At 45.6% G+C, this 72,089-nt stretch overlaps 1 long non-coding RNA gene and 1 pseudogene across 1 annotated transcript; both read left to right on the top strand.

Moving 5' to 3' along the window:
* Positions 1-20,214: 20,214 nt before the first annotated feature.
* Positions 20,215-37,150, top strand: LOC146042470 (uncharacterized). Its single transcript, XR_014463882.1, has 3 exons — positions 20,215-20,325; positions 21,542-21,679; positions 37,036-37,150. It is a non-coding gene; the product is annotated as an uncharacterized LOC146042470 (long non-coding RNA).
* A 10,615-nt stretch (positions 37,151-47,765) lies between these two features.
* LOC146041449 (piRNA biogenesis protein EXD1 pseudogene) lies at positions 47,766-48,742 on the top strand (annotated as a pseudogene).
* The last annotated feature ends 23,347 nt before the right edge of the window (positions 48,743-72,089 follow it).

Below are 72,089 nucleotides of genomic sequence, written 5' to 3'. Positions count from 1 at the left end.
CATGTACTGCCTCCTGAGTATTGCTTGAGACCTGAAAAACATGACTGCTGCAGAAGCACCTACACAGGTCCCAGCAGTAGATATAGCACAGCAGTATGCTCAGGACCTAGGGCCTTATTCCAGTTCACTCTTTCTGACAAAATCCTTCTTAAATGGACAAAACCATGTGCACTGCAGGGGGCCAGATGTAACTTGTGCAGAGAGAATTACATTTGGGTGGGGTTTTCTTCAAAGTGAGATCTATATTGCAGTGTAGAAATAAATCAGCCAGTACTGTATTTACCCTGCACAGAAACAAAATAACTCACCCAAATCTAATTCTCTCTGCACATGTTACATCTGCCCCCTGCAGTGCACATGGTTTTGTCCATCTAAGAAGGATTCCCTACTGCCGACCACTATGGTTATTGGACGTTGCAGTTACACCTGCGCTCTCCTCCATCCTCCTGATGCTCAACCTGCTCGCTTACCAGTAACTCCCGTGGTACCGGGGGCATCTGGTGATGCCGTCGGGTCAGTTGGTCCATCTAGTCTGGTTCCGATGTCTGGTCCTCCCATTGTCGTTCTCTCCCCTGGTGTGTCGGGGGGTTGCTGGAGTGGCTGAAGCTGGGGCTTCCGTCAGGCCTGAGGATAAGGGTTCTACGTCAAGATCCGGTGAGCTTAATACTGCACGTCTCCACTTCAGGGTAGTCCTCTATGGAAGGCGCAGTTAGTAGTGATGAGTCAGGATCGGCTGGGTGCCGCGCAAGCTTAGGATCTTGGTTGCGTGCGAGGTTGCTAAGAACCTTTAGCCTTTGCAGGGAGAGATTATTATAATTATTATTATAATTTTATTTATAAGGCGCCACAAGTGTTTCACAGCGCCGTACAAAGGAACAATACAGGGAGACAAAGCTTGGCATAACATTGAATAAATAACAAGAATACAGTACAAATAAAGAGCGCACAGTTCAATACACATTACAGCTTGGATATAAGTAGTGAGGACTCAATCAACAAACAACTAGAGGCTAGATGCCAATGATGGAGATGAGTATGCGGACAAAGATGGTCACTGAGTGTTGGAGTATAGGAGAGCTGTGAGTGACATGTGAAGAGAAGAGGGCTTTGACAACAAGAGGGAAGAGGGCCCTACTTGGAGGAGCTTACAATCTAGTAGGAAGGGGAGACAGACATATTACAAGAGGTGCAAGCAAGTGGGTGGTGGTTAGATAGCAGGATGTAGACAGGCAAGGGGTCGGAGAACCATCTGGTTTATGCAGTGGAAGGGTACGCTTTGATGAATAGGTGAGTTTTCAGTGCCCATTTGAAGCTTTGCAAGGTCGGGGAGAGTCTAATGGAGCGAGGGAGAGAGATGTTGCATTGGTCAAACAATGCAGTGACCATGTGTCTGCGTAAAAAGGGTCAGGGTTAAGATTAGGGCCAATAAATTTGTAGATGTCTTCACCCTCACTGAGGAAATAAAGTCTGGGTTCAAAAAAGCTAAGAAGCCTGGTGGAATCGTCAAGCAACACATATCACAGTTTCCACAATTGGCACAAGGGGTTTATGTTTTTTCGTCCTGCTAGCTGATTAATGAGATGTTCTTGAAGTACAAGGTATACGTCTGGAGGGATTACGATGATAAGTTTTGTCATTATCAGGAGGGTAACACCACCTTGCCTCTCGGTTTCAAGGACGTGGAGATTAAGCTGGAGGTTACCAGCCAGACCTCCATGGGTGAGTCGCTAGTTATGAAGCCATTTCCTGGAAAGAAGGGGGCCGAGCCCCCTTTGGCAAAATGAAAGTGCTTTGCTTACAATGACACCAAATGCGCGCAAGGAGCTAGTTGCAAGTCTGCCACTTCCGGTACCCCCAGATTGCGGCGAACCCGCTGCCGGCTCTAAGTAAGGCCCATTCCTTATTAGGGTCCCTGCTGTGGCTGGCTCGGTACCAGAATAGGAAGGACGCAGAATTCCTCCTCTAAAGATTCAGTTTGGGGTTTCATTTGCCCGGAAGCTTGGAAGGGCCACGGCAGGGATTTCCAGCCTGCATCACACCATTCGCTTGTCTGGAGAGATGAATGGCGACCTCCGGGTGTGGTGTTCCTTTTTGGAGGACTTCAACCGGCAGCACATGTTTGCAGTTGGACATAGATGTAGCTGGCTCTGATGGTTTTGGTGCCTTCTTACAGGGTGAGTGGTGCGCGGGGTCCTGCCCCCCCACCCCTCCTGGGTCTCCCGGGGTTTTGCAAGGAACCTACTCCTACTGGAGCTGTTCCCCATTATTGTTGCCATGGAGTTGTGGGTACCTCAGTTGTCCGGCAGGACAATTGTTTTTCGGTGCGACAATCTGGGGGTTGTACAGGTGATAAATAATCGGTGCTCATGATCGCTGCAGGCCTGCGTCTGCATCGATGTTTAGTGCTGAAATGATTGTGGTTCCAGATAGATTTTTCTGTAGTACATGTTCTAGGTGTGGATAACTGCATATCCGGTGCATTTTCCCGCTTTGACTTTGGGCGGTTCCCGGGAGTTGGCGCCAGCAGCATCTTCTGTAGGTCTTTCGTGCTCGCATTGAGTCTGGCAGTTTAGTGAACGGGGATGGCGGGCTTAGCCCGGTGATCCTTGGCCCCTTCTACTCGCCGGGCCTACTCAGCTGCATGGCAGGCTTAGGAAGTGCAGCTCCTTAGGTTTGAGGTACAGGGTAAGTCGGAGGAAGATTGATTGCTGGTGTCTGTGTGGGATCACTACTGCTGAGGTAGGTAGCCATGGGTTCCTCCTTAGTCGGTAACTGCTTTCCGCACGCATTTGCGGGGGCTTCAGGATCCCACTAGATCTTTTGTGCTAAGTAAGGCTCTGCGTGGTTGGTCTAAAGAGCCCCCCCCCCCCCTCGGCCAATGTGTGCAGGCCCATCGATCTGCATTTGCGGGGGGGCTTTGTTAGGGGCACTGGCAGTAATTGCTGACTCCCCTTTCGAATCTAGACTTTTTGGTTTCGCCTTCTCTTTAGCGTTCTCTGGCGCCTTCAGGATTAGCAAGATGGTGGCAGCCAGCAAGGTTTCTGCAAGCACAGGCATGCTGTTCACCGGTGTAGTCTTGGCAGAGGGTGCCCTCATGTGCAAGATCCCTCGGTCCAAGACAGACCAACTAGGCCGAGGGAAGTGGGTCACTATGCGGGCTCATGAGGAGCCGGCATTGTGCCCTGTGGCTTTATCCACCAGTTACGCGGCTGCTAGGCCTCAGGGTGGACCCCAATTATTGTTGCATAGTGACGGGACTCCGCTTACTAAGTTTCAGTTTAATGCAGTGTTTAAGCGTTGCTTGCGGCATCTAGGTCTGAGAGAGGGGGAGTACGGTACGCACTCCTTCTGCATTGGGGCAGCCACCTGTGCAGCAGCCAACGGGCTTCCTGACTCTTCCATTCAGGCAATGGGACGATGAAAATCCGCTGTGTTAAAAGCGTGCTTGTTCCACATAGTGCTATTGCTAATACCACATGACAAGACATCTTCCCATTCCTCTCCCTTCATCTCTGCTCTCTCCTCGCTTGACACTCTACGACCACCACACGACAAATAACTTGGGTGCAGTTGTGGCTAGTTTTATAAATTATGACGATTCGGGCAGACACTCCTAATAATACGTCATAATCCGTCCTTCCTTAGGACATACAGGTCCATGTATGGTAATTCTAACTGCGTGTTCTATTTGGCTCAGATTATGTATATTTGTCAATATTGCGGCCGGTTTTATGACCTAGTTTCAATGTGTGTAAAAGGCTAATTTCCAGAGATTATTCTGGAAGGAACATTTCCTGTTGCAGGGGCAAACGCAGTATTTTCAGAAGGGGGTTTCCAGAGGGGCGGAGCAAAGCCGGGTCAGTTATATAGATATTAAAGATAGACAAATGTATATTAATAATAATAATAATAATAATAATAATAATAATAATAATAACAACAAAAAAAAAAAAAAAAAAATATATATATATATATATATATATATATATATATATATATATATATATATATATATATATATATATATATATATGAAACAAAATCTCCAAAAGGTCAACATGGTTTTTTTCACAGTTTTTTGAGCCGACAGGCGGTATTTCATGCCCTACCATCCACTACTGCGTGGAGTTAGATTATAATAGTGTGCCGAGCGCAGCGAGGCACCGTTCCCGAAGAATTGCGAGCGAAGCGAGGGGCTGCGGTTCACTTCAAACTGTGTCCATGTTGACTGTGTCGACATTTGGGTAAAAAAAACAGTGAAAAAACCATGTCAACCTTTTGACTGTCGACCTAGACACTGTCGACCTAATGGCAGTTTCGACCTAATGGCATGTCGACCTAATGACATGTCGACCTAATGGTATGTCGACCTAATGGTATGTCGACCTAAAAGCATGTCGACCTATTGAGTTGTCGAACTAACGGTGTCGACCTAATGGCTGTCTATCTTCATGTTGTAGACAAATGGTCCCGCATCCTTGTCATATTGTATCCACCAGAGCATGCATACATACAGTGTATTAAATGGATGCGGGACCATTTGTCTACAACAAGAAGATAGACAGACATTAGGTCTGTATGTATGCATGCTCTGGTGGATACAATATAACAATGCATCATATAATTGTATTGTAACAATGTAAATTCATTTATTACAATTTTTTATATATTTTTTTAAAGTTCCAACCCAGAGCTCACAACCAAATAACGTGGTATGTAGCACATGTACATCGAACACAACCTATTGCTCCACCGGACAAACTATTGCCTGTACCGGAGCAGAGACTCAGTGCGGCATTGTGACACAAGTGGTAACAGCAGGTAAGATTGCTAGTACTATATTGGTATTTTTGCTGCATATTAAGTTGAGAACCTGGAAACCACTATCATCAGCAGTATCTTGGCTCCAGAGGTCCTCATTCCTACTGCACTATTGGTTAATTCCACACACAACAGCCATCCAATCAGCTTTATCGAGACACTTAACTGAGTGGTCTTTAGTCACTTTTCCAGTGTCAGTCATGGGACTGTGACAGGTTCTGGTAGAACTGATATCTCTGGGACTATGGGGTTTTTATGCTGACACCTTGGTCAGCAGTAAAAATGAAAGAACTTGCGGGATGTCAGCAAAACTCAAAAGTTTTTAAACTCATTTGCAAGGTTTTGCCTGGTAAGTAATTGGCCATTTAAAAAACCCGTCCTGTATGACTGCTGAACGAGGGCTAAATACAGGTTTGGGGTCCTCCTCCATATTCCATAGCACTATATTTTTTATGCATTTATAAATTGTGTATCAGGCTGTAGGACTTGGGGAAATAGTGTAATACCTGTGTCACATTTACTGTAACCTGCCCACATACAGGGCATAAAACCAGTTTGTCTGTACATACATTATTTACATATTCACCCAATGCTCCACTTTGTATGTATCAGACGGCCAGGATATCTATATGGAGACCCTTGGGCCCTCCTGGTCCCTAGTCAGGTCCCTAGGTTGCCATGTGGAAAATCTGCATCTGATCGGACATAATTACATCCGGCCCCTGGTCTCATTCATTTAGCAATGGTAAAAAGTGTAAAAAAGGAAAAGTCTTCATTTTTTTTTTTTATTTTGTGTGATATAATGGAAGATACAATGCAGGGGTGAGGGGGGGTAATAGGATGAGAGATTCAGAAAGTGAGAGATTTGGTTAGAAATCTGCAAATTTTTTAAAGCGGCAATCATTTACACTCCAAAACCATTTTGATATTGCAGTGTAAATGATTGCTGCTTTAATAAAACTGGAGATTTCTCTCACTTTCTGAATATCTCATCCTATTAAACTTCCCCCATTGTATTAAATAAAATGTATGGTAACGGCCTCATTCAGCGTTGTTTCTTCACTGGAGCAATGACAGGAGCTGTGGAAATAACAGCGCTCTCTCTTCCTCACAGGAAATGTAACACAAACTACTGCCATCCGTGGCTGCACCACCCCAAGCTTCTGCAACTCTATTGGTAACATAAGTCTTTCTGTACGTGGACTGAATACTGTTATGTCCACATACTGCAACGGATCGGTCGACCTAAATCCAGGTATGTCCTCCTACACCAGTCATCATCATCAACATCATCGTCATCATTTTGAGTTGAAAAAAATGATGTTTAAATGTTTATTTATTATTATAATGGTAGCACTTGGTCTACGCTGGGAAGGAGCACTTGGTCTCCCCATAGAAGAAGCACTTGGTCTCCCCCAGAGGCGTATGGTGGGCGGCTCCGATGGAGCTCAAGCTCAAGGGGGTAAAGAGCAGAGAGGGTGCACTGCCGGACCACTATCCTCCCTCCTCTGCTGCACTTGCTGCCAATGTCAAGGAAACCTGCACTGCAGGGGAGCAGAATCCCTGTCCACAGGCAGATGGGGACCCTGCGCCCCTCCAAAATCACCGCCACCTTAAAAGAGAAAGATTCTAGAGGTCTAGCGTCTGCCAGGGGAGCTCAAAGGAGCCATTGCTACCTGTCAGTGAGAAATCCTGGTGCAGGGTGTCCTTTTAACTCCTGGACATGAGCATGTAACCCCCTAGTAATGAGCTTGTAACCCTCCCTGGCAATGAGCATGTAACGTTCCCTAGCAAAAAACATGTAATCTTAGAAGCAACAATCATGTAACCCCTCCTGTTCTCATATCCTCCTGGTAACGAGCACGAAACCACCCCTGGCTATGAGCATGTAAACCCCTCTGGCAATAAGCCCGCAATCACCCCCGGCAACAGAGGCGGAACTAGTGAGTTATGGGCCCAGGTGCAAAAATATGCTTTGGGCCCCCCACCCCATACTCAAAATAGAAACCGTGTGCGCCAAAGGCGGGCGACAAAAAGGGCATGACTTCTTGGGGAAGTGTCATGGCCACATAATAAGCTGTGGTGTGTGTATGGTTAGGGTTATAGGCTGCGGGGTGTGTGTATGGTTAGGGTTATATGCTTCAGGGTGGGTGTATGGTTAGGGTTATAGGCTGCATGGTGTGTGTGTGTGTATGGTTAGGGTTATAGGCTGCGTGGTATGTGTATGGTTAGGGTTATAGGCTGCGTGGTGGGTGTATGGTTAGGGTTATAGGCTGCGTGGTGTGTGTATGGTTAGAGTTATAGGCTGCAGGGTGTGTGTATGGTTATGGTTATAGGCTGTTGGGTATAGGGTGTGTGTATGGTTAGGGTTATAGGATGCAGGGTGTATGAATGTATGGTTAGAGTTATAGGCTGCAGGGTGTGTGTGTGTGTGTGTGTATGGTTAGGGTTATAGGCTGCGGGTGTGTGTGTATGGTTAGGGTTATAGACTGTAGGGTATAGGGTGTGTGTATGGATAGGGCAACAGGCTGCACGGGGGGTGTATGGTTAGGGTTATATTTTGCGGGTGTGTGTGTGTGGTTTGGGATATAGGCTTGCTAAGTGTGTGTGTATATGTGTATGATTAGGGTTATAGGTTGTGGGTGTGTGTGTATGATTAGGGTTATAGGCTGCGGGGTGTGTGTGTATGATTAGGGTTATAGGTTGTGGGTGTGCGTGTATGATTAGGGTTATAGGTTGTGGGTGTGTGTGTATGATTAGGGTTATAGGCTGCGGGTGTGTGTTTATGGTTACAGTTATAGGCTGCAGGGTGTGTATACAGTTAGGGCTATAGGCTGCAGGGTGTGTGTGTAGTTGGGGATATAGGCTGCAGAGTGTGTGTGTAGTTAGGGTTATAGGCTGCGGTGGGGGGTATATGTTAAGGCTATAGGCTGTGGGTGTGTGCCTGTATGGTTAGGGTTATAGGTTGTGGGTGTGTATACAGTTAGGGCTATAGGCTGCAGGGTGTGTGTGTAGTTGGGGATATAGGCTGCAGAGTGTGTGTATGGTTAGGGTTATAGGCTGCGGTGGGGGGTATATGTTAAGGCTATAGGCTGTGGGTGTGTGCCTGTATGGTTAGTGTTATAGGCTGCGGTGTGTGCCTGTTATGTTTGTGTTATAGGTTTCAGGGGGGTGTATAGTTAGGCTGCGGAGGGGAGTGTATGGTTTGGGCTGTGGGGAGGGGGATGGGTGGGGTTAGGCTGCAGGAGGGTGGTGAATGGTTGGGCTGTGTGGGAGGGGGTGGGCATTTGACTAACCCAGTCTATGGGGGGATGTATAGTTAGGCTACATGGGAGTGTTTAATTAAGGTACAGTAAGGCTATGTATGCATGTACAGTTAGGATTAAGCAATGGGGGGTGTATACTGTAGTTAGTTTTAGGCTGCAGGTGAGGGGATGTATAGTTAAGGTTAGCCTGTGGGGGAGGGGGTGTATTATTAAGGTTAGGCTGCGGGGGAGGAGGGTCAGGTGTATGGTTAGAGTTAGGCTGAGGGGGAGGGTGGTGCATAGTTAGGCTGTGGGAAAGGGGGGTGTATGGTTAGAGTTAGGCTCAGGGAGGGGATATTGTTAGGCTTCAGGGGGTGTGCTGTAGGTACTAACCTGACCCCCTGTGCTTCAAACGAGGCTGCTTTTGGGGGGCACTCCAGACCAGTTGCCTTCACTGCAGCTCTTCAGTCATGGCGACCTCCGGTTCCAGGATCCCGGCAGCCTTCTTCTCCTTCCTCCACTCCACACTGCACCCTCCTGAGCTCCCTAAAGCTGGGACCCGCTTTTTCTCTGGTCCTGCGGCTGGCCTGGCACCGCGTCCGCGCTGCTCTCCTCTTCTGGCTCCCTCCCCTCCAGCAGCCCCGACGGCGTGACTCCTGACACGCACGGAGCAGACACGCGCGCTGTGCAGACTCCAGAGTGAGGGAGAGACACTCAGAGTCCCGCGGCAGGCCTGCAGTGTCTGGGTCACGTGATCCCAGGACATCCTGTCATTATTATTATTATAATTTTATTTATAAGGCGCCACAAGTGTTTTGCAGCGCCGTACAAAGGAACAATACAGGGAGACAAAACTTGGCATAACATTGAATAAATAACAAAAATACAGTACAAATAAAGAGCACCACAGTTCAATACACATGTCATGCCTGCTACCTCTCGCCCATGTGCCCGCACATCCACGCTGCCGCTGTGTCCCTTAAAGGAAAAAAGAAGGAAACCAGCGGCAGCAGCATACGGTGCAGACTGCCGCGGGCCCCATGATCTCCTTGGGCCCCGGTGCACTGCACCGGCTGCACCGGCGGTAGTTCCGCCTCTGCCCGGCAATGAGCATGTAACCCCACTGTGACTGAGCACATAACCCTTCCTGGCAACATCCACCAGGAACCATTAATGCACTGAAGCAGGGCCGGCGCCACCACTAGGCAAACCTAGGCATTTGCCTAGGGCGCCGGCCACTGGAGGGCGGAAAATGCCGCCCGGGTACCTGTCCTACCGGCGCTGTCTATTTCAATCTGGCGGCGGAGGCAGCGGGGGTCCCTGCAGTCTATTAAAAATCACGAGCGCTATCCGCCGGGCTATGCGGAAGCGCTTCTAGTGTGAAAACTCTGGCAGCACGGCGCACGCTGATCTCAGCCAATCAGCGTGCTGCCAGAGTTTTCACACTAGAAGCGCTTCCGCATAGCCCGGCGGATAGCGCTCGTGATTTTTAATAGACTGCAGGGACCCCCGCTGCCTCCGCCGCCAGATTGAAATAGACAGCGCCGGTAGGACAGGTACCACCCCACACCTCACACACCCCCCCCCCCCACCCCCCGGCACCGGGGCGCCCCCAGCCCGACTCGCCTGGGGCGCTCCGGTGCCTTGCACCGGCCCTGCACTGAAGGCTGCTATACGCCAATAAATGACCATATCATATTCAGCTGGAAATATGCTGTATTGTACTTATACCTTTTGTACTAATATTTTGGTTAGCATTTACCAGGCCTTACTTGTTAACCTGTAAAATCTGGATTTTTTTCTTTTCACCTCACTATGGGGGTTATTTTGGTTCACTCAATCTGGCAAATTCCTTCTTAGGTGGACAAAACAATGTGCACTGCAGGGGGGGCAGATGTAAAATTTGCAGAGAGAATTAGATTTGGGTGAGTTATTTTGTTTCTGTGCAGGGAAAATACTGACTGCTTTATTTTTACACTGCAATATAGATCTCACTTTGAAGTAAAATCCCACCCAAATCTAATTCTCTCTGCACATGTTACATCTGCCCCACCTGCAGTGCACATGATTTTGTCCATCTAAGAAGGAATTTGCCAGAAGGAGTGAACCAAAATAACCCCCTATTTACTCATTAATACTTATAATGTATTTTCTATTGTAGGATCTTCTCTCTCATGTTACAATTGCTATAATTTTGGTGGTACATACTGCACCGAAGATCCAATGGCCTGCCCCTCTGGTAATGTCTGTCTGGCTGCATACTCTAACATATCATACACAGGTATGTCAGTAACCGGACTGTATTCCTCCTAACTGTCCTGATTGCAGCGCAATATCACGTGGGCATGGGGGTGGGCATTTGGGAGAGGCGGTGATCACTGAATATCAGCGAGGGTTTTCTGTTTCAGGCAATCATAGGCCATGCCCACACCTCCCGTAGCTCAAACCATACTTGCGAACCTGACCCTCTCCTTCGGGCAGAAAATGCTCTGTTCCTGGACTTCCCTGGTAATGTAGGATTGCCATCACCTGTGGGGAGCTAGGTAATTGATATGAAAGGTGTCACCACAGGTGATGGCAATCCTACATTACCAGGGAAGCCCAGGAACAGAGCATTGTGTCCTCCTGGAGAGGGGCATGCTGGGAGGTATGGATAATGTAGGATTGCCATCACCTGTGGGGAGCTAGGTAACTGATAGGAAAGGTGTCAGGAAGTCCAGGAACAGAGCATTGTCTCCCTCATTGAGAGGGTCAAGTAGGAAAGTAGGGCTCAAACCCCTGTTTGGACCAGAATTGTGCCGAGATATGGGAGACACGAGGGTGATGATGATGGGTGCTGATTGTGGTGGATGAACGTTACATAAAATTAATTGTCTAGCACTATTATAACTAGGGGTGTGCCCCTGTCAATTTTCGTATTTTGGGTCTGTGTCTCTGGTCGTGTTCTGGATCAATTCCAAAACACCACCCTTGCCATGTTTCTTATCTTTTTTTTTTTTTTTTAAACATAAAAACCGCTAAAATCTCAGAATATGGTTTATTTTTTGCTCCTACACTATTATTAACCACAATAACATTAATTTCCAGTCTATGCTGAACACCTCACAATGTTGTTTTTAGGCCGAAAGGTTCCACCTAGGAAGCTGGATGACTATGCTAAGCCTCACAAGTGGGTGGCAAAAACACGTGGCCCATCTAGGAGTGGCACTGCAGCGGCAGACAGGATGGCAGTTTGAAAAATGACAAAAATGCTCCAAAAAGCACATAATGCAAAGAAAATAGGTGCATGGACATTAAATTGTCCGTGGGTCCATCCACCCACCCTTATGTTGTAATAGTAACAAGGAGCATGATTCACACCTGATCACCCCGGCTGCTAATTCTGAGAGCCCTGCGATTAGGGATGGCCATCGGTGCAGACACCATCGATGGTTGCCGTTGATGGCAATTCTGCACCCAGCCATCGATAGTGGCAAACTATTTGAAGGATAACCATCGATAGTTTTAGCAATCGATGGTCATCCATTATATTTGACTGAATGGCCCGTGGGCCCATCAGAACACAGGGGCAGGACTTCCGGGTGTCGGGGGCGGAGCTATGCTCCGTGTCCCGGAACCTTGAAAAAAAAGAAGAAAAAAAAGGAAATATCGCTTCTCCTTTGCCATCGATGTAGGGAAACCATCTGGTACTCCCACATCGATGGAAAAAGTATTCGACATCGGCCACAAACCGATGGCCATCCCTACCTGCGATCAGGTTGATGGCCATGCCTACCTGCGATCAGGTATGCAACCTTTGCAACTCCTCCATGCCCTTACACAACAAAACTTCTGACTTCGGGTGGGTGGGAATCCAAACTTGGCAAGAGTAAGCAGTTACTGTACCTCAGTCAAGACCTATATATGCTGCTAGAGCCCTCCCCCATACACTAATCCTACTGGCTACACAAGCTTGATTGACACCTCAATAATCCACTACACTAACTAACCAATAACAAAGCAGCTAACTCTTTCTTCTTACAAAAAAACAGGGTGCTTATTTCATCTCAAGCTTAGGTAAGCTTTTGATTCTATTAATTCACCCATATGTTTTTATTAATCAGAAACTCGACGCAAATAAAAAAAGACTCAGACAACTGTTTAGATTGGAAAAATTGAGGTCACAGTCAGAATTTATTATTATCGAAGAGCCGGAATGTAAGAATTGATCCAAAAAGTGGCCAAGAAGCATGGCCCATAAGCAATAGCCTATGTATAACTAAATAAATGGGCGTGGACATTACCATGCCCTTTATAACATTACAGAGTAGCTCCATTTCCCCTTAATTGGCAAAGTTCTGATCCCTCAATAAGATGGCGACCTGGTCCTCCCCTAACGTAGTGACCGACTCGCCACTCTCAAAGGGGAAATGCTAGTCAATCTCTGTCACGCTAATTTTTTTTGCCACCGAGGAGCCGTGCTCTCCGCCAACACAAAGGCCACCAAAGAAAAGGCCAAAGTAAACCACCTAACTAATCAACCGTCCCTATCCAGCACCCCAACAGGGCTGTGAAAAACAACTTCATACTCTCCCTGTTTAAATGGACTCTATCTTCCCTATACAGCTCCACTGCCTCGTACTTAATCCCTGGATGCTTAATCACAAAGCCTCCAATGCTCACCACAAACTTAGACACTGCTGCATTGAGCTTCCTCCTAACTCTATCTAAAGCAGCCCCTCCTTGTGATCCACTCCATACCCTCCTCGGAATCACCTCTGAACAAAATAACTTCAACTTCGACCCTAAGGCATTGCCTCCAGCACGAATTATAAGAATATCTGAAGTATACTAACACAGCCCCCTAACTCCAATCCATTTCACCTTACGTGCTCCCCTAGCTCTAGCTTCGTGCCTTCCTGCCCAATAAAGTGAGAGTGTCCTACAATCCACACAATACCCACCACATCATCCGGACAGAAATTATAATAGATAACATTAGAAACTTATCTTAATTAACTTGTAACAGCGAATCTAGCCAGTTATTTTAGCGACCCAGATGGATGTGAACAACACAAAACCTCAGATTGGAAGAGGAAAAAAGTGAAACACCATCCAAACCCCCTTGACGAAGACGGGTAGCTTATTGCCCTTGGTTACCCAAAGAACAAACTCGCAAGGAGTGCTTGCTTTATAATTTGTCCCCCCTTATGTATGCCTTATAAGATGAAGACTTCCAGCGCCCTAAGCGCTTTATTGATTCTGGCGAACTGCCTGCCGCCGCTGTGCAAGTTGTCGCCCCAATCCTAAATGAGTGCGTACAATACTCCTCAATCGGCAACCCCAAAGCCACTAAACATTTACTAAACATGCTGGAGAATATGGATTTAGTTAAAGGAGTTCATCCTTAGGAATTAACCACTGAGCTCCCCCTGTTGGCCGAACCCTAGCATATCTATTTTCTAACTCAATCGGGCAAATTTGTTTCCTATCCTCCGCTTTAATTGAAATCCATCACCCACTACCCAATTGGTCCGTCTGGGATCTCTGAATCTATATTAAAATAAGATCTCTCTATCAAAAAATTGTCCTTAAGAACTCCAGTAACCAGGCAAGACTTATTCTTTGTGACTAACTCACAAACCCTGAATGCTCCAAAAAATGCCAGAATAAATGCTAAACCAAAAAGCGCGGATTCATATACATTCACCCGATACTGCTGTAACTAAATCCTGTAGCAAATTTAAATCAATAGGCCTTCTCAAATTGCCTTCTAACCTCTGCTCATTGGCCCAGCCTTTTAACGTTTTGGATAATAAAAATGACTTCGTTGGGTACCTAAGACCCTTCAGTTTTGAAAAATATGCAATTCCTGCTAACACACCCGATATTGCAGCTTTAGATCTCCCCTCCTCATGGCAAGCCCAAATGAACTCTAAAATGGCATCATCTTGACACTTATCCTCACCCCACCTTGCAGAAAAAGCTGACCTTTCGTTCCAAGCAGCTGAATAGGATTTCAGTGTGCTTGGGGCTAACGCCTTTAGGGCTAAGCCTTCAATGCCGGCTCGATGATCTGCCATAAATGAACAGGACACGACAAACCATAAATATCAGCTGCTGGAGCGAGCCTTCTAAATTATCCCACTGAAATCTAGACAACGAGTATCATCTCATTATCCACCCCCGGGACATGCTTTGCAGAGAATGAGATATTCTCTTGCAAACAATGCAGAATGAGGTGCCTAAGCAAACGCATAGCCATGTGGCAATCTGACCTTTGATTGTTTATTGAATGAACAACACCCAGGTCACACGAAAAAGTTATATTATTGCTGGATATCTGTACTGCCCGCAACTCCACCGCTACAATTATTGGGAACAGCTCCAGAAGCAACATATTACCTGTGTAACCCCTCTGCCTCCAAGATTCCGGCCATGCCTCAGCGCACCATTGCCCTTTGAAAAATGCACCGAACCCAACTGACCCTGAGGCGTCAGTAAACAATTAAGTTCTGCTTTCTCCATCACCTTCTGCCAAATCCTAACCCCATTAAACTCCTGAACAAAACTAAGCCAGCATTTTAATTCCTCTTTTAACTCCCCAGAAATTCTAACCAAATGATTTCTTCACCCTCGCTGTAGCCCTTTCCAACCTACGGCAAAACACTCTTACCATCTGGAGTATCCTACATGCAAAATATAACAATCCCAACAAAGATTATAACTGTCTTAATAAAACTTCCTTCAATGACATAAATGCCTCCAACTGCTCTTTTAAACGGTTAACCTTTTCTTCCGGTAGCCTGCACACACCCAATTCTGTATCTATTTCAATACCTAAGTATGACAATCTACTGGCAGGGCCCTCCGTCTTTTCCTCAGCAATAGGGACCCCCAACACTGTAAACAATGCCTGAACTGAAAAAAGCAATTCTTCACACACCTCTCTACCAGCTGGACCTATGAGCAAAAAATCATCCAGATAGTGCATTACCCCTTGCTGCTTGCAACCAGCACCATTGTAAAAAACTATTGAAACATTTGAACAACGAACATGATGCAGAGCAACCCATCGGTAAACATTTGTCGACATAGAATTCACCTTCTACTTTAAAACCCATGTATTTAAACGACTCTGGGTGTAAAGGTAGGATTCGGAATGCTGACTCCACATCAACCTTAGCCATAAGTGCCCCTTTACCATAAAGCTCAATGCATGCTCAAACGACTTATAACTAACACTACAAACCCCTTGGTCAAGAGCATCATTTACTGACCCTCCTTCCGGATATGACAAATGCTGTATCAACCTATATTTCCCTGGTTCCTTTTTAGGCACAACCCCCAGCAGAGAAACACACAGATTCTCAACTGGAGGCTCCTTGAAGGCCCGATCAGCCTACCCAATCTTACCTCTCTATCCACCTTCTTTCTCACTACTTCTGGGAAATCCCTGGCTGACTTCAAATTCCTATTGGCCGATACAACCACCCTATCCACTATTGGCAAAGGAAAACCTACTGAAAACCCCTCTAACAAAAAGGATTCCTCCTTCCTAATAGGATAGAGCCTCAACCAGCGCTTTAACTCCTCTAGCTTAATTGGAGACCCTGCCTTGCATTAGGCCTTGGTTCCCCCATCCCAGCTGCCTGCTCCCCTGCTCTTGTACAATCCTTTGCTGCATGGTTCCCTCTGCACAGCATGCAGACATGTCTATATTTGCAGCTCGCCCCCTTGGGAATTGTTATATGCATAGCACTTTCCTTTCCCAGGCACATTGTACCAGGGCCTGCCAAGAAAAGCCTGCCTATGACCTAGCACTACTTCTGTAGGAGCCCGTGTCTGCTGGGTCACATCCAGCCAGATCTCCACATCCTTAAATCCTAAACTAAAAACCTTCTGCCCATCCTGCTTCTTTCTGAACAATTCATCATACTGCCTCCATGCATTTAATCTACTTGATACATACATATCAGTAGCCCACGCAGGGGGGGTTTCTGAGTACCCAGAAACCCCCCTAGGCTGAAAGCTGAGGGTCCTCTCTTTCCATGGGTACAAGAATTTTAAAAATCGTCCCCTGGGAACCGGAGATATCTGACTTCAAAGCAGTGGTCCCCATCCAAGCCTGGTAATTGCTTTTCCCAGTCAGATATTTCAGGTTCTGTCTGACATAGAGTTTTTATGAGGGTATATTCCAAAAGCTGGGACTCTCCCCCTTTGATGGACACTAATAACTTGTCTCTACTGTGCCCAGAACCAGAGATATCAGCCTTCCAGCAGCTGGTTACTGCTCCAGCTCCACACACCTGGTATGTAGTTTTATATACTCGTTGGCAGATTGCTCTGCCTCCAGTACCATTTGGTAGGTGGGATTACTAGTTTTGAATTCCATTAAATTCTAAGAAATCTATTTCCGGGAACTGGAGATATCTGCAGTCAAGCAAGCTGTCCTCCCAACAGAAAATTATGAATTATAAGCCCACTCCACTATATATATACAGTATATATATATTTACTAGGTGATTCATCGCGCCCTACGGGCGCTCTTCACACCGTCGTAAGGGGCTGCGCCCCCTTAATTTGTGAACGTTTGTATATGAGAAATATGGTTAGAATTGTATGAAAGATGCCCTGTATTGCAACTTAGGTGTCCGCGAATCGCGGGAGGGGGGGTCGCGGAGGGTGCCGCGAATTGCAGGAGTGGGGGTCGCGGGGGGTGCCGCGAATTGCAGGAGGGGGGGTTGTGGGGGGGTGGATGCTGCGAATCGCGGGAGGGGAGGGATTGCAGAGAATTGCGGGAGGGGGGTTACGGGGGCGGGGGTTGCGGCGAATCATGGTAGGGGGGGTCGCGGGGGGTGTGCCGTGAATCACGGGAGGGGGGGTCACGGGGTGGGGTGCCGAGAATCGCGGGGGGGTGTGTGTGTGCCGTGAATCGCGGGAGTGGGGGTTCCGGGGGTGTGTGACGCGAATCGCCACAAGAAAAAATCAACACAGAAAGGTCAACACATGTAAATGTTGACAAAGTGTGGCACTTCATTGGTATCCATGTCGACACATGAGAATGAATATGAAAATATTCAAAAAATGAAAAAAAAACTTCAAAAACTCATGTCAACCTTTTTCATTGTTGACCATAGCCATGTCAGTGTTTTCCATGTGCAATTTAATTCTGGAGCTGCCGCGAATCACGGGGGGGTGCCGCGAATTGCGGGAGGGGGGGGGTCGTGGGGGTGGGTGCCGCGAATCGCGGGAGGGCTGGGTTCACAGGGGTTCCGGTGGGGGGTTGCCGCGAATTGCGGGAGGTGTGTGGTCATGGGGGTTGCCGCGAATCGCGGGAGGGGGGGTTGCGGGGGGGTGTGACGCGAATCGCCACAAGAAAAAATCAACACAGAAAGGTCAACACATGTAAATGTTGACATAAGTGTGCCACTTCATTGGTGTCCATGTCGACACATGACAATGAATATGAAAAAATTTAAAAAATTAATAATAAATCTTCAAAAACTCATGTCAACCTTTTTCATTGTCGACCATAGCCATGTCAGTGTTTTGCATGTGCCATTTAATCCTGGGGCTGCTGCGAATTGCGGGGGGGGGGGGGGGGGTGCCGCGAATCGCGGGAGGGGGGTCGCAGGGGGGGTGCCGCCCCGAATTGCGGGAGGGGTCGTGGGGGATTCTTTTTGCAGGGAATCGTGGGAGGGGGGGTCGCTGGGGGTGTTTTGTGTGTTTTTGCCGCGAATCGCGGGAGGGGGGGGGGGCGCGCGGGGGGGGAGGTTTTGCCGCAAATCGCAGGAGGGGGGCGCTCACCTGGTGGCTGTGGAGTAGCAGTGCTGGGCAACATGGGAAGGCAGTGGGTGTCTGGCACTGTCTGTGGGCTCACTGGGCTGGTTCTCTGTCACATACCTCCCAACATGACCCTCTCCAGGAGGGACACAATGCTCTGTTTCTAGACTTCCCCTTAATGTATGATTGCCATCACCTGTTTTAAACAGGTTAATTTCTCAGAAAGGTGTTCAGCACAGATGAAGGCAATCACACATTAAGAGGAAAGTCCAGGAACAGAGCGTTATAGACACAGACACCCACTTTGAGTGACAGATGTAGCCAAATATATAGGAGATTTATTATTATTTATATACATTTGGTCTATATATAATACTTTAACTGACCCGGCTTTGCTCCGCCCCTCTGGAAACCCCCTTCTGAAAATACTGCGTTTGCCCCTGCATATTATGCACCAAATGGAAATATTTAAACATGTTTAAAGACTCAGATGGCCTAGTCTCAGTTCAACATGCTGCAAATACGTACGCCCCTGTCAGCCAAATTGAATAACTTCTCCTAGCCTCCTCTTCTACTGGGCTTCTTGCCTTCGCTGCATCTAACTTTTTCATTTCGTGCGTAATCGCAAACATGTCCACAAAATGACCCTTCTTTATTTTGTCCCTAATTTTAGACCTAACCCCCCTTAAGATAGCCATATTTCAACAGTGCACTGCATCCCCTGATGCATCAGGACCCACCCTGGCCGCACTGCTAACTACGCTCCTAGATCCTCCTGTCCCCTTTCTTCTCCCTAAAATTTGCTGTGCAAAATACTTCATAAGCTTTCCGGCCTACCATTTGAGCTAGATGAATCGGTACTTATATGTTAGTTGGGCGCCCACTAAGCTATTTGCTTAGTTATCGGGCTTGGTGGCTCGCTGCGCTCGCCACACTATATAGAATCAACTCCATGCTGACATGGATAGTGGGGGTATGAGCGTACTAACTTATAGTGAGCGCCCAACTAACATATAAGTACTGATGAATCAGTTGAACTATCCGAATGCACCCCCCCTTCCACTTGCTGCGCTAATAGGTTATTCTCACCTGCTCCAGACGTCAATGGCCACGCTGTCACTTCTGCTCCAACCGAAAGTCCCTCACCGTGCAGTGCACCCACTGCGACTTGACTTGATGACTCCAAAACTTCTGAGACACTACCAGGCCCTGGAACTGCCAAAACATCCTGTAACTGAATCCTGACAGAACTCTGCTTCACAACATTTTCCACAATATTACTCTCTGAAATCACATTCTGGACCATGGCCAAGCCCTCATCCTGCTCCCTGCCCTGCGCATTTTCCTGAGCAGCAGGCATGACACCAGGAGGTGGAGGGGGTGGGGGCATCTCCGTTATATTCTGCTGCCTGCCTGTTGTGATCTACCTGAGAATTGTGTGCCCAATATATGTTAAGGAGCACTTGCCCATAAGCCGTGTTTACAGCCCAAAACTGCTGTTCATGATTCCCTACACCCACCTGCTGCCAAGATTGACCTGGCATCTGATAAAACTGTTGCTGGGTATTAACCCATTGCGGCAAGCTTGATAACTGGCCAGGAATACCCTGCTGGCCATAAACCACATTAAAATATGGCGACCAGCCAACAGCCTCTCCAGCCGGAACTGCAGACGCACAATTTAAATGGCTGATTAAACTTTGTATCCCTGGGGACTGCACAACTGGTACATGCCTTTGTAAAAACACTGGAGGTGAAGGTGATGGAGCAAGCACTGGCAATGGGGATGACCAACAAGCAATACCCCCACCCCCAGCAATGAGAAAATTCACTCCCCTTTTACAATGAGCATTTAACTCCCCCTTGACTACGATCACTTCACTCCCTCTTGGCAACAAGCATGTATTCCCCCTTAGCAACGAGCAATCCCCACTCCCCCTTTGCAATGAGCATTTAACAACTCCCTCTTGGCAAAAAGCATGCATTGCCCCTTGGCAACGAGCATGAAGCCCCACTGGCATCAAGCAAGTACCCGCTAGCAATGAGCACGTAGGTAAGCAGCATTTATATGTCAAATATGTAATGGGCATTACAGTTTGTTATATAGTATGTAATGGGCATCATGATGTGTGGCACAATGTGTAATGGGCATTACGGTGGGTGGCTTTATTTGTAATGGATAGTATGGAGTTTGCTAAAATGTGTAATGGGCATTACGGTGTGTGGTCTAATGTGGAATTTCACGCCCCTTTTTTTGATGACATGCCTCCTTTCCTTGAGGCCATGCCCCCTTTTGCTTCTATATGTCATGTATTACATTATGTCTTCTCTCATATTCTGTTTACAGGATCTATACCCCAGACACAGTACTTTGTAACCTGCGCACCAGCAAATCTGTGTAATGTAACTGGAAGTTGGACCTTTAACGGTGGCACAATCCGAACGGGGACATCATGTTGTAACACCAATTACTGCACCCCAACTTTTCCTACATGTAAGTGTCTACAGGGTATTCTGGGGTACATGTAGTAGCCTGCAACCTGAGGGCAGCGACGGGTTACCAGGACATCTGTCCGATATTTAAAGTAGCCAGTGTCGCACTGTGGCATGAAGACTTGTCACTTAATGCATTGGATTATATGGGCAGCATGGCATACTTATGGACGACTGGCAGGCAGGATGCCAGCGGTCAGAATACCGATACTAGCATCTCAAAGGAGGGTCAGGTAAGACTACCTACCCTCCATCCACCCCCCAAGCCCACCCTCCCAGCACTCTAACATTACCCCCGCAGCCTGTCTCTGACTAACACCGTATGCCACGCCTAAATCTACCCTGCACCCTCACATTAGTGATCCGTGCTGAATTAGCCCAGATCTGCGAATGGATCACTAATGGATATACACTGGCAGATCCATTAACAATCGAAGAGTTTTTGTCACAGAACAATCGAAGAGTTTTTGCCATTTGTGCAAATGTTAGGACTGAGGCTTCCACCTATCTGCAACTTGGGCTGGAAGTGGTCATCGCAGACATCAAAGAACCATCCGAAAAACACCTGGGCTCACCTGAGTTACCCCCAAACCCACCCAAAAATGCCGGCTTCCTGTTAGTTAAACTGTGACTCGATTGTAAAGAATCAGTATTTCAGCCCGCACATGTGTGATGCATACGGTACTCATGTGTAGCTATTTGATAACCTCTCGATTGGAAAATTCTCTAATTAGCGATCCATACTGAATTAGGCCCATTATGCATTATTGGAATTCATAAAATTCAGGCGTGCATTGAGTTCTGCAGACACAATGGATGAGATTTAATAGGATGAGAGATTCAGAAAGTGAGAGATTTGGTGAGAAATCTCCATTTTCTTAAAGTGACAATCATTTGCACTTCAAAATCAAACTGATCTTGCAGTGTATATGATTGCCGCTTTAAAAAAACGGGAGATTTCTTACCAAATCTCTAACTTTCTGAATCTCTCATCCTATTAAATTCCCCCATTATACTGACTATGGAAATTGCACTCTAGTTCCTTACAGCAGTCACATACAGTAGACATACATGGCTATCGTAGCTATAAACAAGGCGAGACCATGTATATAATATAATGTATGTATACGCTGGTGGATACAATATAACAATGCATCAAATAATTGAATTGTAACAATGAACATTCATTTATCACAACTTATAATATTTTTTTGAAGTGCCAACCCAGAGCTCACAGCCGAATAACGTGACATGCAGCACTTGTATATCGCCCACGGCCTCTTGCTCCACCGGACAAACTATTGCATGTACCGGAGCAGAGACTCGGTGCGGTATTTTGACACAAGTGGTAACAGGTAAGATTGCCAGTACTATCTCAAGTATTTTTGCTGCATATTAAGTTGAGAACCTGGAGACCATTATCATCAGCAGTATCTTGGCTCCACAGGCCCCATTCCTACTCTACTATTGGTCAATTCCACACACAACAGCCATCCAATCACCTTTTATGAAGACACTTAAACGAGTGGTCTTTAGTCACTTTTCCAGGGTCAACCATTCTGGTAGAACTGATATCTCTGGGACTATGGTCTTTATTTTGCTGACACCTTGTTTAGCAGTTAAAATGTAAGAACTGAGGTGGGATGTAATGACTCCCAAGTTTACCGGCCGTGCGGGATGTCGGCAAAACGTAATCGTTTTTAAAGGGGTACTCATTTGCAAGGTTCTGTAAGTAATTGCCCATTAAAAAAAAAACGTCTGAGTTCGCCCAGCATCCTACATGACTGCTGAACAAGGGCAAGATACAGGTTTGGGGCCCTCCTCCAAAATCCACTGCACTATATTTTTGCTGCTCATTGCAGCCCGCATCAATAGAGAACCTTGGTGCGTCCGCAGTCTACCAATAAATGCTCAGCTGCGTGACCATCGGCATTGCGTACAAATCTGTATCAGACCCTAGGACTTGTGGAAGTAGTGTAATACCTGTGTCACATTTACAGTAATCTGCCCACATACAGGGGATGAAACCGTTTTGGCTGTACATATAAATTATTTACTTATTCACCCAATGCTCCACGCAATGCCCTCCTGGTCCCTAGTCAGTTTCCTAGGTTGCCATGTGGAAAATCTGCATCTGCCCGGGCATAATTACATTCGGCCCCTGGTCTCATTTAATTTAGCAATGGTAAAAAGTGTAAAAACGGAAAATTCTTCATTTGTTTAAATATTATGTGTTATTTAATTGGAAGAGACAATGTATTAAATAAAATATATGGTAATGGCCTCATTCTTCACTTAGATCAAATGACAGGAGCTGTGGAAATAACAGCGCTCTCTCTTCCTCACAGGAACAGGAACATATACTACTACCACCCGTGGCTGCACCACCCCAAGCTTCTGCAACTCAATTGGGAACATAACTACTTCTTTAAATGGATTGAATACTGTTATGTCCACATACTGCAGCGGCCTAAATACAGGTAAGTCCTCCTACACCACTAATCATCATCAACAACATTATCATTTTGGGTTTAATAAAATGGTGATAAAATGTAGTTTATTTATTATTATAATGATAGCACTTGGTCTCACCTGAAAAGAAGCACTGGGTCTCAGTCCAGAGGTGTAGAGTGAGTGGCTCTGATGGAGCTCAAGTTTTGGAGCCAAAGAGGAGGGAGGGTGGACCGCCGGCCTCCTCTCCTCCCTCCTCCACTGCACCGGTTGCCACTGGTGAGGAAAGCTGCTCTGCAGGGTGCAGAGTCCCTTCCACAGGCAGATAAAGACTCTGTGACCCTCCAAAATGGCCACCAACTTAAAAGAGAAAGATGCGAAATGTACTGCTGCACCTCTAGAATCTCAAGGAATTTTTGTTTTGGTCGACAGAGGTGGCGCAATGAGCAATACAACTGATAATTAAAAATCTGGACCCGTGAAGGGATGAAATTAACCAGAAAGTATTTTATTGTACATAAACACAAATTTTAAAAAGTGCAAGTGCAATAAAGTGCATTTGCATATAAATCATATAAAAGGTATGACAATGAATTTCATAAAATACATATAAAACAGCAAAATGCCATACAAGGCGACGGGGGTGGGTAACCCAGATTTGATCTCACCGTTGTTGGTGGGTGCGGTGGGCTTGGTGCTTTTTCGATGGTAAGTCCCGGGGAAGCAACGGGTTTGCACCACCGCACAGGCTTAATCAGAATAAGGGTCCCAAGCGTGTATTCTCCCGTCAGTATATTGGCATCCAACGTGACATGTTTCGGAGGTGACTCCTTCTTCAGACGTGGATGCCAATATTCTGAAGTGTCAGGCTTTTAAACCCTTACAATTAGGTTCAATTACATTCACATGTATCGCATCCAGCGTGTAAGCGGAAATGATGCGGTGGGTTGTGTTACTGCAGAACACTTCCCCATTCAATCAGATCACTACACGGCCGGGATACACCAAACCGGATGTGACGTTTGCGCTCCAGTGCATACGTTTTGCGTTCCAGGGCTTTCGTTTTTGCTTTCTGCGCTGGGGCACCGGTTGGGCTTTATATATAGTATCCTCTGCAAGGCGCTTTGTTTGTCCATAAATAGGATCTTCAAACCAAATGTTTCTTTTCATATCTTATGCCGATTGAATATTTACTGGCATGTGAAGTGTTTTCCGCCATCTTTGAAAAGGGCATGGATCTGAGATATCCGTTTTTCTAACATTTTCATGTATAAACCTGATAGGAAGGATGTCACATCTAAAAAGCTAAGCCCTACTTCATTCAGGCTGAGTCCATACCTATATGTGACATCCTTTTTGTTGTGTCCATCAATCCTTATAAGAAAGTATAAAAAAATATAAAAAGAGAAATATATTAATAACAAGAATAACATACTGATAAAAAGTACAATAAAATGTATTTCAAAAGACATAGCTGATTATTCTAAAAACCATTTAAGTTCAAATTCAATATTTAAACCATTTGGAACCAAAGTGTCGAGTGCAAAAATCCACCTCATCTCACTTTGGGCCAAACGTTTTTCCATATTCTTATCTCTCCAATTGCCTTTGATGGTTTGGATCCCTAAAAATCTTTTTATACATTTCTCGTTACTGTTATGTTTAATTTTAAAGTGCTCTGATACTGAATGACTGCTGAGACCTTTTCTTATATTGTAAACGTGCTCAGCTAGTCTTACTTTAAGACTTCTTGATGTTTTTCCGATATAAATGTGCCCACAGCTACATTCTAAAAAATAAATAACATTTCGTGAACCACATGTTATGAAGTCCTTTATTTTATAGTTTTTACCTTTAATTTCAAATTCCGTACTCTTTCTTTCTATTCCCACTTTCGTGGTGGTTTTACACATGAGGCAATCTCCACATCTGTAGAAGCCCCAATTCCGAGTACTTGGAATTTTTTCTTGTAGAGCACTTTTAACAAGTTTGTTTTTCAGGGAGTTGGCCCTTCTATAAATAAAAGAAGGTTTTGGGGGTATCAAGTTCCCAATAACAGGGTCATCTTTTAGAATATTCCAATTTTTTTGGATGGCATACTCTAATTTCTTATGATGGCTTCCGTATTGAGTTATAAAAGACCATTCATGCCTTTTATTTCCCTCTACATTTTTTTCTTTTTCTATGAGTAGATGTTCTCTTTTTACCTTCTCCAATTCCATGATGGCATTATTTAAATCTAGTTCTTTGTATCCCTTTTGTAGGAAACAGTCTTTCATATTATCCAATTCTTCTTTCAAAATGGTTGGATCAGCACAGTTCCTTTTTAGTCTCTTGAACTGGCCCAAGGGGATATTAGTCAGCCATCTTGTATGGTGTTCACTGAGGACATCGATGTATGAGTTCGAGTCTGTAGGTTTTTTGTATGTTCTTGTGTTTATCTTGTTTTCTTTAACATATATAACAAGATCTAAAAAGTTAACTTCTAACTGACTAATATTAAAAGTTAAAACAATGTTAAAATCATTTTTATTTATAGTTTCACAGAACATATCCAGGCTCGTTTTGTTTCCTGCCCAAATAAAAAAGATGTCATCTATGAACCGCCACCAGCAAACCAGGTTCGCCCCGCATGTCCTTCTCCTCTAGAATCTGTCAGGGGAGCTCAGAGTACCCAGTGTTAACTGTCAGTGCGGAATCCAGGAGTGCTGGTGCGGGGTGTCCCTTCAACTCCTGGCCACGAGCATGTAACCTCCTAGTAATGAGCTTGTAACCCTCCCTGGCAATGAGCATGTAACGTTCCCTAGCAAAAAAACATGTAATCTTAGTAGCAACAATCATGTAACCCCTCCTGTTCTCATATCCTCCTGGTAACGAGCATGTAACCACCCCTGGCTATGAGCATGTAAACACCCCTGGCAACGAGCGTATTACCTCGATGGGACTTAGCACATAACCCTTCCTGGCAACATCCACCAGGAACCATTAATGCACTGAAGGCTACTATACGCCAATAAATGACCATATCATATTCAGCTGGAAATATGCTGTATTGTACTAATAACTTGTGTACTAATATTTTGGTTAGCATTTACCAGGCCTTACTTGTTAACCTGTAAAATCTGGATTTTTTTTCTTTTCACCTCACTATGGGGGTTATTTTGGTTCACTCAATCTGGCAAATTCCTTCTTAGGTGGACAAAACAATGTGCACTGCTGGGGGGCAGATGTAAAATGTGCAGAAAATTAGATTTGGGTGAGTTATTTTGTTTCTGTGCAGGGGAAATACTGACTGCTTTATTTTTACACTGCAATATAGATCTCACTTTGAAGTAAAATCCCACCCAAATCTAACTCTCTCTGCACATGTTATATCTGCCCCTCCTGCAGTGCACATGATTTTGTCCATCTAAGAAGGAATTTGCCAGAAGGAGTGAACCAAAATAACCCCCTATTTACTCATTAATACTTATAATGTATTTTCTATTGTAGGATCTTCTCTCTCATGTTACAATTGCTATAATTTTGGTGGTACTTACTGTACCGAAGATCCAATGGCCTGCCCCTCTGGTAATGTCTGTCTGGCTGCATACTCTAACATATTATACACAGGTATGTCAGTAACTGGACTGTATTCCTCCTAACTGTCCTGATTGCAGCGCAATGTCACGTGGGCATGGGGGTGGGCATTTGGGAGAGGCGGTGATCACTGAATATCAGCGAGAGTTTTCTGTTTCAGGCAATCATAGGCCATGCCCACACCTCCCGTAGCTCAAACCATACTTGCCAACCTTACCCTCTCCTTCGGGGAGAAAATGCTCTGTTCCTGGACTTCCCTGGTAATGTAGGATTGCCATCACCTGTGGGGAGCTGGGTAATTGATAAGAACGGTGTCACCACAGGTGCTGGCAATCATACATTACCAGGGAAGTCCAGGAGTAGAGCATTGTGTCCTCCTGGAGGGGGGCATGCTGGGAGGTATGAATAATGTATGATTGCCAGCACCTGTGGGGAGCTAGGTAACTGATAAGAAAGGTGTCACCACAGGTGCTGGCAATCATACATTACCAGGGAAGCCCAGGAACAGAGTATTGTGTCCTCCTGGAGAGGAGCATGCTGGGAGGTATGGATAATGTAGGATTGCCAGCACCTGTGGGGAGCTAGGTAATTGATAAGAAAGGTGTTACCACAGGTAATGGCAATCATACATTACCAGGGAAGCCCAGGAACAGAGCATTGTGTCCTCCTGGAGAGGGGCATGCTGGGAGGTATGGATAATTTATGATTGCCAGCACCTGTGGGGAGCTGGGTAACTGATAAGGTGTCACCACAGGTGCTGGCAATCCTACATTACCAGGCAAGCCCAGGAACAGAGCATTGTGTCCTCCTGGAGAGGGGCATGCTGGGAGGTGTGGATAATGTAGGATTGCCATCACCTGTGGGGAGCTAGTTAACTAATAAGAAAGGTGTCACCACAGGTGATGGCAATCCTACATTACCAGGGAAGTCCAGGAGAGCATTGTGTCCTCCTGGAGAGGGGCATGCTGGGAGGTATGGATAATGTAGGATTGCCAGCACCTGTGGGGAGCTGGGTAACTGATAAGAAAGGTGTCACCACAGGTGCTGGCAATCCTACATTACCAGGCAAGCCCAGGAACAGAGCATTGTGTCCTCCTGGAGAGGGGCATGCTGGGAGGTGTGGATAATGTAGGATTGCCATCACCTGTGGGGAGCTAGTTAACTAATAAGAAAGGTGTCACCACAGGTGATGGCAATCCTACATTACCAGGGAAGTCCAGGAGAGCATTGTGTCCTCCTGGAGAGGGGCATGCTGGGAGGTATGTATAATGTAGGATTGCCAGCACCTGTGGGGAGCTAGGTAATTGATAAGAAAGGTGTCACCACAGGTGATGGCAATCCTACATTACCAGGGAAGTCCAGGAACATAGCATTGTCTCCCTCATTGAGAGGGTCAAGTAGGAAAGTAGGGCTCAAACCCCTGTTTGGACCAGAATTGTGCCGAGATATGGGAGACACCAGGGTGATGATGATGGTTGCTGCTTGTGGTGGATGAACGTTACCTAAAATTAATTGTCTAGCACTATTATAACTAGGGGTGTGCACTGGTCAATTTCCGTATTTTGGGTCTGTGTCTCTGGTCGTGTTCTGGATAAATTCCAAAACACCACCCTTTCCATGTTTCTTATCTGGATTTTTTTTTTAAACATAAAAACCGCTAAAATCTCAGAATATGGTTTATTTTATGCTCCTACACTATTATTAACCACAATAACATTAATTTCCAGTCTATGCTGAACACCTCACAATGTTGTTTTTAGGCGGAAAGGTTCCACCTAGGAAGCTGGATGACTATGCTAAGCCACACAAGTGGGTGGCACAAACACGTGGCCCATCTAGGAGTTGCACTGCAGCGGCAGACAGGATGGCAGTTTGAAAAATGACAAAAATGCTCCAAAGAGCACATAATGCAAAGAAAATAGGTGCATGGACATTAAATTGGAGCATAATTCACACCTGATCGCCACGGCTGCTAATTCTGAGAGCCATGCGATTAGGGATGGCCATCGGTGCAGACACCATCGATGGTTGCCATTGATGGCAATTCTGCACCCAGCCATCGATAGTGGCAAACTATTTGAAGGATAACCATCGATAGTTTTAGCAATCGATGGTCATCCATTATATTTGACTGAATGGCCCGTGGGCCAATCAGAACACAGGGGCAGGACTTCCGGGTGTCGGGGGCGGAGCTATGCTCCGTGTCCCGGCACCTTGAAAAAAAAAAAAGAAAAAAAAAACCATCTGGTACTCCCACATCGATGGAAAAATTATTCGACATCGGCCACAAACCGATGGCCATCCCTACCTGCGATCAGGTTGATGGCCATCCCTACCTGCGATCAGGTATGCAACCTTTGCAACTCCTCCATGCCCTTACACAACAAAACTTCTGACTTCTGTTGGGTGGGAATCCAAACTTGGCAAGAGTAAGCAGTTACTGTACCTCAGTCAAGACCTATATATGCTGCTAGAGCCCTCCCCCATACACTAATCCTACTGGCTACACAAGCTTGATTGACACCTCAATAATCCACTACACTAACTAACCAATAACAAAGCAGCTAACTCTTTCTTCTTACAAAAAACGGGGTGCTTATTTCATCTCAAACTTAGGTAAGCTTTTGATTCTATTAATTCACCCATATGTTTTTATTAATCAGAAACTCGACGCAAATAAAAAAAGACTTGGACAACTGTTTAGATTGGAAAAATTGAGGTCACAGCCAGAATTTATTATTATCGAAGAGCCGGAATGTAAGAATTGATCCAAAAAGTGGCCAAGAAGCATGGCCCATAAGCAATAGCCTATGTATAACTAAATAAATGGGCGTGGACATTACCATGCCCTTTATAACATTACAGAGTAGCTCCATTTCCCCTTAATTGGCAAAGTACTGATCCCTCAATAAGATGGTGACCTGGTCCTCCCCTAACGTAGTGACCGACTCGCCACTCTCAAAGGGGAAATGCTAGTCAATCTCTGTCACGCTAATTTTTTTTGCCACCGAGGAGCCGTGCTCTCCGCCAACACAAAGGCCACCAAAGAAAAGGCCAAAGTAAACCACCTAACTAATCAACCGTCCCTATCCAGCACCCCAACAGGGCTGTGAAAAACAACTTCATACTCTCCCTGTTTAAATGGACTCCATCTTCCCTATACAGCTTCACTGCCCCGTACTTAATCCCTGGGTGCTTAATCACAAAGCCTCCAATGCTCACCACAAACTTAGACACTGCTGCATTGAGCTTCCTCCTAACTCTATCTAAAGCAGCCCCTCCTTGTGATCCACTCCATACCCTCCTCGGAATCACCTCTGAACAAAATAACTTCAACTTCGACCATCTTTCCCTTATCTTCTGCAAATCTTCTTTTATCGCCCTAAACAATTCAACGCCTTTGCATGACCCTAAGTCATTGCCTCCAGCATGAATAATAAGAATATCTGAAGTATACTAACACAGCCCCCTAACTCCAATCCATTTCACCTTACGTGCACCCCTAGCTCTAGCTTCGTGCCTTCCTGCCCAATAAAGTGAGAGTGTCCTACAATCCACACCCTACCCACCACATCAGCCGGACAGAAGTTATAATAGATAACATTAGAAACTTATCTTAATTAACTTGTAACAGCGAACCTAGCCAGTTATTTTAGCGACCCAGATGGATGTGAACAACACAAAACCTCAGATTTGAAGAGGAAAAAAGTGAAACGCCATCCAAACCCCCTTGACGAAGACGGGTAGCTTATTGCCCTTGGTTACCCAAAGAACAAACTCACAAGGAGCGCTTGATTTATAATTTGTCCCCCCTTATGTACGCCTTATAAGATGAAGACTTCCAGCGCCCTAAGCACTTTATTGATTCTGTCGAACTGCCTGCCGCCGCTGCGCAAGTTGCTGCCCCAATCCTAAATGAGTGCGTACAATACTCCTCATGCGGCAACCCCAAAGCCACTAAACATTTACTAAACATGCTGGAGAATATGAATTTAGTTAAAGGAGTTTCATCCTTAGGAATTAACCACTGAGCTCCCCCTGTTGGCCAAACCCTAGCATATCTATTTTCTAACTCAATCGGGCAAATTTCTTTCCTATCCTCTGCTTTAATTGAAATCCATCGCCCACTACCCTATTGGTCCGTCTGGGATCTCTGAATCTTTATTAAAATAAGATCTCTCTATCAATAAATTGTCCTTAAGAACTCCAGTAACCAGGCAAGACTTATTCTTTGTGACTAACTCACAAACCCTGAATGCTCCAATAAATGCCAGAACAAATGCTAAACCAAAAAGCGCGGATTCATATACATTCACCCGATACTGCTGTAACTAAATCCTGTAGCAAATTTAAATCAATAGGCCTTCTCAAATCGCCTTCTAACCTCTGCTCATTGGCCCAGCCTTTTAACGCCTTGCATAATAAAAATGACTTTGTTGGGTCCCTAAGACCCTTCAGTTTTGAAAAATATGCAATTCCTGCTAACACGCCCGATATTGCAGCTTTAGATCTTCCCTCCTCATGGCAAGCCCAAACGAACTCTAAAATAGCATCATCTTGACCCTTATCCTCACCCCACCTTGCAGTAAAAGCTGAACTTTCATTACAAGCAGCTGAATAGGATTTCAGCGTGCTTGGGGCTAACGCCTTTAGGGCTAAGCCTTCAATGCCGGCTCGATGATCTGCCATAAATGAACAGGACACGACAAACGATAAATATCAGCTGCTGGAGCGAGCCTTCTAAATTATCCCACTGAAATCTAGACAACGAGTATCATCTCATTATCCACCCCCGGGACATGATTTGCAGAGAATGAGATATTCTCTTGCAAACAATGCAGATTGAGGTGCCTAAGCAAACGCATAGCCATGTGGCAATCTGACCTTTGATTGTTTATTGAATGAACAACGCCCAGGTTGTCACTTCAAAAAGTTATATTATTGCTGGATATCTGTACTGCCCGCAACTCCACCGCTACAATTATTGGGAACAGCTCCAGAAGCAACATATTACCTGTGTAACCCCTCTGCCTCCAAGATTCCGGCCATGCCTCAGCGCACCATTGCCCTTTGAAAAATGCACCGAACCCAAATGACCCATGTATTTAAATGACTCTGGGTGTAAAGGTAGGATTCGGAATGCTGACTCCACATCAACCTTAGCCATAAGTGCCCCTTTACCATAACCCTGTAATAAGCTCAATGCATGCTCAAACGACTTATAACTAACACTACAAACCCCTTGGTCAAGTGCATAAGTTACTGACCGTCCTTTCGAATATGACAAATGCTGTATCAACCTATATTTCCCAGGTTCCTTCTTAGGCACAACCCCCAGCAGAGAAACACACAGATTTTCAACTGGAGGCTCCTTGCATTAGGCCTTGGTTCCCCCATCCCAGCTGCCTGCTCCCCTGCTCTTGTACAATCCTTTGCTGCATGGTTCCCTCTGCACAGCATGCAGACATGTCTATATTTGCAGCTCGCCCCCCTTGTGCATTGTTATATGCGTAGCACTTTCCTTTCCCGGGCACATTGTACCAGGGCCTGCCAAGAAAAGGCTGCCTATGACCTAGCACTACTTCTGTAGGAGTCCGCGTCTGCTGGGTCACCTCCAGCCAGATCTCCACATCCTTAAATCCTAAACTAAAAACCTTCTGCCCATCCTGCTTCTTTCTGAACAATTCATCATACGGCCTCCATGCATTTAATCTACCTGATACATACATATCAGTAGCGCACACGCAGGGGAGGTTTCTGAGTACCCAGAAACCCCGCTAGGCTGAAAGCTGAGGGTCCCCTCTTTCCATGGGTACAAGAATTTTAAAAATCGGCCCCTGGGAACCGGAGATATCTGACTTCAAAGCAGTGGTCCCCATCCAAGCCTGTTAATTGCTTTTCCCAGTCAGATATTTCAGGTTCTGTCTGACATAGAGTTTTTATGAGGGTATATTCCAAAAGCTCTCCCCCTTTGATGGACACTAGTAGCTTGTCTCTACTATTTCCAGAACCAGAGATATCAGCCTTCCAGCAGCTGGTTACTGCTCCAGCTCCACACACCTGGTATGTAGTTTTATAAACTCGTTGGCAGATTGCTCTGCCTCCTGAATTCTGATCCCCTAGTCCCCAGTACCATTTGGTAGGTGGGATTACTAGTTTTGAATTCCATTAAATTCTAAGAAATCTATTTCCGGGAACTGGAGATAGCTGCAGTCAAGCAAGCTGTCCTCCCACCAGAAAATTATGAATAATAAGCCCACTCCACTATATATATATATATTTATTATTATTTATATACATTTGGTCTATCTATTATACTTTAACTGACCCGGCTTTGCTCCGCCCCTCTGGAAACCCCCTTCTGAAAATACTGCGTTTGCCCCTGCATATTATGCACCAAATGGAAATATTTAAACATGTTTAAAGACTCAGATGGCCTAGTCTCAGTTTAACATGCTGCAAATACGTACGCCCCTGTCAGCCAAATTAAATAACTTCTCCTAGCCTCCTCTTCTACTGGGCTTCTTGCCTTCGCTTCATCTAACGCCTTTTTCATTTCGTGCGTAATCGCAAACATGTCCACAAAATGACCCTTCTTTATTTTGTCCCTATTTTTAGACCTAACCCCCCTTAAGATAGCCGTATTTCAACAGTGCACTGCATCCCCTGATGCATCAGGACCCACCCTGGCCGCACAGCTAACTACACTCCTAGATCCTCCTGTCCCCTTTCTTCTCCCTCTAATTTGCTGTGCAAAATACTTCATAAGCTGGCCGGCCTACCATTTGAGCTAGATGAATCGGTACTTATATGTTAGTTGGGCGCCCACTAAGCTATTTGCTTAGTTTTCAGGCTCGGTGGCTCGCTGCGCTCGCCACACTATATAAAATCAACTCCATGCTGACATGGATAGTGGGGGTATGAGCGCCCAACTAACATATAAGTACTGATGAATCAGTTGAACTATCCGAATGCACCCCCCCCCCTTCCACTTGCTGCGCTAATAGGTTATTCTCACCTGCTCCAGACGTCAATGGCCGCGCTGTCACTTCTGCTCCAACCGAAAGTCCCTCACCGTGCAGTGCACCCACTGCGACTTGACTTGATGACTCCAAAACTTCTGAGACACTACCAGGCCCTGGAACTGCCAAAACATCCTGTAACTGAATACTGACAGAACTCTGCTTCACAACATTTTTCCACAATATTACTCTCTGAAATCACATTCTGGCCCACGGCCAAGCCCTCATCCTGCTCCCTGCCCTGCGCATTTTCCTGAGCAGCAGGCATAACACCAGGAGGTGGGGGCATCTGCGATATATTCTGCTGCCCCGCCTGTTGTGATCTACCTGAGAATTGTGTGCCCAATATATGTTAAGGGACACTTGCCCATAACCCGTGTTTACAGCCCAAAACTGCTGTTCATGATTCCCTACACCCACCTGCTGCCAAGATGGACCTGGCATCTGATAAAACCGTTGCTGGGTATGAACCCATTGCGGCAAGCTTGATAACTGGCCAGGAATACCCTGCTGGTCATAAACCATATTCTTTATGTTAATTCATATGTGACACTGCTTCATTATTATGTCTGTATATATGGATATTTTAATTATTCTCAAAATGTAAGTTTTTATTAAGTATTTATTGTTGGGGAATGCATAGGATTCAGTGATTCCGGAGGAGTCCGTACCATTTTTTATATGCATCCCTTTATTACCTGACTGCTGAAGGGGTATAAATACCCACAAGGCAGTCAGTGTCTCTACACCTTGAAAAAGGACCACTTAAGGTCCGAAACGCATCAGTGTTGTTTGTGGATTCAGGAAAACCAGCCTTGCAGAACCTTTGATGTCCCTCTTTTTTTACCATCTGAAAGGGGATATCTTACCCTTCGCTCAAAACATTAATATACCTTCTATATGTCATGTATTATATTATGTCTTCTCCCGTATGCTGTATACAGGATCTGTACCCCAGACACAGTACTTTATAACCTGCGCACCAGCAAATCTGTGTAATGTAACTGGAAGTTGGACCTTTAACGGTGGCACAATCCGAACGGGGACATCATGTTGTAACACCAATTACTGCACCCCAACTTTTCCTACATGTAAGTGTCTACAGGGTATTCTGGGGTACATGTAGCAGCCTGTAACCTGAGGGCAGCGACGGGTTACCAGGACATCTGTCCAATATTTAAAGTAGCCAGTGTCGCACTGTGGCATGAAGACTTGTCAGTACTTATGTATTATCTGGGCTCCCATGTTAAATGCACCCCATTTTTTCATACCCCTACTATCCAACTACGGATGAAGTTGATTTTATATAGTGTGGCGAGCGCAGCGAGCCACCGTGCCCGAAGCGTGGCGAGCGCAGCGAGCCCCGCAAGGGGACGCGATCTCATAAGAAAAACGGGAGCCCAGATATTACATAAGTACCGACTTGTCACTTAATGCATTGGATTATATGGGCAGCATGGCATACTTATGGACGACTGGCAGCCAGGATGCCAGCGGTCAGAATACCGATGCTAGCATCTCAAAGGAGTGTCAGGTAAGACTACCTACCTTCCATCCACCCCCCCCAGCCCACCCTCCCAGCACTCTAACCCTACCCCCGCAGCCTGTCTCTGACTAACACCGTATGCCACGCCTAAACCTACCCTGCACCCTCACATTAGTTATCCATGCTGAATTAGCCCACAATTTCGAATGGATCACTAATCGCTATACACTCGCACATCCATTAACAATAGAAGAGTTTTTGTCACAGAAAATTCGGAGAGTTTTTGCCATTTGTGCAAATGTTAGGACTGAGGCTTCCACCTATCTGCAACTTGGGCTGGAAGTGGTCATCGCAGACCTCAAAGAACCATCCGAAAAACACCTGGGCTCACCTGAGTTACTCCCAAACCCACCCAGAAAGCACCTTGTTTCCATCCCCAAATGACGGCTTCCTGTTAGTTAAACTGTGACTCGATTGTAAAGAATTTGCATTTTCAGTCAGTATTTCAGCACGCACATGTGTGATACATACGGTACGCCTGTTTATCCATTTGATAATATCTCGCTAGGAAAATTCTCTAATTAGCGATCCAAACTGAATTAGGCCCATTATGCATTATTGGAATTCATAAAATTCAGGCGTGCATTGTTTTCTGCAGACACAATGGATGAGATTTAATAGGATGAGAGATTCAGAAAGTGAGAGATTTGGTGAGAAATCTCCATTTTTTTTAAGTGCCAATCATTTGCACTTCAAAATCAAACTGATCTTGCAGTGTATATGATTGCCGCTTTAAAAAAACTGGAGATTTCTTACCAAATCTCTCACTTTCTGAATCTCTCATCCTATTACATTTCCCCCATTATACTGACTATGGAAATTGCACTCTAGTTCCTTACAGCAGTCACATACAGTAGACATACATGGCTATCGTAGCTATAAACAAGGCGAGACCATGTATATAATATAATGTATGTATACGCTGGTGGATACAATATAACAATGCATCAAATAATTAAATTGTAACAATGTTTATTCATTCATCACAACTTATAATATTTTTTTAAAGTGCCAACCCAGAGCTCACAGCCGAATAACGTGACATGCAGCACTTGTATATCGCCCACGGCCTCTTGCTCCACCGGACAAACTATTGCATGTACTGGAGCAGAGACTCAGTGCGGCAGTTTGACACAAGTGGTAACAGGTAAGATTGCAAGTACTATTTTGAGTATTTTGCTGCATATTAAGTTGAGAACCTGGAAGACCACTATCATCAGCAGTATCTTGGCTCCAGAGGCCCTCCTTCCTACTCTACTATTGGTCAATTCCACACACAACAACCACTTTTCCAGGGTCAACCATGGGGTGGTGACAGCTTCTGGTAGAACTGATATCTCTGGGACTATGGTCTTTATTTTGCTGACACCTTGTTTAGCAGTTAAAATGGAAGAACTGTGGAGGGATGTAATGACTCCCAAGTTTACCAGCTGTGCGGGATGTCGGCAAAACGTAAACGTTTTTAAAGGGGTACTCATTTGCGAAGTTCTGCCTTTTAAGTAATTGCCCATTTAAAAAAACGTCCGAGTTCTCCTAGCATCCTTCATGACTGCTGAACTAGGGCAAGATACAGGTTTGGGGCCCTCCTCCAAAGTCCACTGCACTATATTTTTGCTGCTCATTGCAGCCCGCATCAATAGAGAACCTTGGTGCGTCCGCAGTCTACCAATAAATGCTCAGCTGCGTGACCATCGGCATTGCGTACAAATCTGTATCAGACCCTAGGACTTGTGGAAGTAGTGTAATACCTGTGTCACATTTACAGTAATCTGCCCACATACAGGGGATGAAACCGTTTTGGCTGTACATATAAATTATTTACTTATTCACCCAATGCTCCACGCAATGCCCTCCTGGTCCCTAGTCAGTTTCCTAGGTTGCCATGTGGAAAATCTGCATCTGCCCGGGCATAATTACATCCGGCCCCTGGTCTCATTTAATTTAGCAATGGTAAAAAGTGTAAAAACGGAAAATTCTTCATTTGTTTAAAAAGTTTGTGTTATTTAATTGGAAGAGACAATGTATTAAATAAAATATATGGTAATGGCCTCATTCTTCACTTAGATCAAATGACAGGAGCTGTGGAAATAACAGCGCTCTCTCTTCCTCACAGGAACAGTAACATATACTACTGCCACCCGTGGCTGCACCACCCCAAGCTTCTGCAACTCAATTGGGAACATAACTACTTCTATAAATGGATTGAATACTGTTATGTCCACATACTGCAGCGGCCTAAATACAGGTAAGTCCTCCTACACCACTAATCATCATTAACAACATTATCATTTTGGGTTTAATAAAAGGGTGTTAAAATGTAGTTTATTTATTATTATAATGATAGCACTTGGTCTCACCTGAAAAGAAGCACTGGGTCTTCTGGGCCCAGAGGTGTAGGGTGAGTGGCTCTGATGGAGCTCAAGTTTTGGGGCCAAAGAGGAGAGAGGGTGGACCGCCGGCCTCCTCTCCTCCCTCCTTCACTGCACCGGTTGCCACTGGTGAGGAAAGCTGCTCTGCAGGGTGCAGAGTCCCTTCCACAGGCAGATAAAGACTCTGTGACCCTCCAAAATGGCCACCAACTTAAAAGAGAAAGATGCTAAATGTACTGCTGCACCTCTAGCATCTGTCAGGGGAGCTCAGAGCACCCAGTGTTAACTGTCAGTGAGGAATCCAGGAGTGCTGGTGCCGGGTGTCCCTTCAACTCCTGTCCACGAGCATGTAACCTCCCAGAAATGAGCTTGTAACCCTCCCTGGAAATGAGCATGTAACTCTCCCTAGCAACAAACATGTAATCCCAGTAGCAACAAGCCATTTATCTATCCTGTTCTCATATCCCACGGCAAGCAACCAACCCTGGTTACGAGTATGAAAACCCCTCAGGCAATCAGCTCACAAACACCCCGGCAACGAGCATGTAACCCCACTGGGACTATGCACATAACCCTTCCTGGCAACATCCATTAATGCACTGAGTGTTTTCTTTTCACCTCACTGTGGGTCAGATGTACTAAGCTTGAAGAGTGATAAAATGGAGAGTGATAAATGGCCAATCAACATGTAACTTCCATGTCACAGGCTAAGTTTGAAATATGACAGTTAGGTGCTGATTGGATGGTGGTTTATCACTCTCCATTTTATCACTTTTAGAGACCCACCTGTCAACCCATGACATTTATGATCCATTCCAGTCAGGATTCAGGAGAAGACATAGCACAGAAACAGCTCTGGTATGTGTGCTCAATGATCTTCTAAATGCAAGGGATAGAGGAGACTGTTCAATCCTAATCCTTCTGGACCTCTCTGCAGCATTTGACACCATTGACCATGGGATTCTAATTGAGCGCCTGAAGAATTTCTGTGGCCTGGGTGGCACAGTCCTTAGCTGGTTCAAATCATTTCTCGCTGGCAGGTCACAGAGAGTTGCATCAGGAGTATACTCTTCACCACCAGTGCCGTTGTCTTGTGGTGTCCCACAGGGCTCTATACTATCTCCCATGCTTTTTGCAGTATACATGCTTCCACTTGGTGACATAATCAGACGTCACGGCCTGGTCTACCACTGCTATGCAGATGATACCCAACTGTACCTGTCCTTTGCTCCAGGCACCGATAACACAATAACAACCTTAAATGGCTGCCTAGCTGAGCTCCAGGAGTGGATGAGTGCCAGTTGGCTGAGACTGAACCCAGATAAAACAGAAGTCCTGATGATAAATCACAGGACAAGATGGCAGCATAGCCAACTGACAGGTCTTAAGCTGGGGGGCACAGCACTAAAAAACTCTGATCATGTGCGGAATCTTGGTGTTGTCCTGGATAATGGCCTGACACTTAAACATCAGGTGTCAGCCACAATCAAATCCTCATTCTTTCATCTGAGATACATAGCCAGAATCAAGCATTTAATTCCCTCAGAAGACCTGCCTAAAGTCATACATGCATTTTGTCACAAACCGTGGGTCTCAGCCCCGTCTGAGACCGCGTCCATTACCTTCCCGGTGGTCAGCGTTGAGAGTAAGGCCTCTGGTTGCTGTTAGTGTCTGGCGAGATGTCCCATGTTTGGCTGGTGCTGACCCGTGTCATCGACATGCCGGCACGCTGGACTCCGCGCGTCATGGGCGCCGCCATGACACATGCGCTCAGCTGACCAGAAGGTCCAATCCCGCTGCTCAGCCAGGGTAACCTTTGACCCACACACCTGCATACCTCTCAGGTATGCTCACTCTTTCCCTGTACTGATTGGTGTTGCTGCAGCTAGCCAATCAGCACGCAGCAGGGGGGATATATTCCGGCCTCTAATCCTCAGTCATTGCCTTGAACTTGTGTTCATCTGATCCCAGTACCTCCTGAGTTCAGCTGTTTCCAAGGCTCCTGGTTATCCTGTCTCCCCGTGTACCTCTCGCAGTACCTGCAGCTACTACCTGGTTTGTCATCCCCAGAAGACTCCTGCTATTCCACTCTGCAGTCGAGTAACTGATTCCTGCTAATCATACTTACCTGGTATACCATCTCCAGAAGCCTCCTGCAGTTCCCATCTTGTAGTTGAGTGATCCCCGACGACCTCGCTGTCGACACCTGTGTTGACACTTTCACACTGTGCCATCTAGAGACTGTTCCACCTGCCAGTGTCTCCAGTGTCATTGCTTACAGTCATCTCCGATTCTCACAGCTCCAGTCCCAGCCTACGTCCAGAGGGCCAGGGCAGGGGGCCGCGACCTGCCTGTCAGACGCAGCCAAGTCCATATCCCCTTGCGGGGGTCCCTGGTGAATACCGCTGGCAGGTTAGACTTCGCGCCTCTGCTTTTGGTCTCCGTCAACACTCTGGTACGCAAGGTCTTTCCCCTGTGCATGTCATACATCAGGCCTCCAGCCTTCCGGTACTCAGCGCCCTCCACTGGTCCACCACGGTCCGAGTCGGGAACACAACAGACCCCAGACCTGACAGTAAGTTCAAGGCAGATGGACTCGGCTCAAGACCCAAGTGTGGGACCAGCGGTTCTCCAAAATGTTGCTGCCAGAATGGAGACCCAAGAAGCCACTCAGCAGCAGGTGATCAAATTCTTGCAGGATGTCTCCAGCTTTTTGGACACCCTGCAGCAGTCCCTGTCGACTTCTATGTCAACTTCCCACGGAGGATCAGCATCACCAGCTCCACCTTCTCGTCTCCAACTGCCAGCACCCACCAAATACGATGGCGACCCCAAGACCTGCAGAGGGTTTATCAATCAGTGCCAAATCTAGTTCGAATTGGTTCCTCATAATTTTCCCACGGCCAGAATTAAAATTGCATATATTGTGTCATTATTAACTGGTTCTGCCCTAAAATGGGTGTCACCTTTATGTGAGAGAGCAGATCCACTGCTGGCGGACTATGACCAATTCATCCAGACCTTTCGCCGCAAATTCGATTTGCCAGGTCGACCCGTGTCAGCAGCTACCGACATCCTCCAGATCAAGCAAGGGCCCCGCCCCATGGGGCAGTATGTAATCCACTTTCAAACTCTCGCGTCTGAATTACAGTGGAACAATGAAGCCCTGACAGCTGCCTTCTGGTTAGGAGTCTCTGACCGGATTAAAGATGAGTTGGCATCTCGCGATCTTCCTGACCAATTGGAAGATCTTATATCTCTATGTGTCAAGATTGATCTACGTCTTTGTGAGAGAGGACTAGAAAAACACAAGAAGTTAATTCCCAAAGTTTCTCCCAAGATTCGTTCTGAGTCTCCTACGCGTGAAGAACCAATGCAAGTGGGTAGATCACGACTGACTCCCGAAGAACGTACCCGTAGGCAGCGCAATCGTTTGTGCCTATATTGTGCTGCTCCCAGTCATTTCATTAACAATTGCCCCGAGCGTTCGGGAAACGACCGAGCCTAACCTGTAAGGGAGGAGTCAGGTTGGGTCAAGTGGCTAAGTCTCCTCCAGAATATGACTTTGTTTTGCCCGTATCGTTGGATACCCCTGCCGGTGCCCATTCCAGCACCGCCTTGGCAGATTCTGGTTCAGCCGGGAATTTCATTTCACAAGACCTGGTTACTAAACTGAAGATTCCTATGGAACCGTTATTTCCACACCTAGCTGTTACAGCAGATGATGGCAGCAGAATTCCAGGCAGTGAGGTCCGTTTCTGTACCAGCCTCCTCACCCTTAGAGTTGGCATGTTGCATCAGGAGCAGATCAAATTTCTCATCATTCCCAAATCTTCTTATGAAATCGTCCTGGGTCTTCCCTGGTTCCGTCTTCATAATCCCAACATCAATTGGAAGACGTTACAGATCGAGCAATGGAGTTCTCATTGCCAACAGCAGTGTATCAAGTCAGTGGTGCCCACTCGTTCAGCCAATGCGAAAGTTCTTCCTGAGCTCCCTGAAGTCTACAGTGAATTCGCTGATGTGTTCTGCGAGCAGTCTGCTGATACTCTGCCTCCTCATCGTAATTGGGACTGTAAAATTGATCTTCTTCCCGGGACATTTCCACCTAAAGGTCGAACTTACCCTTTGTCTGTTCCTGAAACTCAAGCCATGTCTGCATACATACAGGAGAATCTTCAAAAAGGTTTTATCCGGCGCTCAAGTTCCCCAGCAGGCGCAGGTTTTTTTTTTTTCAAAAAAGATGGAGGCCTTCGCCCGTGCATTGATTACCAAGGGTTAAACAATATCACAGTCAAGAACAGTTACCCGCTTCCTTTAATTACCAAACTCTTTGACCGAGTGAGGGGTGCCCGAGTCTTCACCAAACTGGATCTCCGTGGGGCATACAATCTGATACGGATCCGTGAAGGCGATGAGTGGAAGACAGCATTTAATAACCGAGATGGTCATTACGAGTACCTGGTAATGCCATTCAGTCTCTGCAATGCCCCAGCAGTCTTCCAGCAATTTGTAAATGAGGTCTTCAGGGACATGCTCTACGTTTGCCTTGTGGTATACCTCGATGACATCCTCATTTTTTCAAAGGACTTATCCTCTCATCGAACCCAGGTCAAAGAGGTATTGTCTCGTCTTCGGCGAAACAGACTGTACGGCAAGATTTCCAAATGTACCTTTGAAGTTCCTTCCGTGCCCTTTCTAGGTTACATCATTTCTGGCTTTGATTTACGTATGGATCCAGAGAAATTGGAGGCTATTAATGGGTGGTCACAACCCACTTCCCTCAAAGCAGTCCAAAGCTTTATAGGGTTTTCCAACTACTACAGGAAATTCATTCGAGGCTTCTCCACACTGATTGCACCCATTACCGCACTCACCAAGAAAGGGGCTAATCTCGCCAGCTGGCCTCCAGAAGCCGTCGGAGCCTTCCAGTTTTTAAAGCAAGCCTTTGTCACCGCTCCTATCCTGTCTCAGCCCGATGTCGACCAGCCCTTTTTTCTTGAGGTGGATGCCTCTAACATAGGAGTAGGTGCTGTACTATCCCAGAAAAACAGTGAGTAAAAACTCCACCCCTGTGGGTTCTTCTCTCGCAAGTTTCTTCCAGCAGAAAGAAATTATTCCATTGGAGATCAAGAATTGCTTGCCATCAAACTATCCCTCGAAGAATGGAGATATTTATTGGAAGGTGCCAAGTTCCCCGTGACGATCTTCACAGATCATAAAAACCTGTTATACCTCCAGTCTGCCCAGTGTATGAATCCTCGACAGGCTCGTTGGTCCTTGTTTTTCTCTCGTTTCTCTTTCAAATTATTATACCGTCCAGGCACCCAGAATGTAAAAGCTGATGCTTTATCTCGTTCCATGGAAGAAGATTCAGATCTGCAGGAGAGTCGGCCCATTCTTGATCCCATCGCTTTTGCTCCCACACAAGTATCGCCTGTGCCTCCTCCTGGTAAAATCTTCGTTCCCACTGAACTTCGTCAGAAACTACTCTCCTGGGCACACAAGTCATTATTCTCTGGGCATCCTGGCGCCCAGGGGACATTAAAAATTCTTCAGAGATCCTACTGGTGGCCGCAGATTGGCAAGGAAGTGAAGGAGTTTGTGGCCTCATGTCCAGAGTGTGCACAGCACAAAGTGTCCCGACAAGCTCCAGCCGGTCAGCTTCATCCCTTGTCTATTCCATCCCGTCCCTGGACTCACATTTCGATGGACTTTATTTGCGACTTACCCAAATCTCAAGAGTACAACACCATATGGGTAATAGTTGACAGATTTTCCAAGATGGCCCGATTCATTCCATTGCCCGAGCTACCATCCGCTCCTAGTCTGGCTCAGCTGTTTGTACAACATATCTTCAAAAGTCATGGTTTGCCTAGTGAAATTGTATCCGATCGTGGGGTACAATTTGTAGCACGGTTTTGGAGAGCCCTGTCTAATGCATTCCAAATAAAATTAAAGTTTTCTTCAGGCTATCACCCCCAGTCCAACGGCCAGACAGAAAGGGTAAACCAGGATCTAGAGACCTTCCTACGTCTTTATGTATCATCCTCTCAAGATGACTGGTCTAGACTCGTTCCATGGGCTGAATTTGCCCATAACTTCAGGTACCACACAACCACTGGTCATTCCCCTTTCTTTACAGTTTATGGTCAACATCCCCGGGCCCCCAATTTTGAAGCGTTACCTGCGATAGATGTACCTGCAGCCGCAGCAGCTGTTAACCTTTTCTCTCAAATCTGGAGCGAGGTTCATTCCAACATCAAGAAAGTTTCAAAAAGGTACAAGTTCTTTGCAGATCGCAAGAGAAGAGCTGTTCCTGAATTGTGTCCAGGGGATAGAGTTTGGCTTTCTACACGGAATCTCAGGCTGAGAGTTCCTTCTATGAAATTTGCTCCCAGATTTATCGGCCCTTATACTATTATACAGAGGATCAATCCTGTGGCGTATAAGTTGAAGTTGCCCAAATCTTTACGCATTCCCAACTCGTTTCACATCTCTTTGTTACGTCCTCTCATCCTGAATCGCTTCCATACTTCCTCCCCATCACTACCCAAAGTCCGAACCAGCAGGGGAGTAGAATTCGAGATAAACAAAATCATTGATTCTCGTCGGAGGTATGGGCGTCTCCAATACCTCATTGATTGGAGAGGATATGGTCCTGAGGAGAGGAGTTGGGCAGATGCGGAAGATGTGCATGCCCCCCGATTACTCAAGATGTTTCACGAAGAGAACCCGTCCAAGCCTAAAGGGTGTTCGGTGCCCACCCTAAAAGGGGGGGGGGTACTGTCACAAACCGTGGGTCTCAGCCCCGTCTGAGACCGCGTCCATTACCTTCCCAGTGGTCAGCGTTGAGAGTAAGGCCTCTGGTCGCTGTTAGTGTCTGGCGAGATGTCCCATGTTTGGCTGGTGCTGACCCGTGTCATCGACATGCCGGCACGCTGGACTCCGCGCGTCATGGGCGCCGCCATGACACATGCACTCAGCTGACCAGAAGGTCCAATCCCGCTGCTCAGCCAGGGTAACCTTTGACCCACACACCTGCATACCTCTCAGGTATGCTCACTCTTTCCCTGTACTGATTGGTGTTGCTGCAGCTAGCCAATCAGCACGCAGCAGGGGGGATATATTCCGGCCTCTTATCCTCAGTCATTGCCTTGAACTTGTGTTCATCTGATCCCAGTACCTCCTGAGTTCAGCTGTTTCCAAGGCTCCTGGTTATCCGGATTCCCCGTGTACCTCTCGCAGTTACTGCAGCTACTACCTGGTTTGTCATCCCCAGAAGACTCCTGCTATTCCACTCTGCAGTCGAGTAACTGATTCCTGCTAATCATACTTACCTGGTATACCATCTCCAGAAGCCTCCTGCAGTTCCCATCTTGTAGTTGAGTGATCCCCGACGACCTCGCTGTCGACACCTGTGTTGACACTTTCACACTGTGCCATCTAGAGACTGTTCCACCTGCCAGTGTCTCCAGTGTCATTGCTTACAGTCATCTCCGATTCTCACAGCTCCAGTCCCAGCCTACGTCCAGAGGGCCAGGGCAGGGGGCCGCGACCTGCCTGTCAGACGCAGCCAAGTCCATATCCCCTTGCGGGGGTCCCTGGTGAATACCGCTGGCAGGTTAGACTCCGCGCCTCTGCTTTTGGTCTCCGTCAACACTCTGGTACGCAAGGTCTTTCCCCTGTGCATGTCATACATCAGGCCTCCAGCCTTCCGGTACTCAGCGCCCTCCACTGGTCCACCACGGTCCGATTCGGGAACACAACAGACCCCAGACCTGACACATTTATATCATCACAACTAGATTACTGCAATGCTCTCTACCTGGGTCTTCCAGCAAAAGAATTGCACCACTTGCAGCTGGTACAAAATGCAGCCGCCAGACTATTAACTAACCAGCCCCGCTCCAGCCATATTACTCCCATTCTCTACGCCCTTCACTGGCTACCTGTAAAATGGCGAATCGTTTTCAAGATTGGCTTACTCACTTTCAAGGCCCTACATGACCAGGGCCCAAGGTACCTGCAGCAGCTGCTGATCCCTTACTGTCCTACTCGATTACTACAATCCACTGAAGAAGGACTACTAACAGTACCCAGAATCTCCCTGAATTCATCTGGGGGTCGAGCTTTCAACTTTGCCACTCCAACTCTATGGAACTCTCTTCCTCCCACAGTGCGAGAAGCCCCCACTCTAGAATCCTTTAAAAATAGACTAAAGACTTACCTATTTACTCAGCATTTCACTGACATCTACTGTTAAGCTTGTTTTGTATTTCTGCTGTAAAGACAATGGTGAAGGACTTTCAGTCCTATTGGGAGAAAAGCGCTATATAAATATCATTATTATTATTATTATTATTATTATTATTATTATTACTTTTCAAGGCTTAGTACATCTTGCCCTATTTTCTAATTAATACTTATGTTTTTTTGTTTTTTTTCTATTGTAGGTTCTTCTCTCTCATGTTACAGTTACAATACTTATCATGGTACTTACAGCACCGCAGCTATAGTGACCTGCTCCTCTGGTGATGTCTGTCTGGCTGCATTCACTGTAATATCATTCACAGGTATGTCACTAACTGGACTGCAGTCCTCCTATCTGTCCTGAATACAGTGCAATGTCCTGAGGGCAGGGGGGGGGGGGCATTTGGGAGAGGTGGTGATCACTGAATGTCAGCAAGGGTTTTCTGTGCCAGGCACACCCTCTTCACCATAGGCTCAAACCACTTTTTGGAACAGAATTGTGCAGAAATATTGGAGATGATGATGGGTACTGATTGTAGTGGATGAACATAAAATGCAATGTTCAGCAACTAGGGGTGTGTACTGGCCACTGTTCGTGTTTTGGGTCTGTATCTCTGTATCTCCTGTTCTGGATCTGTTCCAAAACACCACACTTTCCCTTTTTCTTGTTTAATTTTTTGGATCTGGATTTAAAAAAACAGTACGGATGGTGTAATGGTTAGCATTACTGCCTCACAGCACTGAGGTCATGAGTTCGATTCCAACCATGACTCTGACTGTGAATATTCTCCCCGTACTTGCGTGGGTTTACTCCGAGTACTCTGGTTTCTTCACACAATCCAAAAATATACTGGTAGGTTAATTGGCTCCTAACAAATTAACCCTAGAACATCTGTGTATGCGTGTACATGTGGTAGGGAAAATAGATTGTAAGCTCCACTGGGGCAGGGACTGATGTGAATGGTCAAATATTCTCTGTAAAGCGCAGCGGAATATGTGTGCGCTATATAAGAAACTGTTAACAAATAATAAATAATAAATAAATAAAAACGAGGGATGTGCACTGGGCACTTTTCGTGTTTCGTGAAACACGTTTTTGGGTCTGTATCTTGGGCAGTGTTTTGGATCTGGATCTGTTCCAAAACACCACCATTTTTGCGTTTTGTGTTTTGATTTTTTTAATGCATAAAAACTGCTAGAATCGCAGAATTTCAGGGGTTTCTTTTGCTCCTATGCTATTATTAACCTCAATATCATTTTTTTCCACTCATTTCCAGTCTATTATGAACACCTCTCGCCTCATAATATTGTTTTTAGGGCCAGGAGGTTGCTGGATAACTATGCTAAGCCACACAAGTGGGCGTCACATACACATGGCTCATCCAGGAGTGGCACTGCAGTGGCAGACAGGATGGCTGTTTGAAAACCTAGGCCCCAAAAAGCACATAATGGCAAAAAAGAGGTGCAAGATGGAATTGTCCTAGGGCCCTCCCACCCGCCCTTATATTACGTAAATAGGAAATGCACACTTTAACAAACCAATCATTTCAGCGACAGGGTCTGCCACACGACTGTGGCTGAAATAATTGGTTTGTTTGGTCCCCACAAAAAAAGAAGCAAGTCACCTCTTACTGTACAAACTGGATCTATAGAGGCAAGATGTCATCCTCATCCAATTCATTTTAATGAACATCATCTTCTCCACATTTTGGGGAAGCAATATTCTACACTGCACTACACTAAAATAGAGCCAGTTTGACTTAGTACAGCAGCTTCTAAACTGCCTTTTTTTTGTCCTGCCAGTACAGGTAAGAACTGTCTGACATGTCTATTGGATGCTGTCACCAAAGTAATCCTCCACCACAGTGACGTAAAGGTCTGGCATGATGGGAAGCTCGCAACCACCAACACCCTTTATCTCTCCTTGGGGATTTGTGATAAAATGTCTTTAGGAGGGTGCGGTTGTTTGCAGTTGCTGCCGGCGGTGTATGCTGTGCTCATTCCTGTGCCTGTAATACATGTTTAGCATGGACGCAGTAACTGATACCAGCTTCCTAGCAAAGGTCATTGGGAAGAATATCAAGTTTACAACCACCAATGGATGCTTTCAGGACGTGCCAATGAGCATTGAAAGTGGAACCAAGAAGAATGGTCTGGTCGTTCAAGTCAAGAGCCAGAAAATACAACTAATGAAATACCTTATCACAAGAGAGCTTTGAAGATGTTGGGGAAACCTGTCAAGGAAATGAGAGAGACTGATCTACCTGCACAGCATTGGATGCATGACAATATCCTAAAGGCCATTAAACGGGCAGTTGAGGATGAAGATACAGTCTATGTTGTGATAGACCAGTTTCAGCCTATGCTTGGTCCTGCAATTAGACATCTACAGAGCCAGAAATTCCTGAGCTTAGTTGTAGTGGGAATTAACTTGTGTAACCATTAAAAGTTGTGCTGGCTGCAGGTGGCTACGAAAAGATGCATTTATCTTTTTGATTTCTTTCTCTTGGGGCCTGGAGTTTTCAGAAATGGGCTACAAATGGCGCTTGAAGACCAAAGCATTCTAAATGTGGTCCATGACTGTAGCTGGCTGGGGATGTCTCGTCCCACCAATATGGGGTGGTTCTTAGCAATGTATTTAATACACAGGTAGGGCTGAGGGCTTCCTTCCTAATCGTACGTGTTCACTTAAGGACTGTTTGACTGGACATCTAAATATGCCGTATTCACAATTTTCATTTCTGACTTACAAGCAAACTTAAATAAAGGATAACCCCAATATATGGCTTGATCATGCAATGTCTACACATTTGTTGAAATAATTGGCTCTGGAAGTCTTACACCACTTGGCTCTGCGCCTAGCAATGTTGGATGTAATGTTAGCTGATTTTACATTATTGGTTGATGGGTATTTAAATATGTATAGCCAAGGAGCAGCGGATGATTTGGACAGCACTCAGATCTGCTCGGAGCTTCCAAAAGAAATTCAGCAACTTTGAGTTTTCCAGCAAGTTAGGTGAGACTTACAAGATGACTAACAAGCTAAGTTTAATAAACCCCACTATATGGCTTGATCGTCCAACGTCTACACATTTGCAACTTTCTGTTTTCCAGCAAGTTAGGTGAGAGGAAGCAGTACACGAATACATTGTCAATGGCCAAAGGTTTCTTACCCGGGTGGAAAAGACAAGCCAATGAATGCACTGAGGAAGCTGGCTAACTATGCTAAGCAGAAAGACAGAAAAAAGAAACTTGGGTGGGAGCACTCTAGGTCCCCTTAATGAAGTTATTCTGATAAGATTTATTTATTCATTTTAAATGTTTTTTTTTTGGATTTTTTCTGCTGTGCACGAGTTACAAGATACTGCAGATGTACTACGTAGACTCCATGATGTCAGTCTGGACAACAATCAATACCTGGTGTCATTAGATGTAGAGGCGTTGTACACTTCAATCCAAGATGACCAAGGAATAGAAGCTGTTACATATTTTATGGATGTTGAAGGACAAGAACCTTTCCAGCGATTTTTGATTAAACTGCTGAGATTCATTTTACATCATAATGGGCGAGATTCAGCAATAATACCCGGTGCACATTGCCGGCATTCACACTAACATATGCGATTATTAACGCAAAAGCGATGCCCGGCGATGTGCACCGGGTCCCCCCCTCCCTGCCGGAACCCTTACACAGCTGTAAGGGCTCCGGTTCCTCCTCCCTGCACTCAGAAGTGGTGCAGGCAGGAGGAAATCACTGGTCCGGGCAGCACAGCAGGAGGCTGCCCGGACACAGGTGAGGGGTGTGCGGCGCAGATCAGCGGGGGGGGGGGGGGGCGCGGGGCGGCGGGGGACACGAAGGGAAGCCCATAGGCTTCCATGGGGTTATGCTAAATAGGAACTGGCGTAACCCCCGCAGCGAAGCCCCAGCAATGGGGCTTTGCTGCATATAAAAATGCGGTAAAAACCCCGGAAACTGGGTTTTTACCGCATTTTCAGCTTGCTGAATCTTGCCCAATGTCTTCACATTTAATGATCGCTTCTACTTGCAAGTGCGGGGCACAGCGATGGGGGCGGCGTGTGCCCCCATGTATGCAAATATCTTCCTAGGCAAATGGGAAAAGGAAGTGGTGTTCAATGAGGAAAATTAGAAGTATACATCACATGTCGCGATGTGGGCTAAGGTAAATCGACGACATCTTCCTCATTTGGGAAGGAAATTAGAAACTTCTTCTCCAGTTCATAAAACAGCTGAACTTCAATAATCTGAACCTCAGATTTACTCACACCATAAGCCAAGAAGAACTAGCCTTCCTGAATTTGAAAATATATAAAGATGAGAATAACCACCTAGCTACACAATTGTACAGTAAGGACACCGCTACGAATACCTTATTGCATCAAACGAGTGCCCACTTCCCACCCACAGTGGAAAATATTCCGAAAGGAGAGTTCTTACGACTTAGAAGAAACTGTTCTGATGACTCACAATTTAAGATCCAAAGTCAAGAACTAACCTTACGCTTACGAGACAGGGGCAACAGCCACACATCCACTAAGAAAGCGATGAGAAATGCTATGAAACTAGACCGTGAGGCCTTGATCTTCAAACAAAAAGAAAACAAAGGACTAGATAATATGATACGCTTCGTAGGAGACTTTTGCCAGGAATAGAAAACTGTTAAAGAGATCATACAGAGACATTGGACTGTACTCCTGTTGGACCCAACCCTATCAAGGAAACTGGGCCCAAGAGTGTCTATGATGGTGTAGGGCAAAAAATCTTAAAGATCGATTGGTCAATAGCCATTTTACAAGATCAGTAACATCAATAAAAAAGCAGATCAAAGGTAACTACCCATGCGGCCAATGTAACGCATGCCAGTTTATGTATACAATGGACAACATTGTGGACAAATTTGGCAAATCCATTCAGCTCCGTGACTACAGCAATTGCAAAACGGAAGGTGTCGTATACTGCATAGTATGTGGATGTGGGCAAAGATAAGTTGGGATAACAACACGTCCCCTGAAACAGCATATATATGAACATGTAGGGACCTTTCGCAATGGGGAAACAGATTTGAGGAATGGTAAGAAGTTAACATCAGTCGCGAGACACTTTGTGACCAAACATAATAGTTCCCTGAAAAATTTCAGAGTCTGTGTGTTGGAGAAAGTAAACTTGGGGATCAGGTGCGGAGATCTTACTGAAGCCCTGCTGAAAAAAGAAAGTCAGTGGACATTCAAATTTGGAGCGTTGAATCCACAGGGCATGAACGAATATATCAATTACAGTATCTTCCTGACAAGCTAAGTCATATAATTTCATGAAGCCTCCTGAACGTAAAAAAGTTATGTAGGTGGACCATAACAATCTCGTTACTCTCTAACAAGCGCAATTCTGTGCTGCCGCATCCGTCCGACCTTTTTCAGCGAGGGCATGGACCATGATAACATGTACAATTACCAAGATAAGAGCCAAAAACCTTAAGATGTAAGGCATATCGAAGAAGTGTACTACTGAGGATACAGAAATCTCTATGTAGTACACAGGACAAACCTACCACTAAGAATCCTTACAAACCTCCTTGTCATGTAATTCACACATATGAATTTTTGATGACAACCTTTTTTCTTTTTTTTTCTTTATTCCATTCTATAGCATTTATTTGCGATAAACCACAGGATTGATGACCTGGATTATTGGACATGGTGCTATAAAACGTGGGGCCAACTTGATTGATGGAAGTCGTAGTCGTAGGTTCCGAATTGACAACCAGACTAAGTCCCCTACCTTCAGATTTGGAACTGCCCTTCTCCTCCTATAGGCAAATATTTTGTATCGAACAGAGGCTTTAAGAAGAGACTTGTGGACCTGAGACCAGATTTTGGAAAAACGGCACAAGGAAGAGGTTACTGCCGGTATCTCAGCTGTTGGTAAACTCGTGAATTCTGGAGCTCTGGGATGTTTGCCAAAGACTATGAAAAATAAAGTTGTTCCTGAAGAGGAGTGATAGGAATTGTTATGAGCAAACTCTGCCCAGGGTAGTAAGTCGAACCAGTCGTCTTGTGAAGAAGCTACAAAAAGATGGATGAAGGCTTCCAGTTCTTGGTTGACATGGTCAGTTTGACCGTTGGTTTGAGGATGGTAAGCAGTAGAAAACTTGAGTTTCACCTAAACAGCAGAACATAATGATTTCTAGAATCTGGCGACGAATTGTACTCCTCTATCGGAAACACTCTCCTTGGGGAGACCGTGGAGCTTGAAGATGGTATTGATGAAGAGGACTGGTGCTGATGGGAGAGTGTTTAGAGGGTAGAAATGGGCCCAGGGTTCTGTGGGCACTGGAAGAAACTAGAGAGCTCCAGCTGGAGAAGTACAGTATGAGGAGTTTTATGCTGTGCACATTTTATACAGGAAGAGACAAATTTGGTTACATCAGTTCGAATGGTAGGCCACCAATAAGACCATAGCAGAAACTCCAGGGTCTTCCAAATTCCAGGATAACCAGCGAAACGAGAAGAATGAGCCCAAGTCAGCAATCTTTTACGAATATCAGGTGGGACAAAAGTTTTGCCTGAAGGTGGTAAAGGATGAGTGGTAACTTGTGCAATAACTACCCGGTTAAATATGGGTTGAGAAGAGGAGTGCTCGTCACTGGCGGTATCAAAGAGCCAAGATAGCGCATCCGCCCTCACATTCTGAGGACCTGGACAGTACTTTATGTAAAAGTCAAAGAAGATCGTCGCCCACCAAGCTTGTCAAGAAATGAGGCACTGGATGTTACGAAGGAAGGAGAGATTCTTATGATCCGAGTAGACGGTGATCTGATGTCGAGCTCCCTCAAGCAGATATCGCCACTCCTCAAAGGCGAATTTGACTGCCAACAGTAGAGAAGTATGCACAGGGATGCAGTTCTTGGTCTTTTCCTTTCTGTGACAAGATGGCTCCAACACCTTCGGAGGATGCGTCAACCTCCAGGAAAAAAGGCTTATCTACCTCCAGCTGTTGAACAATGGGAGCGGTCACAAAGTCTTGTTTCAATAGCTGGAAGGCATTGTTGGCTTCAGGGTACCAATGACTTGGATCTGCCCCCTTTCAGGTGAGGGCTGTGAGTGGCTCTGCTATGGTAGAGAAGTTTTGAATGAAGCGGCGGTAGTAGTTGGAGAACCCCAGGTATATCTGTATCCCTTTAAGAGTTTTGGGTGCTGTTCAGTCTAGAATGGCATTTACTTTCATGGGGTCCATTTCTATCCCGGTGCTGGACAGGATGTGGCCAAGGAGTGAAATGGAAGAAACCTCAAAGACACATTTTTCGAACTTGCAGAACAGTTGATTCTTATGAAGACGCTGTAGAACTTCCTTTACTGTCTTTCTATGAAGATGAATGTTGGGAGAAAAAATAAGAATATTGTCCAGATAAAAAAACACGGAATTGTATAACAAGAATCTGAAGATATCATTAACAAACTGTTGGAAGACAACGGGGGCATTACATAGGCCAAATGGCATTAACAAATATTCATAGTGTCCATCACGGTATTGAATGCTGTCTTCCACTCATCCCCCCTGACTAATGCCAATCAGATTATAGGCACCTCGTAGATCGAATTTTGTGAAGACTGTGGCCCCCTTGACTTTGTCAAACAGATCAGTGATGAGAGGAAGAGGAGACCGGTTTTTGATTGTAATGTCATTAAGACCACGCTAGTCTATACATGGTCTGAGGGACCCATCCTTCTGCTTAACAAAAAAGAACCCTGATAAAACATTTCTGCAGATTTTCTCGAATGTAGTTGGACATAGCTTCGGTCTCTGGAAGAGACAGGGGATATATGCGACCTCTGGGCGGAGTCTTTCTGGGAATTAACTTGATGGGAAAGTTGCACTGTCTGTGAGGAGGAAGAGTATCGGCACCTCCATTGCTAAAGACGCCTGAGAAGGAGGCACATTGAGGAGGCAAAGAAGGAGTTGAAGAAGGAGACTCCAGCAAACAAACTTGCTGCAAAGGTAATGTACAACACAAACAAGAATAAAAACAGTGATTATTCCATGCCTTGATCTCCATAGTGGGCCAATCAAAACAAGGGTTGTATTTAGATAACCAAGGCATTCCGAGGACAATATCATGAGAGGTTCGAGGAATTACAAAGAGTTCTAATGATTCACGATGTATCGCCCGTATCCAGAGTTCTAGGGAGTGAATCTGTCCATTAAGAATTTGGCTGCCGTAAACTGCCATGAGGTATAGTGGTTGATCCAGGGGCTGTACAGGAAGAGATAACTGAGACGAAATTTTAGAGGAGATGAAGTTCCCAGCCGCTCCGGAATCCAACAAGGCTTTCAGTGCCAGCATCCTGAGCCGCCATGACCTGCTGCCGCCAGCCCGATGAGAACTCCACCGGACACATGCCAACCCGGCGGCAGACATGGACAGGTGAGTACTGTGCCCAGCGTGTCGCCGCATGGTGGCGTGTGACATGCACACTTTAACAAACCAATCATTTCAGCGACAGGGTCTGCCACACTACTGTGACTTAAATGATTGGTTTGTTTGGGCCCCCACAAAAAAGAAACAAGTCACCTCTCCCTGCACAACTGGCTCTATAGAGGCAAGATGTCCTCCTCATGCTCCTCCTCTGATTCCTCACCCCCTTCAGCATGTACTACCTCATCCTAACAGATTATCAATTCATCCCCGCTGTACTCCACAATCACAGGTCCCTCTGTTGTCTCTGGAGGCAATTGCTGGTCTTCATTAAAGAATTGATAATTAATTTTGATAAAGATCATCTCCACATTTTGCAGAAGCAACCTCCTATGCTGATCACTGACCAGGTTCCCCGCTGCACAAAAAACTCTTTCGGAGTACACACTGGAGGGGGGACAACTCAGGTAAAATAGAGCCAGTTTGGACAGGGGCCTCCAAACTGCCTTTTTATCCTGCCAGTAAAGGTATGGACTGTCTGACATGTCTACTTGGATGCTGTCACCAAAGTAATCCTTGACCATTTTTTCAAAGGTGACAGCATCCAATGCAGTGACAGTACACACATCAGCAATTGTTGGTAGATCCCTTAGTCCGGACCAGATGTCCAACTCCAAACTCCCTCCTGCCTGCCCTGCATCCCCGCCAGTGGGTTCTGTGGGAAATTGCAGCTGTTTCCTCACAGCCACAGGTGTGGGAGAAAATGAGAGAGGAGCTGTGGCCGTGTCACCGTCCGCTTCAGATGACAATCTCCTGACCAGCATATTTGCACCTTTGTAGACTTGTGACTGCCAAAAACAGAGACACAACATAAGCTTTAAACCGAGGATCGAGCACGGTGACCAGACTGTATTCCTCTGACTTTAACAGACTGACCAGAAAGAGAAACACAAAAAGGGATAAATAGTAAAAATAATTCTGTCTCCAAGCAGTAATTGTACTCCCCAGTAAGAATTAATTATATTTATATGATCAGCGCCTACAATGTAGCAAATATATTAGTAAAAGTGGGTTGAATCAAAAATAGTTGGATAATGATCTTCCAGAGGGTTTAAGTACAATCTAGGACCAATACCCATACACCATATATTCAGTGGGCCGATGATAATTAGCTGGGCCAATTAGCATGTAAGCAGAACATGCACTAGCAGTGAGGCTGGCAGTTCATCAGAGGCAATAGTAGTAGCAAATAGTGTGGTAACTCGATGGAATAATAGTAACAATGTGATCTCTCACCCACGAATGATCCAGTGGAGGGGAGCCTGTTTGTTTCGGCTCAACCCTGGATCACGCAGCAGCTGCAACAATGTCCAGTATCTGCTCCGGCAGGAGCGGTGTTAGATCTTTAGCCGCCGCAGTTAGTAGGAGAGCCGGTGACTGGCAGGCAGGCGGTTGTTATTTAGCGGCTGTGTTTGCGCTTAGGAGGGGGCGGAAAAGCTGATTCTGAAAGTTGTAAGCAGAGACCTTGGAGACACTGGCGTAACTAAGCTACCGCAGCCCCCGCCATGGCGGGGAGGCGCAGAGTAACTATGGGCGCCTGGGGGGCTGCGGTGCTATAGATACCCGCTGCGTTGCTGCCCGGCCGCATCTGCGGTCACTGCCCGTCACTCGCTCCCGTCGCCGACTCCTGCTGATAATGAAAAGTGACACTTAGAAAATGGCTGCCCCCGTATTGCAGACAGTTTTGGCAGCCATTTTCTAAGAGTCACTTTTCATTATCAGCAGGAGCCGGCGCCGGGAGCGAGTGACGGGACAGTGACGCAGATGCGGCAGGTCAGATCCTCCACTCCTCCCTTTTTCGCGCTCTCCGTTCCCCCTCTATCCCGCTCCCGGAGGCTCATGGGGCATGTAGTCCTCTTCCCAGGGGTCCCCTCACTGCGCTTGTGCTCGGCTACTGCTGTGAGGGAGATCACAGCGTCCAGGTATTTACCTGGCTAGGTGTGGGGTGTAGGGTGTGTGGGGGGGGGGCGCCGAAAAAATTTGGCGGGGGGGCGCAAAATATATAGTTACGCCACTGCTTGGAGACGCTCAAAGGTGAAGGGGTGACGTCAACGAGTTACGTTCCCGCAATGTTTGGGAACTTTATCAAGAGTCATCTCTCGTATGCTGTATACAGGAACTGCTGCACCCCAGACACAGTACTATAAATGTATATAACAATCTGCATGCCGTGTAGTATAACCGTACATTATATACCTTCTATATGTCATGTATTACATTATGGGCCTTATTCTGGTTGGTGCGGCCGGGCCGTACGCGTACGTTCCGGGGTTTTTCATGATCTGCGCATGCGTACAATCGCCAATGCGCAGGCGCGAACACTCCACAACGCTTACGGACGGGTCTCTCCGTGCGAAAAAACCTGTACGCGAGAGTACGGGCATTGGGGGCGGCATAGGGGCGTGTTGAGGGGAGCGGCCGAAATAATGAGGGAAAATGGGCGTAAATATGGGCGTACACGGGGGTGTGCACCAAAAATTAACGGTGCTACTACCGCACGATCGCCTAAAGCACCGTTCATTTCGGACACAAAACAGGTGGCCGCCAACCGCCACCTCAGACCACCCCTACAGATACCGCATGCCAGCGTGCGCCTGGGTTTGCTAATTTACGCTGATTACTACTCAAACACATACACCTGAATGTAATAAGCAATGCTGCAGTCTATTAAGTCAAAACCATGATTTCACTACCTGCAAGCCACACACAGCACTCAAACACATTGGAAGCTTATCTTTCTATACTTCTCTACATTTAAAGGTTTGTTTAATTTAAGGTAAGAATCTTTTTAAGACCTGCTTATATATGCTAAGGTAGGTATTTGTTAAACAGTTATACACATTCACTACGTGCTTTCATAGACTTTACACAGTAGCACACTCAATCTACACAAGTCGACATGTGTCAACGTGTTCACTCTAATACAAACATAGGTTTTGTATTTATGATACAATAACATAAACCACATCTAACACCTACAAAGTATGTTTCAGCAATGTTTTAAGCCCATGCCCACTATTTTGCACACAATCTTTGTATAGTACCCAAAATACAGAACTGTACCACTATCTGATCTGCTATGAATTGGATTTTACTACACTCTGGATGTAAGATGCCACCAATCACATTATTGCACTCACATCTCTCTAACAAAGGTTCCTACATCTGCTTATGACACTGTAAAATCATATATATTTAAAAAGTTATACATGTTTGTTCACAAGCAATTTTCTCATGTTTGGCCGATTCACACATCTTTTTTTAGGGAGGACACATATGCATTCCTACACAAATGTACCTTTTGACCCTTGTTTGTCTGCCTCACCCACTCCATGAGGAAAGCATTGTTCTGGACCTGCTTTTACCTACTACTGTAGGAGCTACCTCACCTGCACACAAACTGCTTTCTCACCTATTAAGTTGCTCTGCACATGTGCTGACACAAACTAATTAGCAGGGAAAAGTTGGATAGGAACATGGGAATGGCCATGGAGAGGGTTACACATGGGAAACTTCTACCACACTTCAACAAATGTTCAAAAATACCCTGGTCAGTAAGTACACATAAATGTAGTATTTGTTTCACACAAGAAATTACACATACAACAATTTTGTTTTAATTGGTAAAATAAATTGATTTGCTGTTCAGCATCACAGCTTATTTGACACTTTAATGTCATAAATCAAATAAACAAATAAAATAGACACAAAAATAAAAAAAGAGCCAGAACAAGAGGTTGCATATCTCCAAACATGTGTTACCCTGCAAATGCAATGGTGAAAGAAATGGGGACACCAGAATACGTACTGCAACAACCAGGGTGAATACTAAGCAAGATACACACCACCAAAAATTTATCCTGCATTTGTAGAGGTCAAAATAAGAACTTTAATGCCCATGGCACGAAAATGGATCGATGGTCAACTCAGGAAGTGGATGTCCAGTGCAATTTAAACATTTGGGGTCCAACCACAGAGGAAGTGAACCAGGTCTCATTATTTGGGCCCTTTTTTCCCCTTTTTAGATGGGGCCTTGGGGACAGGGGCCTTTGGCTCAGATGGCTTGCGGCGTCTTCCCCTAGTGGACACAGGAGGGTCAGCAGAGGTGGAAGGTTGGGGAGCAGCTTGGGGTGGGCCAGCAGATGGGGGATTGTCCCTTAGGGACCTGGCGGTGGTCAGCAGCTCCGCAAGAATTTCATTCTGGCGGCTGAGGTGTTGGCCAATGCTTTGCATGCCAGCCGCCAGAGTGTCATTCATGCGGTTGAAGGCCTCACACTGCTGCCTGTTTGTGGCCTTCCAATCCGCCAGAAATTCCCCAACCTGCTGCTGACGGACCGCAGCATCCACCCCTTGCTTCTCGATCCTCTCCAGCATCACCATCACGCTGGCATCCCATGTCTCCTGTGGCTGGGGGTGTCGTCTTGGTGGAGGCTGGACCACTTGCTCCACCTGTGGCTCTGCAGAGGAAGATGCTGCCGGTTCATCCTGTGTTTCTGCTTCTTCTAGGATAATAATTGAAAACAATGTCACCATCACATACGCACAAAAAAATATCTTTCAAAATACAATGCATTACTGTGACTTACCATCAAAAGCAGCAGCAAAGACCTCCGCCGGGAGCTCACTATCCATATTGGATATCCCCCTGACCTCGGCTACATCAATGACATCCAAGGCGTCCTGCTCCAGGGGGGTATACTCCAAATTATCTGGCATAGGCCCCCTCCCGGTGGACATGCTGTGGTTGTACCGGTCAGTCATCTTCCTCTTCAGTGTCGTTTTGAAGTCTGTCCACCTACAAGTTTAAAAATACAAATATCACCATGAGATATGTGCACCACTGTGCTAGTGAACATCATGACTACGTTACATTTCCTAGTGTGGGTGATCTTATGTTTTTTAGCCATATGTCCCACACACACACATTAATGTCTCCATTAGGAGGCATTTCAGTGTCTCATCTCATTCATTAGGCCACTAAATGCACATACATAGATCACTATGCAGAAATGACATCATCCATGGCCAAATTATGCACCTCCACCTGTTGTGAAACTACACATTCCACCATAGCTTGACAGTGTGGTTATTATGGAGTAATTTAACTATGGGATGGCATACTGGGATGTGTAGTTTCTCACCAGCTACATGTGCACAGTTTGGTCATTCTTGTTTCAGTAGCATCATATGGAACATGTTACAACAACTCTTTCAAAAACACACTTTCTCTTGTCCCATCACATACTTCACATACTTCACATGAGCAGAACTGTGCCCATAACCTCACATCACACCAATGGTGCATGTTTCATATATCAATGTGGGTTATTAGTCATGGTTGTGTTCACATGTGACATTGAAGTGTAGCACTATCTACAAACACACCTTTCTATTATTCTCAAAACATACATGTAACATATGTACACACATATGACATTATCAGGGGGACAAACACACTTGCCTTTTCTTCACCGCTTGCCAATCTCTGACCACTGGTGACACCTGGTTCACTTCCTCTGTGATCTTGTCCCAAAGGTTTCTCCTTGCACTGGCACCCGGCTTCCTGGTTGGCAATTCGATCCATTCGCGTGCTCTGGGCACTAAAATTCTTAATTCTGCCTCTACAAATGCAGGGTTTCTCTTTTTGGTGGTGGTATCCTGCTCAGTCCTCACCCTAGATGTTGCAGCTCGTTTTCTGGTGGCCCCAGTTCTCTCACCATGCAACTGCTGGGTCACAACTGTTTGGAGAGATGCAACCTCTTGTTCTGGCTGGTTGCTTGGCCCTTGTGGAGCTGGTGGAGGTTGAACAGGGCCTTTTAGTGAGGGGCCCGCTTGGTCTTGCAGGCTACTTCTCTCTTGGGCCCTTCTTCTCCACTCCTGTTCCCTCTTCTGCAAAGCTTCAAGCAGGGATTCTGCTGTAGCTCTCTGTAGAGCGTCCTCAGCTGCGGAATCGTCTGAGCTAGACATGTTTGCAGCAATTCTGGCCTGCATCTGACTGAATATTTATATGGTAATCTCCCGCCATGAACAAGGGGGCGTATATTTTTCCCCGCAATGCAGTTGCTAATTTACGCCGATATTTCCCGCCGATAATTCCCGCTTAAATTACGCAGGTCTCAACGCACCTGATCAATCACCTGTATATGCACATACACAGGTTGTGGAGCTTTGTGTGCTACATGGTGAAATGTGTGCACCTGTCATTCCAATGATGAGTGTTGTCAGCTGGTATCTGTTGGAGTTCGTGTATGCTTTCTGAGTCACATTTCAAAACATCACGTTATAATGCTTTCCTTACATACAGTATGTAATGAGTATGAAATTGTCATACACCAACATGTTGCATTGTGCCTTTTTTATCAGCGTATTTATTATTAGACGGTTGCGTGTATTATTTTCAGCACACTGTATATACAGTACGTCTCTCTATACATTGAATGCATGCTGTTGGTTATGGTGTGTGTATATCGGAACGGTCCGCGTAAGTTTCTATTCGCATCCAGTTTGTTAATGTAAGAAGGATTAATAAAGTTAATACTAAACAAACAATTTTTTAGACCAATCAGCAAGCACCAAAAGTGATATATGTACCTGCAATTAATAACTGCGCCATTATATAGGGGGTGTATATGGGTGTATAGGGGGTGTATATGGGGTGTATAGGGGGTGTATAGGGGGTGTATAGGGGTGTATAGGGGGTGTATATGGGGTGTATAGGGGGTGTATATGGGTGTATAGGGGGTGTATAGGGGGTGTATAAGGGGTGTATAGGGGGTGTATAGGGGGTGTATAGGGGGTGTATATGGGGTGTATAGGGGGTGTATAGGGGGTGTATATGGGTGTATATGGGGTGTATAGGGGGTGTATATGGGTGTATAGGGGGTGTATATGGGTGTATAGGGGGTGTATAGGGGGTGTATAGGGGGTGTATATGGGTGTATAGGGGGTGTATAGGGGGGGGTTAAGTAGTTGCTCAGTTTTTGGGCGTAGCATATCAATTAGTTTGCATGATAAATGTCTGAAATATAACAGCAATGATAATTTGTAAGGTTATGAGCATGACTAATGTGAATTTTTCTTTCCCCCATTTTTATGAAACCCAACCTTCGATTTCGATGCCATCAACATGAACATTTCAGCACGGGCAATGGCACGCATAGAAGCCCGGGAGGAGGCAGCCCGGGAGCAGGCAGCCCGGGAGCAGGCAGCCCAGGAGCAGGCAGCCCAGGAGCAGCCAGACGAGGAGGAGGAAGAGGAGGAGGAAGAGGAGGAGGAAGAGGAGACAATGGGTCCAGCTGGGGACCACCAAATATCCACATCCCCTTCCACCAGCCACTCCCCTACCCCCACCCACACCCCAACCCCCACCCCCTCCCCAACCCCCACCCACACCCCTACCCCCAACCCCTCCTCAACCCCCACCCACACCCCGACCCCCACCCCCTCCCCCACCCCCTCCCCAACCCCCACCCACACCCCTACCCCCACCCCCTCCCCAACCCCCACCCCCTCCCCAACCCCCACCCACACCCCTACCCCCACCCCCCACCCCCTCCCCACCCCATTTCCAACTCCCCTACACCTCTCCACCACCCACCCCCAAACCTCTCCAATCCCCACTCCAACCCACTACCAGTATCCCAAGTCCTATCCCATCCCCCTTGCTCCTGACCCCCCCAACCACCGCACACCCAACCAGCGGCGAGCAGGATGGCTCAACTAGCCGTAAGTAAATAATGTGTCTAATGTTTACCTACACATTTCTACACATAAACAATCACAACAACCACATATGTGTATCCAACATCAACATTAGTTGCAACATATCACTGCAGGGCGACCATGAGGTGTGGCCTGTCCTTCTCCAGGAACAAGGGTCCCCTTGGTGGTTTTTTGGAGTGTGGCCATGGCTCACCCCTTGAATAATTGACATAACAGTACATCCAATGAGATATCCGACATTAGTGGTGTTGTAGTTATGTGGGTCCAGGTGTTGGGTAACTCCACTTCCCAGCATGATGTGCAACATTAATTTATAGATTGTTTTGTTCATAGTGTGTGAGGCCATGCGGATGCATGCTTTACAAACATAGATTTAGGCCTATAATTTGTACAGCAATGTCCTAAATTTAAAATATTAAGGAGTGCTTAAGCCGCAACAATGTCATAATCCTTAAATAGCACAGCCTAATTGTGAGGTTAGAGGTGAGTCCCACAAAACAAAACTACCAATTGGGATACAGAAAACATTCATCCAAGAAGGAGTAATTTAATTAATGTTATTTACTATGTACAGTATGTGTGTAGTTTTTAGTACTGTGTTTACATCAGACCCATCTTCAATGTAGTTAAAAAATTTATGTGGCCTTCACACTTAACTCACAACTTCTTATTATGTACAAATACAACAAACATTTGTGTATATGATATATTAAATATAATGTTTTTTTTTCCCTTCACTACAGACACTGAACAGCACCAGGAGGAGGTGGCCCATATACTCTAAGAAATGTTCCTGACCATCCTGTACCTGTATATTCTTTTCGCCCAACTGCAGGCCCTTGTTTAATTTTTTATAATATTTAAATTTTATATTATTAATAAAAAAAGTTGATGCTCAGTTAGAAGTTGCCTGTGATTTTCATCATAAATATGCGAGAGGGTTTGTAAGGGCAGGTACATACAGATGTGTAATGTAAGTTATATTTGTAATTTGAGGTGAGGGGTAACGATTGCTGTGTGAATGTGTTTGTTTTTGAGTTAAATAACACATAGTGAAAATGCATGAATGTTTAATGTTGTTCGATTAAAACATCACACAGAACATCAGGGTAGGTATACATGTTACACATTTTGGACAAACTAATTATGGACATAATTTAGTACATACACACAAACACCAACATAAATTTATTTACAAGTAAAAGCAATGTGGTGACACATAGATAGTGATTAAAATGCCACATTAGAACATAACAAATATACATGTAATGAGGGTTAAAATGTTGTTTTATTAGGGTCTTTATTAAGGTAGACAATTGAGTTAATAAAAAACAATAATTGAATAACAATTAGAATAATTAATTAATTGTCAGAATTGTAGTTGAAAGGCAAAATTTGCAGGTCCATATATGTGAAGGGTATTCCAGCGTGCACGGATGTACGCTCACTCTCACGAGCGGTGACATAAGCTGAGTTTTCTATTGAAAACAATAGGGACCCGTCCGTGCAAGCTGGCGTACGCTCAGATAGCCGCAAGAAGTCGGTGGGAAGACGGACGAGAGACGTCCGTAAACGGTGGCGTACGCTCTGTTGTACGCCAGTTGTCGGAGTGTAAGGGCTGGTCCGTCCGTGTACGTTGGCGTACGCTCAATTGTACGCCACTCCCCTTCGACGTTGTTTCTGGCCGTACGTATGCGGCTGTTTTGTGGGTGGACTTAACCCCAACGGCCGCGTACGGAGAGCGTACGTTAATAGTGAACGTACGCACGTTTGGCCGCTCCGATCAGAATAACCTCCTATGTCTTCTCCCGTATGCTGTATACAGGATCTGCTGCACCCCAGACACAGTACTATAAATGTATATAACACTCTGCATGCCGAGTAGTATAACCGTACATTATATACCTTCTATATGTCATGTATTACATTATGTCTTCTCCCGTATGCTGTATACAGGATCTGCTGCACCCCAGACACAGTACTATAAATGTATATAACACTCTGCATGCTGTGTAGTATAACCGTACATTATATACCTTCTATATGCCATGTATTACATTATGTCTTCTCCCGTATGCTGTATACAGGACCTGCTGCACCCCAGACACAGTACTATAAATGTATATAACAATCTGCATGCCGTGTAGTATAACCGTACATTATATACCTTCTATATGTCATGTATTACATTATGTCTTCTCCTGTATGCTGTATACAGGATCTGCTGCACCCCAGACACAGTACTATAAATGTATATAACACTCTGCATGCTGTGTAGTATAACCGTACATTAAATACCTTCTATATGTCATGTATTACATTATGTCTTCTCCCGTATGCTGTATACAGGATCTGCTGCACCCCAGACACAGTACTATAAATGTATATAACAATCTGCATGCTGTGTAGTATAACCGTACATTAATATACCTTCTATATGTCATGTATTACATTATGTCTTCTCCTGTATGCTGCAAACAGGATCTGCTCTACCCCAGACACAGTACTATAAATGTATATAACAATCTGCATGCCGTGTAGTATAACTGTACATTATATACCTTCTATATGTCATGTATTACATTATGTCTTCTCCCATATGCTGTATACAGGAGCTGCTGCACCCCAAACACAGTACTATAAATGTATATAACACTCTGCATGCAGTGTAGTATAACTGTACATTATATACCTTCTATATGTCATGTATTACATTATGTCTTCTCCCGTATGCTGTATACAGGAGCTGCTGCACCCCAGACACAGTACTATAAATGTATATAACACTCTGCATGCTGTGTAGTATAACCGTACATTATATACCTTCTATATGTCATGTATTACATTCTGGAGGTTATTCTGATCGGAGCGGCCAAACGTGCGTACGTTCACTATTAACGTACGCTCTCCGTACGCGGCCGTTGGTGTTAAGTCCACCCACAAATCAGCTGCATACGTACGGGCAGAAACAACGTCGAAGGGGAGTGGCGTACAATTGAGCGTACGCCAACGTACACGGACGGACCAGCCCTTACACTCCGACAACTGGCGTACAACAGAGCGTACGCCACCGTTTACGGACGTCTCTCGTCCGTCTTCCCACCGACTTCTTGCGGCTATCTGAGCGTACGCAAGCTTGCACGGACGGGTCCCTATTGTTTTCAATAGAAAACTCAGCTTATGTCACCGCTCGTGAGAGTGAGCGTACGTCCGTGCACGCTGGCATACCCTTCACATATATGGACCTGCAAATCTTGCCTTTCAACTACAATTCTGACAATTAATTAATTATTCTAATTGTTATTCAATTATTGTTTTCTATTAACTCAATTGAAGATTGTGTGCAAAATAGTGGGCATGGCCTTAAAACATTGCTGAAACATACTTTGTAGGTGTTAGATGTGGTTTATGTTATTGTATCATAAATACAAAACCTATGTTTCTATTAGAGTGAACACGTTGACACATGTCGACTTGTGTAGATTGAGTGTGCTACTGTGTAAAGTCTATGAAAGCACGTAGTGAATGTGTATAACTGTTTAACAAATACCTACCTTAGCATATATAAGCAGGTCTTAAAAAGATTCTTACCTTAAATTAAACAAACCTTTAAATGTAGAGAAGTATAGAAAGATAAGCTTCCAATGTGTTTGAGTGCTGTGTGTGTGGCTTGCAGGTAGTGAAATCATGGTTTGGACTTTATAGACTGCAGCATTGGTTATTACATTCAGGTGTATGTGTTTAAGTAGTAATCAGCGTAAATTAGCAGACCCAGGCGCACGCTGGCATGCGGTATCTGTAGGGGTGGTCTGAGCTGGCGGTTGGCGGGCGCCTGTTTTGTGTCCGAAATGAACGGTGCTTTAGGCGATCGTGCGGTAGTAGCACCGTTCATTTTTGGTGCACACCCCCATGTACGCCCATATTTACGCCCATTTTCCCTCATTATTTCTGCCGCTCCCCTCATCACGCCCCTATGCCGCCCCCAATGCCCGTACTCTCGCGTACAGGTTTTTTCGCACGTAGAGACCCAACCGTAAGCGTTGTGGAGTGTTCGCGCCTGCGCATTGGCGATTGTACGCATGCGCAGATCATGAAAAACCCCGGAACGTACGCGTACGGCCCGGCCGCACCAACCAGAATAAGGCCCTATGTCTTCTCCTGTATGCTGTATACAGGACCTGCTGCACACCAGACACAGTACTATAAATGTATATAACAATCTGCATGCCGTGTAGTATAACCGTACATTATATACCTTCTATATGTCATGTATTACATTATGTCTTCTCCCGTATGCTGTATACAGGATCTGCTGCACCCCAGACACAGTACTATAAATGTATATAACACTCTGCATGCCGTGTAGTATAACCGTACATTAATATACCTTCTATATGTCATGTATTACATTATGTCTTCTCCTGTATGCTGTATACAGGATCTGCTGCACCCCAGACACAGTACTATAAATGTATATAACAATCTGCATGCCGTGTAGTATAACCGTACATTATATACCTTCTATATGTCATGTATTACATTATGTCTTCTCCCGCATGCTTTATACAGGATCTGCTGCACCCCAGACACAGTACTATAAATGTATATAACACTCTGCATGCCGTGTAGTATAACCGTACATTAATATACCTTCTATATGTCATGTATTACATTATGTCTTCTCCCATATGCTGTATACAGGATCTGCTGCACCCCAGACACAGTACTATAAATGTATATAACAATCTGCATGCCGTGTAGTATAACCGTACATTATATACCTTCTATATGTCATGTATTACATTATGTCTTCTCCCGTATGCTGTATACAGGATCTGCTGCACCCCAGACACAGTACTATAAATGTATATAACAATCTGCATGCCGTGTAGTATAACCGTACATTATATACCTTCTATATATCATGTATTACATTATGTCTTCTCCCGTATGCTGTATACAGGATCTGCTGCACCCCAGTCACAGTACTATAAATGTATATAACAATCTGCATGCCGTGTAGTATAACCGTACATTATATACCTTCTATATGTCATGTATTACGTTATGTCTTCTCCCGTATGCTGTATACAGGATCTGGATCCCAGATACAGTACTAGAAATGTACAGTATATAACAATCTGCATGCCGTGTAGTATAACCGTACATTATATACCTTCTATATGTCATGTATTACATTATGTCTTCTCCCGCATGCTTTATACAGGATCTGCTGCACCCCAGACACAGTACTATAAATGTATATAACACTCTGCATGCCGTGTAGTATAACCGTACATTAATATACCTTCTATATGTCATGTATTACATTATGTCTTCTCCCATATGCTGTATACAGGATCTGCTGCACCCCAGACACAGTACTATAAATGTATATAACAATCTGCATGCCGTGTAGTATAACCGTACATTATATACCTTCTATATGTCATGTATTACATTATGTCTTCTCCCGTATGCTGTATACAGGATCTGCTGCACCCCAGACACAGTACTATAAATGTATATAACAATCTGCATGCCGTGTAGTATAACCGTACATTATATACCTTCTATATATCATGTATTACATTATGTCTTCTCCCGTATGCTGTATACAGGATCTGCTGCACCCCAGTCACAGTACTATAAATGTATATAACAATCTGCATGCCGTGTAGTATAACCGTACATTATATACCTTCTATATGTCATGTATTACGTTATGTCTTCTCCCGTATGCTGTATACAGGATCTGGATCCCAGATACAGTACTAGAAATGTACAGTATATAACAATCTGCATGCCGTGTAGTAAAACCGTACATTATATACCTTCTATATGTCATGTATTACATTATGTCTTCTCCTGTATGCTGTATACAGGATCTGCTGCACCCCAGACACAGTACTATAAATGTATATAACAATCTGCATGCCGTGTAGTATAACCGTACATTAATACAGGGGCGGATTGGGATGAAAAACCAGCCCGGGAAATTTATGGAAGCAGCCCTGGGGGCGGGGTCTGCTGAGGGGGTGGAGTCTGTCAAGAGGGGCGGATCCCTACTAATAGAATCTGATCCAGAGTTGCATGCAGTTGCGGCCTTCCTTGTATTTTTTGATGCAGTTGCATATGCGACTATGCTATTGCTGCTACCATTGGCTGCATTATTGAAACTTGAAGCATTGACCCCACAGGGAAAAAAAATCTGACCCACAGCAGGTAACAAACATACTGACCCCCAATAAGGGGGGGGGGGACCCCAAAGAAAAAAAACATTGGCCCAAACAGAAAACAATACACATTGGTGGCCCCAACAGGAGAAAAACACACTGACACCAGACAAAAAAAAAACATTAAACGCTAGCCCCCACAGGAATAACATAAAAACACATTGGGCTCCACAACAGCAAAAAAAATAATTGAGAGGTACCAAAAATAGAAAACAGCAATCACATTTTACAATATCTATCTATTTATCTAAACATAAAATCACAACGGCTCACACATATACAGTATAATCTACATCACTCTGGTCTGATTAAGGTGTGCAAATGAAGACTCAAATCATGGTGCATCAAAAGCATGATTTTTGTTCAATCAGACCAGAGACAAGACCAATTGCGGAGTGCCGCAGTTCATGGATTTTATATATATATTTTACTTCCTAAAATAAATAGATGGTTTTTCTAATTACTTTAAACATCTGCCGACTGGATGGCACCTCATGGTTAGCATTACTGCCTCACAGCACTGAGGTCATGGGTTCTATCCCCACCATGTGTTATATATACGGAGCAGTACGGATGGTGTAATGGTTATATTACTGCCTCACAGCGCTGAGGTCATGGGTTCTATTCCCACCATGTGTTATATATACGGGGCAGTACGGACGGTGTAATGGTTAGCATTACTGCCTCACAGCACTGAGGTCATGGGTTCTATCCCCACCATTTGTTATATATACGGGGCAGTACGGATGGTGTAATGGTTAGCATTACTGCCTGACAGTGCTGAGGTCATGGGTTTTATTCCCACCATGTGTTATATATACAGGGCAGTACGGATGGTGTAATGGTTAGCATTACTGCCTCACAGCGCTGAGATCATGGGTTTTATCCCCACCATGTGTTATATATACGGGGCAGTACAGATGGTGTAATGGTTACATTACTGCCTCACAGCGCTGAGGTCATGTGTTCTATCCCCACCATGTGTTATATATACGGGGCAGTACGGACGGTGTAATGGTTAGCATTACTGCCTCACAGCACTGAGGTCATGGGTTCTATCCCCACCATGTGTTATATATACGGGGCAGTACGGATGGTGTAATGGTTAGCATTACTGCCTGACAGTGCTGAGGTCATGGGTTTTATTCCCACCATGTGTTATATATACAGGGCAGTACGGATGGTGTAATGGTTAGCATTACTGCCTCACAGCGCTGAGATCATGGGTTTTATCCCCACCATGTGTTATATATACGGGGCAGTACAGATGGTGTAATGGTTACATTACTGCCTCACAGCGCTGAGATCATGGGTTCTATCCCCACCATGTGTTATATATACGGGGCAGTACGGACGGTGTAATGGTTATAGCATTACTGCCTCACAGCGCTGAGGTCATGGGTTCTATTCCCACCATGTGTTATATATACGGGGCAGTACGGATGGTGTAATGGTTACATTACTGCCTCACAGCGCTGAGGTCATGGGTTCTATCCCCACCATGTGTTATATATACCGGGCAGTACGGATGGTGTAATGGTTAGCATTACTGCCTCACAGCACTGAGATCATGGGTTTTATCCCCACCATGTGTTAAATATACGGGGCAGTACGGATGGTGTAATGGTTACATTACTGCCTCACAGCGCTGAGGTCATGGGTTCTATCCCCACCATGTGTTATATATACCGGGCAGTACGGATGGTGTAATGGTTAGCATTACTGCCTCACAGCACTGAGATCATGGGTTTTATCCCCACCATGTGTTATATATACAGGGCAGTACGGATGGTGTAATGGTTACATTACTGCCTTACAGCACTGAGGTCATGGGTTCTATCCCCACCATGTGTTATATATACAGGGGCAACACGGACGGTGTAATGGTTACATTACTGCCTCACAGCGGTGAGGTCATGGGTTCTATCCCCACCATGTGTTATATATACCGGGCAGTACGGATGGTGTAATGGTTAGCATTACTGCCTCACAGCACTGAGATCATGGGTTTTATCCCCACCATGTGTTAAATATACGGGGCAGTACGGATGGTGTAATGGTTACATTACTGCCTCACAGCGCTGAGGTCATGGGTTCTATCCCCACCATGTGTTATATATACCGGGCAGTACGGATGGTGTAATGGTTAGCATTACTGCCTCACAGCACTGAGATCATGGGTTTTATCCCCACCATGTGTTATATATACAGGGCAGTACGGATGGTGTAATGGTTACATTACTGCCTTACAGCACTAAGGTCATGGGTTCTATCCCCACCATGTGTTATATATACAGGGGCAACACGGACGGTGTAATGGTTACATTACTGCCTCACAGCGGTGAGGTCATGGGTTCTATCCCCACCATGTGTTATATATACGGGGCAGCACGGACGGTGTAATGGTTAGCATTACTGTCTCACAGCACTGAAGTCATGGGTTCTATCCCCACCATGTGTTATATATACGGGGCAGTACGGAAGGTGTAATGGTTAGAATTACTGTCTCACAGCACTGAAGTCATGGGTTCCATTCTCACCCTGGCCCTAACTGTGTGGAGTTTGTATATTCTCCCTGTACTTGCTTGCGTGGGTTTCCTCCGGGTAATCCGGTTTCCTTCCACAATCCCAAAAAATACTGGTAGGCTAATTGGCTCCCAACAAAATTAACCCTAGAATGTCTGTGTGTGTGTGTACATGTGGTAGGGATTATAGACTGTAAGCTCCACTGGGGCAGGGACAATAGTAACACTGGGTAATGCCCACACCAGTTGCTGACAATAGTAGAACCGCGTAACACACTCACCATTTGCCGACAGTAGTAGCGCTGCTTAATACCCTCACCAGTTGCCCACAGTAGTAGCCCTGCGTAATGCCCACACCAGTTGCTGACAATACTAGCACTGGGTAACACCCGTACCAGTTGCTGACAGTCATGGCGCTGCGTAATGCCCGCACCATTTGCCGACAGTAGTAGCGCTGCGTAACGCCTGAACCATTTGCCAACAGTAGTAGTGATGCATAATGCGCACACCAGTTTCTGAAAGTAGTAGCGCTGCATAATGCCCACACCAGTTGCTGACAATACTAGCCCTGGGTAACACCTGCACCAGTTGCCGACAGTAGTAGCGCTGCATAACACCCGCACCAGTTGCCGTCAGTAGTGACACTGCATAATGCCCTCACCAGTTGCTGACAATAGTAGCACCGTGTAACACACTCACCATTTGCCGACAGTAGTAGCGCTGCGTAACACACTCACCAGTTGCCGACAGTAGTAGCGCTGCATAACAGCCGCACCAGTTGCCGTCAGTAGTGACACTGCATAATGCCCTCACCAGTTGCTGACAATAGTAGCACCGTGTAACACCCACACCAGCTGCCGACAGTAGTGGCGCTGCTTAACGCCTGCACCATTTGCCAACAGTAGTAGAGCTGCGCAATGCCCACACCAGTTGTCGACAAACATAGTGCTGCATAATGCCCACACCAGTTGCCGACAGTAGTGACACTGCATAATGCCCGCACCAGTTGTCGACAAACATAGTGCTGCATAATGCCCACACCAGTTGCCGACAGTAGTAACCCTGCATAATGCCCTCACCAGTTGCCGACAGTAGTGGCGCTGCATAATGCCCTCACCAGTTGCTGACAGTACTAGCCCTGGGTAACACCCACACCAGTTGCCGACAGTAGTGACGCTGCATAATGCCCGCACCAGCTGCCAACAGTAGTAGCGCTGCGTAACGCCTGCACCATTTGCCAACAGTAGTAGAGCAGCGCAATGCCCACACCAGTTGCCGACAGTAGTGACACTGCATAATGCCCACACCAGTTGTCGACAAAAGTAGTGCTGCATAATGCCCACACCAGTAGCCGACAGTAGTAGCCCTGCATAATGCCCTCACCAGTTGCCGACAGTAGTGACGCTGCATAATGCCCTCACCAGTTGCCGACAGTAGTGAAGCTGCATAATGCCCTCACCAATTGCCGACAGTAGTGACGCTGCATAATGCCCTCACCAGTTGCCGACAGTAGTGACGCTGCATAATGCCCTCACCAGTTGCCGACAGTAGTGATGCTGCATAATGCCCTCAC

Source organism: Crinia signifera, chromosome 19, assembly GCF_055691185.1.
Source record: "Crinia signifera chromosome 19, ASM5569118v1, whole genome shotgun sequence".
Lineage (NCBI taxonomy): Eukaryota > Metazoa > Chordata > Amphibia > Anura > Myobatrachidae > Crinia > Crinia signifera.
Note: the sequence above shows the minus strand (reverse complement) of the source record. Positions and strands in the feature narration are given on the sequence as shown.